This window comes from Pinus tabuliformis, chromosome J (genome assembly GCF_031772625.1).
Source record: "Pinus tabuliformis cultivar Carrire ecotype Pingquan chromosome J, CPIR1, whole genome shotgun sequence".
Classification (NCBI taxonomy): domain Eukaryota; kingdom Viridiplantae; phylum Streptophyta; class Pinopsida; order Pinales; family Pinaceae; genus Pinus; species Pinus tabuliformis.
In genome coordinates, this window is record NC_142295.1 from 584,508,978 (window position 1) to 584,581,066 (window position 72,089).

Genomic DNA, 72,089 nt, shown 5'->3' on the forward strand with positions numbered 1-72,089 from the left:
CCAGCATGCTTTCATGCATATGTTGTTATTGTAGTTGGACTATTATGGTTACTTTAGCAATGTATGTTGTTTAACTTATACATTTTCTTATAAACTAATTTTTTTGCAATTGTATGAATCTTGTTGAATGCATGTTGTTGGATTAACGCGTCACTTTAATTTGTGGACTATTTCACATTTTAGCTTGTGATGTCATTATTCTCGTGTGTTCCTTTCAAGCTATGTACTATTACGAGATTTTAAGGGGCACACTTCCTTTTTCCCTCCATGTGTCAAAAACATTCCTTTCAAGCTGTGTACTATTATGGGATTTTAAGGGGCACACTTCCTTTTTCCCTCCATGTGTCAAAAACTTCATGCAGCGCACTTGACTCTCTGCAGGGTCACACACTTTCTCTCACCCAAAGTTATCTTACTTACCTCTGCGTGCTACCATGGTCATGGCATTACACTACCACCCATTACTGGGACTCCTACTCCAAACGGTTTGAGGTCTAGTTGGGACTTCTTATCGGGGAGATCCCTTGAACGTTAGCGGTTCCAGCACCATCAACATTTATGGCGCTAGAAGGAGGGCCAAATGACAATATGAGCCCTCGAAGTTTGTTTTGAATTTCTGAACATATTTCATGACTTCTGTTGAAATCATAACCCCAACGTGTTTCTCTCACATTGTTGATTTTGAAGCGCTGGTGAGCATTATAGATTACTTGTCCAAACATAATTTCAATGGTGATAACGGAACACCCATGTTTAGGCACACAGTTTCCTTTGTTGGCTTCTGTGACAGGCATGATGTTCCCTCGGATGACATTTCCTATAGGTTGATTGCATTCACGTTCAAAGGGCATGCAAAGCAATGGTGTCACACATTGCCCGCAGCCTCTATACACTCTTTCAATCACATGTTTAGAGAATTATGTCATGCTTTCGTCCTTTATGACCATAAAGCACTCAATCAAAAAAATTTAAAATTGCAAAAATCACTAGACAAATATCTTGAGCATTTTCACGATCATTTTCTTCATTACTGTTATGAATTTCCTAAAGATGAAGTTGATTGGAAATTTTTGGAGGAAATATTTTAGTATCTTGTTCGCATTTCTAAGAATCTGCTCGAGTTAGACTCTTTCAAGCCTCTCCCAACATACCTTAGTGGTAGAGCTTCTAAATCTAAGAGGGCAAGGTTGTTGTCCCAAGTGACCCTCCGTCCCCATATCATCAAGCAGCTCTAGCTTCATAGGTCGAGGTGGGAGAAGTTGTGAATCCACCTATAAATCTGTCACCATCTCCTCCTACCCCACCTACTCAGGATTACTTAGCAGATTTGGACTGCAAACCCAATGGTTGTCATGAGGTCTCATCTTCTCAGTCTCCATGCATTGGTTACTTTGATCTTCTGGATTTTGGTGTGTTATTATCATCCATTTTGGATTCCACATGTGGTGTTCATAAGGATCAAGTACTCAACAAAGTTGGTGTTGAACAGCCAACCTGCGTTATAATTTTTTATGAGTATGTGTAGGAGTTTGAACAAGAACCTATAATAAAGGATGACATCCTTCTATCTGCACCTCATCCGCTTTATCCTGACATCTTCCACGATTCTATTATTATTGTTCCATCTTGTGAAAAATCATTTCCAATTTTTTCTATTTTCGATCATTAGCAGAACACATGGGATGTCAGTTCTTCATTCGATTGCAGACAGGAAAAATCTCATTTCCCAGATCCTCCCAATCTCTCATCTTACATTACTGGAAACACGTAGGGTGAAACTTATCATTTTTCATCATACCCTCTTTATGATTTTTCATATCATGAGGATGACGTTGTCCATCATCTTGATTTATTTTTTATCGTGGATGTCGTGATCTCCTCATTCATCCATTTGATCACGAATCTTATTTGTCTATTGTTGATATTTATAAGCCACTGGTCTTTGATGATCCATCTTCTGATGAAGTGGAAACTCCTCAAGTTGTCGAGGCACTTCAGCTCGAGCTTATGGTTATGTCAAGTTCTCGTAGCCTTTAGGTTAGTTCCACTTCTGACCAAAAATCTATTGAATCTCACCGGGCTCCTCATCACTCTATTATTTACACTAAAAATCAGTTGATTTCACAGTTTTCGCATCCTCCATCAGAGTCACATGATCCTATTTCTCACGCATTGGGGGATTCATACGTAGCAAGAACTGTTACAAAAAGGAAGTTTTTTTCTTTCCTTATGTTTGCTCATTTTTCAAGTTCGAAGATGTGTACATGCTTGTCTTTCACGTGCAATGTGCCAGGACACCATGATACATCCACAAAATGGCTTGCATGTGCTTTCAGTTTTTTCTTTTCTATGGATTCATTGAAGCTTCAAACATATTGGTTTACATTGGCTTATCTTTCTTGTCTATTGGTTTTCCTGTATATCTTTCTTGTCAATCATATTGTTGCCTACATGGGCCAACCAATGCGATGATGGTTGCATTGGAAGTATCACTTCATGTGGCTTGGCCTATGCTCTACTTAGCTTAGGAGTAAGAGTAGTGATTTATTTCTTGTTTGTTTCTTGATTTTCTTACTTTGTTTTTCTTTCTCTTTCCTTTGTCGTTTTCTTTTGCACCCATAGGTTAGTTTTCCGCATGAAACCATGTTTGGTTTCTTGAGACAAGCAAAGTGAAATCTAAGAGGAACTTGTACAGCTATAAACACTTGGTTATCTGTTTATTCCCTCCCTTTATGTGAATCTTTCATTTCCTCTAGTAGATGATACCCTGATGGAAGATATGTTCCTTTTAGAGAGATTCATGGTGAAATCATGATGTTTCACTTTTAACTAGTACAGCCTAATCTAATCGATTTTCTATATTTGATTAAACCTTGTCAACTCAGTCAAGTAAACTAAGGAGAGGGGGGAACCTTAACAAGTATGTCAGAGGTATACACAAATATCTTTCTCTGAAGGGACAACCTCTTCTACTCTTAATAAGTTGAGATCCTTCTTTCGCCTCATGAAATAAATAAGTGCATGTGAACATCTCTTTGAAAAATGAAATAAATGGTGAAAGAAGAGAAAGGCTTCCTATGTAGAGAGGTGAAGCAAGTAACTTCGTCGGGGTATTGTCCAGGCTCTCTGGCAGTGGAGCAATGCTTGTGTTCCTGAAGTGACTCTGCCAGGGTACTATCAAGGTCTGGTGGCAATGGAGCAACACCAGAGATGAAACTAAAACTCTGGCAATATATATTGCTTGTGCATCTATATACCCCTCATCCCCAATTGAAGAAAAAAAAATTGACTTGGCTTGGTATGTGTGTTGTCGATAAAGATAATGGTAGGGACTACATCTTTAACTCAAGATAGTGAATAAGTTATGTCAATTGAGGAACTGAACAATACTTCCAGAAGAGTTAGACTCACTGTGCATGAGACAAGGTCCATACAGAGAGCTGGAGTTCTACCAGTGTGCTACCAATGTTGTAGTGACTACAACCAACCTCCAAAATTTTTCCTATGCTTCATTTTGGAGCCTCCCTTCTAAACCATAGCAGCTCATCTTGCACTGATCCAGGTACTTGTGCTTTGATTGAGCCTCATCCTTTTCATCTTGGCTTGTGTTTGCTTACGTGGTTTACTATTTAACCCATAAGCTGATCTCTTGACTTGGTTTTCATCCATTTCTGGGCTTGCCTTAGAGAATTGTGCAATCCTTGAGGGAAACTGGCCTTGCTCTCTGGAATTGTGTATTCTTGAATGCTAGTGAGCCTTGAGCTCAGGAATTGCGCAGCACTGGATGGCAGCGAGCCTTGACCTCAGGAATTGCGCAGCACTGGATGGCAGCGAGCCTTGATCTGGGAAATTACCCAGACATGAGAGATAGCCCAGAGCCACTCAACCCAGAAATTGCGCAGAACCCATTGTGCTCAAAAACTGCGTAGTGCATGAGCCAGAGAGTTGCCCAGTCCTTCCCATAACTGTGCAATCTTTCCAGGCAATGCATGGAAGGTTTCCCCATAAAATAAATAAAACTAAAGGGCAAGAAGCATCCCTAGGAAGTAGGGATCTATTATTAGTTTCCTGAAGGTGGCACATTGTTATCCTTAGAAGTTTTCACCAAGTGTCGTTTTTGTCCTTGATCTTAGGCATGTGTGTCATAAATTCCAATTTTCTCAATTACATGTAATGAATTCCTCTAGAGTTAATTTGTACATTCAATCATCAAGCTCTAGCATTCCCAAGGAGATAAAGGAGCCTTCGGAGCATTGTCGTCGCTTTTTTGGGTGAGTTTTGCTTTTATCGTCTCTTGTTGCTTTCGCTGCCACTTTTTGTTGTTTAGCTTGTGTGAGTGTTGTTTCATTTTTTACTTTGCACAAATGATGGTGTTTTAACTTGTTTTAGCTTGTAGAAGTGTTGTTTCAAGTTATAGATTGACTTTCCCAAGTGTCGCATGAGCTTTCCCATTTTTTTACCAACGATCGTCGTTGTGGCGACTCTCTTCACATGCTTCGTTTTCCTTCAATTTAATTAATTGTTGCACTTGTTTCACATGCATGCATCTACACTTAGTCATATCTACACTCAAACTCACATCATCCTTCATATATTCTTATTGTTCACACTCCCCGTGGGCAAATCTCGGTCCCCTTGCCTGGATCTCATGCTTCACTGCGTGCACTGCACAATTTGGGAGCTCAAGGCCTCTGCCTTGGCTTCTGGAATTATGTAGAACCTGTCTTGGGTTAGCTCCAACTACGCACTACACAGTCTCCCATCTTGGCCACTGAGACTACAAAATGCACAGTCTCTCCCAGACCTTGGCCCAGACTGAACTATGCATTGCGTAGTTCTAGTCATCAATCTTCCACACTGACTGTTGGGACTGCGCAGTGCACAGTTCCCACAGTCAGTCAGACACCCATGTTAGTCAAAATTATGCAATCCCTCTCATAAGATGCCCTGATTGATGCTTGATCATGTTATGAAGTTATATTTGTAAGATCTAATGTTTGCTTGCCATGAGTTTCCTTTATGTCCCATAGGTATCACACTCGTGAAGCAATTTTCTCCGGCATGCATTCTACCATGGCACCAAAGAGAGATGCTTCAAGGGAGACCACTGAAAGAAGTATTGGGGAAGCAGTTGAGCAAGCGTCAGTCAACTTGCCAATATATGTGAACACTCAATTGTTCATAGAAAAGGAGTCAACACTAACATGGAAAAAAGTCCAGCAGCAATAGCAGAAGGCAACAATCCAGCACAAGATGAGGGAAAGACGAAGTTGCTGACATAATAGAGGGAGAACAAAGCTACAGAGTGAAAGCAGATTCAATATTTAAGCAAGAAGATTTGGTAGCATAAGCAAAGGGAAGTAGAGGACACAGATAGTAGTGTGGAGGAAGAGAGAAAAGTAGAGCTTGTAGGTGGCAGAACTGAGATCGCAGAAAGAAGAACAAGAACTGAAGGAAGAATGGGAGCGGAGGAAGAAAAAATAGGAAGAGAAGCAGAAACAGGAAGAAGAACAAAGGTAAGGCACAATGATGGAGGAAACAGTGCTCATATAGGTCGAAGAGTTGGAGTAGCCAGAAGTAGAGGAGGAAATTCATCAAGGAAAGGGTGATAGTGTAGAACACTAGGAAACATACAACTATTGTTGCCAAATCAAGTTTGGCCTATTGCAGGAGCAACAAGCTCAAATGTTCAGCACCTGACGACCAAGAATGAACAACTGGAAAAAAACCTGCAGGCTTCGAGGAAAGAGGTAGAACAACTTCGAGCATCAGAGCAAGATGTAGTTTCCACATTGGGAGAGATGATGACAGCGATACTTGTTGAAGTATCAATACTTGGTGATACCGTACGGAAGCTCTATGATGGATTTGTCACCGTGCATAAAGCAGTTGTTCGTGTGCATGGCCTACAAAAATGGAGCAAAGAGTTTGTTCAAACTCTCAAGAACATACATGCTGCAATTTCCCATGTACAAGAGTAGACAATGCGGTACAAAAGGGCGTCACTTGACTTAGCAAAGAAGATGAAGCTACAAGTAGAGATGGAGAAAGCGAAGGTCTAAATATTGATCCAAAAATATGAGTAGCTCACCCCATTCATCAGCAACATACAGGCCTCATATGTGTGCTTGTGCAATAATTTGGATGTCACGGTGAGAAAGCACAGAATCCCATTAATCAGTTCCCCTACTGAGGCTACACCCAGGAACCAAGTTTGGCTTGAGATTGATGAGTACATGAAGCAGGTAATAGAAGAGGTCACTAGGGAATACTTGGAGTTGAGCGCATATAACATGCAGAAGTACATTTGTGGTCCCGTCATGGTCAACGAAATATTACACATGCTTCAGAAAGAGTTGAAGATAGGTTCCAAGACAATATACCTGGATGCTATGGAGGGAAGAGTTTTCTATCAGAAAGACACCATCAAGAAGTTTGGGTACATCATCATGCAGTACCAAGCTTGGCATCAATATGTGATCAAGAAGCACCAAGTGGAGGTTGTCGAGTTGGTATTTCCCCAACTTCGGAGTCATAGTGTTTTGTCTCGTTAGGTTGTCTCTAGCCTATTTTGTCTCACATGGGTACAGGTGGAAAATGTAATATTATTTGTAAATATGTTGTAAGTGAAATTCCAAGTGTCATTAATGGAATTTGAAAGGTCATCATGTTATGTAATGAGTTATTTGTAAAGAAATTGAAGAGTCGTGAGGAAAGTCAAAGAGTCACAAAGGAGAAATGGCAAGGGTCACCCCACCCTTTTGGGAGCCAAGCTTTTGGCTAGGCTTAGGCTTAGGAAAGGATTGGGAGTATTGTGACGAGCCTTGGCATCTCCATAGTGTAGAGCAAGTATACTTCTTTGGAGAAGATGGTGTTTTTGACTGTAATGTTCCACTATTGAGGCTAGTGGTTGTCAATGGTTTATGTATGGATGGAACTTTCACTTATAATAATAATATTAGAGCCAACACGCTTTCATGCATATGTTGTTATTGTATTTGGACAATTCTAGTTTCTTTAGCAATGTATGTTGTTTAACTTACGCATTTTCTTATGAACTACTTTATATGCAATTGTATGAATCTTGTTGAATGCGTGTTGTTGTATTAACCCGTCAGTTTAATTTGTGGACTATTCTTTATTTTAGCTTGTGATATAATTCTACTCGTGTGTTCCTTTCAAGTTTCGTACTATTACAAGCTTCTAAGGTGCACAATTCCTTTTTCCCTCCTTGTGTCAGAACCTTCATGCATCGAACTTGACTCTCCGCAGGTTCACACACTTGCTCTCACCCAAATTTATCTTACTTACCTCTGCGCGCTACCACGGTCAAGGCATTACACTACCACCCACTGTTGGGACTCCTACTCCAAACGGTTTGAGGTCTAGTTTGGACTTCTTATCAAGGAGATCCACTGAATGTTGGCGAGTCTAGCACAATCAACACAACCTTGTTTTCCTCTCATTGTACAACACTTTCACCATCTCAGACATGTCATAGAAATCCTTTATAAAATCTCTTTCATCCTTAGACGTCAGCTCGTGTCATTCTTCATGTGCCATGATCAGTGGAGTTTGTGGATTTTGTGACCTCCCTGAACCAATTTGAGGGTTTAGTTCTTCAAACACTCCTTCTCCTCTTCTCAGTTTATACCTTGTAATCATTCAAGAAAACACCTGCAAAAACTTTCAAACCTTCAAAACAACCATGCTTTAATACCAAACTAATCTAAAATTAAAATTGAAGGTTTCTTAAAAAAAATTGCAAGCTAGTTTATTTCTTACGGGAAATGGATCAAAAATGAAAAATCACATAAAATTAGTAAACTTAATTAAGTTTTTCATATTTTAACAATGAAAAATAGACAACATGCAGCATCACAAAACAACAATTTGATGACAGAGTTCACCCCTCCTAGGTTACATCTCTGGGTCTAGTTTCCAATGTTGGCCCTTTATATTATATGCTCAAATTTGAAATTACATCAACATACAATACTCAAATTGCAAAAATAACACTGCCATTGTGTCCAGAACACCCAAAAACCCTGTTTAGGCTCTTATTGGGCTCAAAAAGGCTGAAAATGGCCAATTTATGCCTCCTTCTTCATTTCCCTGCTAATTGTTCTACAAAATTGACCCTCTGTCAAAATTGGCAATGAATTTTGTCTTTCGTGGCCTTGCACAGCGATGAATTCGCATGGGTTAGGTGGCAAATCCACCGAAAATGCTGTAAATTTTTTAACCTTTAGTTTGACATTGTGCCCCTTAATCTCCACCTCTAGGTCAATCATGTGGCATATAATATGACCAGGGTGCAGGCTAGAGGCCACGCACCCACTGGCCCTTCGCTCCTAGTCGTGTAAGGTTGCATATGGTCACGGGAAGGGTGCTACGTGCCTGCCCCTCCCGTTGGTTCCACAGAAATTTTCGTTATATTTAATGGAACCGGGGCTAAGGGCCAACTCCCGCCCCTTCCGCCTCTGCCCACGGTCAATTGATATACCATAAGACTCGAGGTTGGGCTGGTTGGGCGAGCCCTCTGGTTCGCCCCCCCACCAAAACCTGGAAACCATTAAACTTTAAATAGAATTCTCCCATTATATATAACAAGGAACAATGTGTGGTGTAGTGGTAAGGCAGACAGTTAGTTTGGCAGAGGTCACAGGGTTGAACCCCGCTGAGGTCAGTTAGTCCATAGCAAAAATATTATATGAACTTTGAGGGCCACGTGGCACTTTTCGATTGGCTCCACACCAAACTTGTCAACCAATAAAAACACGCTAATTTCCCCTATATGTTCATGCCATGTGTTGCATCCTAATTGGCATGTATGAAAATTGTATTTCACAGTCACGCGCTGATGTCAGTGCCACGTCATCGTACGGTATGCCCAGTCAACCCTACAAGTTGACTTTTTAGTTGTTTGGAAAAAACTTCAGAATGCGATAACTTCCTCATATAATGTCGGATTGAGGTGATTCAAGCATCATTGGAATCAAAATGATGAGATCTACGATTTGGAACCAATTTCGGGAGAATTTGAGCACTTTGATTTTTGAACATATTTTTTATCACCTGGATCAATGTCATTTGCTATTAGAAATATATTCACACCCTATGAGAATTGCCTTGTAAATGATATAGGAGACATGTCAAATGAGGCGTTGGTCAAGTACAGATTATGTTTTGTAGGAAAGGATACCAAAGAAGCCAAAGTTGAATATTTGAGAGGGTTTCTAGCAAAACTTTAGTATCTTCTACATAATTGGATAAAAGAGTGTATTTTCAAATGGTGAACAATAAAACAATTAGTTGAAAGCCACAAACTAGATAAAGATCAGTGAGTTTGTTAGGTTGAAGTTTCTTCATCTTCCTCAAAATGGTCAAGGCCCTTATTCCAAAGATTGAACCTATAGCATTCATATTAGGGAAAGGTATGAACCCTAAAGAGTGCAGAGCCTACAATTTGAGGAGAATTCAAGTGTACATGAAACTGAACTGGATCTTGTTTGAGATCGGCTAGTAACTATTGAAATCAATCGAGTAAATCAACACTATCAATATTCCTCTATCAACATACGTATAACTCATCTTTGGCATGACATGTCAGTGCACTATTAAATTGAATTCTTGACCACGTAGATTACTTCACTATCCAATGAAGCCATGTTTTTTTGTTTCATGGATTGAAAACTTGGCATGCTCATTTGAAGGTATGATAGCATCCCATGGTGACACCTGATTCAATACAATCTTGTTGTCCTGTATTCTGCTACTACAAAGATAAAAACCCATATTCTAAAAATGAAGCTTTGAAATCTGCAAATTACCTGCACATAAGGATTAACCAACCCTTTGACCGATGATTCATGCTTCTTCATAGCAACCTGGGCATGAATGGAGAAAAAAACAACCATCTCAAGCCTTCGATCCTTAAAACCCATTTTCTCAATCTATGCCAAAACACTTGGTAGTATGATAATCTTGAGCCACCCAATCCAGAACTGAACTCAAGTAGCATGAAATAAACCATGTGAGCAGGAAACCCTGAACTTACACATGATCACTACTCTCCTTGAATAGGCAATGGATAATGACCCTCGTGAGGAGACTAATCTACTGTAGATACCTTTAACATCAATGCCAACTCTTCCAACACACTACCTTCACCATCATAAAGTAAGATCCAATGAACCACCCCCGCTCACCAAAAGAAGCAACAAACCCAAAGAGCAAGGGCTCATTGAACCTAGCATGCAAGGATATCGAAAATTGTGACACTAGGGGCTGCATAAAGGTTAAGGAAATCTCTAACATCTTGATAACAACTAAGAGAACAAGAACTAAAGCAAAGATTATCCTTTAGAATGACCTAGACATTACTCAATTCACTAGTGCAACCAAAAAAGTTTGGCCATAAACCAACACACAAATGAACCTCAGCATAAATATCAACACCCATAACTTAAGACAACATGTAATGGAAATAGTTAAGATGCCATAAGAACAAGATGACAGCCGCCCAAAGAAATTGAGCATGCAAGAAATTATGCATATATAAACTAAATTATCGTGTCCCTTCAACACAAACAATACAATATTGAACTTCATTGAGGAATGAAAATAAAACAACCCAACCTTAAACCAAAAATCATGGAAGATCCAAACCTTGGGGAGGCCTAAATTTGACCAGGGCTCGCTTCTCATGAACACACAACCTAGGCTTATACATTTGCAACATAAACACCTAGACTCGGACTATAAACCCGCATCCAAAAGCAAATTTACCTTGGTTCCAAGACGATTGTTATTCATTTATCATTAGACAAGCGCACTAAACCTCCAATCCCCCATCTGCCTTGTTTAAATAAGAATGCAAAGCTACCCAAAGGGCACAGAAACTGAGAGTGCAAGCCTAATAAATATCATGTCGAGGACCATCTCCATGTTGAAGCATATACATCCATAATTTCACTCCCCTTCGGAAACGTACAAAACATAATTCCCTTGTGGATTCGTCATTTCATTGCAACTACATTAAAACCATCATCCCACCACCAACAAACTCAAAGTGACGTGCGCATATCCTAAAGAAAGGCATTGGATTATCAAGACATAATTCTCCATAAATTGCCATCATATCTAGCCTATCTTGCCCAACAAAAACTTGGTGAAATTTCATGCCTTTCTCTGAACTACTCATGATCGAAGGCATCTGAAATAAATGCATAATACACCTAGATACACATGTGTATGTTATTTCCACATGCAATGATCTAAAATGGAGTAGATTGGTAATGTTGTGTTAATTCCCCATTCAGAATAAAACCCAAGATGCTTATCATTTGCTTATCAAGTGCTTAAGGATTCAATATTTTTGCTTAATTAATTGATTCCCATGAGAGTTTCTCATGTAAATGTTAGAAACAATTTAACATACAACATATGTTGAACAGTAGCAAAATAAAAGCAAAGAACATCAAAATACAACACACAGCAAGCACATGATAAAGGAGTTCACCACTCTTGGGCTACATCTCCTTGGTCCAGCGTCCAATGGCTTGCGCCTCTTTATTATTCTCAAATTACAACAAAAGTGTGTTTACAATGCTCAGATGTCTCTGAAACCTGTCTCAATGAGTTAAAAATCCTCAAAAATGGCTATCTAGCCTATTTTTGCATCCAATTTGGATAAGAACTGAAGAAGTTATGACTTCTCCCAGTTCTCCCACTATTTGTTCCACAAATTGCTCCAAAACTTACCAAAAATCCCATTTCCGCTCCAAATCCTACTAACGGAGTGAGAAATTTGCTGCACGGAGGGCTATATCTTGTCAACCATATTTCAAATCGCAGTCGGCAAGTGTTGCGAGCTCTTATGGAATGGCAAAACATTGTGATTGCGGACCCATCGGGGATAATTGACTGCAACATATAAAATCCCACATCCAGAACCCGTCACTCATAGCAATTGGCAAAGTTTAGTGACCAAAGGTTTTGTTAACACAGGAACATTGCGATTGTGGTATTGTGGACCCCTCAGGGTATTAAATTGTGTCATATAAAATTCCCGCATTCGGGGTCTTATCGTAATCGACAATCGATTGCGTGATCTTAACACAGAAAATGTTTCGATGTGATATCATGGACCTACCAAGACATTAAACTATAACACAATAAAGTGTCACATTCGGGCAGTCATTGCAATTGGAATTTTATCAATGATAACAAATAACAATGGTGTTTTGGGTGCGATATGAGATTATTGCAAATCAGAACCCAACTTGTCAAGGGCTGATTTTGTCCTGCATCCTTTATTTTTCCCCAATATGTGATATGTGAGACCCAGTGGCAACCTACCACTTGGTGCTTCCCCTTTCACTGGGACCCTTGCCATGTCATCCAATCCTACCACATAGACAAGTCAAACTTGAACTTTGACTTGCTCTAACTTCTGCATACGAACTCGGATTTGAGTGTCATTCACACCATTGGATTGAGAATGGCGAGCACTTCAATATGAAGATGAGTTTGAAAAGATTTTGAAAATTTTATTTTTGAGCACCTGATCATGCAAGAAGTGTTTGCCTAAAGAAGGGCCTAGATAGTACTTGCAGCTTTTCCCAGGCCCATGATGGGAAAGCCACCAATCTAATGTTGATTGGGTCATATATGGAAAGCTCAGGGAAGTGGGCATATCCCCTTTCCCCTCTCCAAACTAAATCCCCTTTGTTCATCTTCACACCAATGTTTTCCATATGATCAAATGTCAAATTATTCATTCTTAGGACATGAAAACATTGTTTCATAGGCATTTTACTTTAAAGGCCTTGAATTATATAAAAGGTGTTCCTCAGTCTTGAATATGGGGGGAGAGACCCTGAATAATGACGAAATATTAAATAATTAGAGTCCCTTAATATGGTCACTTCTTGGACTTTCAGATTTACCAGTTGAAAGGGGTGGCGAGAGTGGGAGGGATTATCCATAACCTCGAAGGAAACAAAGAAATAGATTATTCTTGGGGCTTTGACCAATTAGAAAATAACCTTGTTGAATTTTGTGGGTTGCTACAAGGTCCAATGTCGATGAGAGTAACAAAGATTGAAAACTTGGTGGTAATGGGTGATTCCATGATAGTTATCTAGCACTTGGTGCATGGAAAATTGTTGAAAGACTAAAGAAACCAAATTTACTCAATTCCTTAAAGTGCCAAACTTATGAAAGAAGCAGCCTCTCACCTCTATTGTAGAGCAAGCATGAAATAGTTGGAGACTTGAAGGCAATGTACTCAAGAGAAGGTTTTGTTTCAAGGACCAGAACAGATGGCAGAAGTTTCATCAGTTTTGAGAAAGAATCAAAAGGATTGAAGTTGATTATGTCAGAGAAATCTAGAAGAAAGGATTGAATGTCATCTCAGCCTGTTGCAAGATTCAGTCATTGCAAAAGGTTGAATATGACCAAGATAGTTGGGGATTGAAGACAAGCAAAGCCAAGAAGATAAGATCTGAAGAACCTTGTTTAAGTATGAGGCATATCTATACAAAGATCAGCAAAGCTGGACGTCTGTGGATCAAGAGGTATGTATTAATTATTGATGATCTTGAATCAAAACTTTAATGAAAGGTTGAAAGACTCTTCAATGTTATATCAATGAAAAAGAGTCCTGGAGGAAACCATTAAAGGATAGGTACAGTGTTGCAGGAAACGTAGATTTTAGTGGTGTACCAGTACCTAGGTTGCAACTACAATATTTCATTGATGGAGTCAGTTGTAATGGTGAAAAGGATTTGCTGGTTGGGGGACATTACAGTTCTGAGATTAGGGTTATAATTGGCATGGCACTGGTGAACAATGTCTAGGAAAATGTGCACAGAAGGGAATTGGTACTTTGGGAGATTTGATTCGCACAGACCAATATTGTCAACATTATTGAGGTAAAGGTCCCAGTATTTACAATGTAGTCTCAAGGGGGAGTCATCAAATGTGAGGTTTTTGATTTGGAAATCTTTATCTGCTAAGGGAAGATAATCCAAATCTCTATGAGGAGTAGTGATAGGAGGTACATTGGCGGCTACGCGGGCTTCCATTTTTTGTTCTTGTGGATTCAAAGATGGAAATGGGGTTTTTTGAGTGGGATAAGTGAAACAAGGGTCCTGGGTTTCTTTACTGTAAGTTTCGCAAAAGAATTACATTGGAATTTTGGGGTTTCAACATAATTATAGAGGAAATTTAGAATGTAACAGGGTTTCTGGAATAAAACTGGTAAATACCTGTCATGGAGCGACTGGTAATGGTGTATTGGTTGATTGGAGGCACACCGTGGGCTAGAGTGGCGTCGGCCAGTAGCTTTGAGGGTGGCTGATGGTTTGGGTACAAGTTGATAAATTTCCACGTACTAACTGCATGCATGGGTTGCTCAGGATAAAAGGGATAAAATGGATTACAATTTGTTTTTATGCGAAAATCAATTTTTTTGCGGGTTTGTGACACGAACAGGTTGCGTCAGTGGGGGTGATTCGACGTTTTTTCCGTTTGTTGGAAAGCGGTAAGCGGGTTTCATCGCACCGCTTATGGGAGGTAAGTGGTATTAAGGGGGGGCCACGCGATTCCACACATCTCTTGACACATAGCATGGGCACTATTTGGGAAACCGCTCACATTACATGCTAAAGGTCGACCAAAAAGGGTGTGTGATATGATCGATATCCGTCAAATCTCTCAAACCATCATTTTTCAAGCTCAACTTTCATGATGTCCTAATATCGCATAATGTTAAAGCATATTATATTTCTAATGAAGGTAAAATATGAAGAAGGGGTCCTTTATCACAATGACCACTCCTCAATTTCCTCCACCCCTTAACAATTGAATTTCTTGAATTAAAAAATGAAATTTGCAGGAGGGAGAGGGAAACAAAATCAACGTGGTTCCCCCTCCCAAAGTGCATCATGTGAAACACAATATTAATGTTAAATTAATTGATCTTGAATACACAAGCATGGATGAAGGTTGGAGGAATCCTATCGTTAGTTTGTTGTTTCCATTCTATCCCTTATTCACGTGTTCTTGATCCATCGACAATAGAGTGATAAGACATATTTTAGCATGTGAAGAAAGGATTAATCCCTCTATGTAGTCCTTTTCATTCATGGAAAAAATGGTAGAAATCAACAATGCTTATGGTGGAATTTCTCAATGCAGTCTTGAGGAGGCAGAGAAGGTGCGGTTGCTCTGGGGAATCTGGAGCAAAGATTGGGACAAGAGCCTTTGTACACTTTTTCTTCTTGATTCCTCAACCATTGCATATTCAGGAGGCCCATAATTTGGCCACCAACTTTCAAGAATCGATGGTATCTTGTGGTAGTGGTCTCAAAGCCATCAAGGATCTCTCGACACCCATCTAGGCATTGGTTGTCATGTTGTTAAGAAGGTAATTCGAAAACTTTCCATGTCAATCATAATTTCTTCATTGTTCAAGTAGTAGAGGCAAGGCTTATCAAGCATGTCTTGTTGGCACTGAGTTGGTGTAGATTTTTAATTTGGCAAGTGATAACATGAAAAATTATAAGGACAATTACTCCTCGGTGTCAACCTTTTAAAACACCCTTGATGATACAACTTTGTTCTTGTCTTAATGATCTGATTTCTTCTGTGGGGAAAGGCACGGGGGCTTAGTAACCCTTAATTTTTACTGGACCCCTAAAAACTGGACACTCATTCATGAATTTACAGTGGGGAGAACCTGGGATACAAGATTTTTTTGTGAAGTTATTTGAATGGAATCATTAGAGCAGTGAATGGATAGGTTAGAGGCAAAGAAATAACTTTTGTGTACCGTGTCTTTGTTGTTGTCTTGACAATACTGGAATTACTAATGGAAGACAAAGAAATAGAGACGATTATAGGATGAGACAAATGGTCTTCGCCAACCACTGGAGGATCTGCGAGTAACAATTAAATCCTTATCTCTTCAAATCTCCTCCAATCTAGATGAGGAAAGTGCGGAAAACATAATAACATTAGATTTGAATGTACCTCTTGTAGCAGAGGATAACTCCATAAATTAGTCAATGGAACTTGCATCAATTTTTCTATGCATTGTAATTTTTGTATGATCTTGGTGGTCTTTTGGAGAGTGTATACCTCCAAAGACCCAACATCTATTAGGAAAGTTAACAGTCAAGTATATATGGTAGATGATAGTCTTGATGAGGTTATAATTATTTTTCACTTCAAATAGAATTTTAATGTAATCACCTTATGTATAGAATGAAATTCATGCGCAAAAGTTTACTTAATATTGAATTCTCAGTATGGCTTAAAAAAAATATTTACCAATTGAAACAATCCTTGGTATAGAGTGTATGCTTATGAAACGTTATTTAAGGCAATGCCTAATCCCTAATAAAATCTATATTCCCTAATGTTCTTAGGGTGATAAATCACTCCTCACTCCTACCACCCTGAACCCATTTCTTATTGTTTTTTTTAGTGAAATAAAAGTTTGTATTGCTTTCTGAACAATGGATTGCATAAAAACTAAAGGGTCTAGGTTAGTCAGTCACTAGGAATGCTCAAACAAAGCCAAAAATAAAGTTGTTTGAGAAAAGAAAGAGATAAATCTCTAACCAGAGATGCACGATATGAGATACATAAACTAATAATCAAGCAAGTAAGGCCATGAGAAAAAGTGAAAGAAACAAAACACTGAGAAACGATAGACATAATAAGTATGAGCACACTAGGAAGATGGGTCTAAATTAGTAGCATCAACCTAGATCAACTCCTTATTGTTTCCAGGTGAACAACTAGAAGTAGGAGGGATGTTAGAAACCGTGACAACGCTGAGAGGGGGGGTGCTGAATCAATATTATGCAAATTTTAAAACTATATTTCACTAGTAAAGAATATTATGACTCCAATAAACACTTCAGCAACATATCATATGAACATCACAAGAATCAACTCAAGAAGTATAAGTAGCACATATAGATTCTTCAAAATTTTCTTCAATTATTTTCACAAAGGCAAGCTTTAACTTTTTGCTATAAAAAATTTTGGTTGCGACCAGAAGGAAGCTACTACTCCCTAATTTATCAGCTACTAATGAAAGAAGCAACTACCCCTAGTTTATCAGCTACCACTAAAAGAAGATATAACCCTTGATTTATCAGTTACTACTAAAAGGAGCTCCAACCCCTAATTCTTTACCAACCACTATTGGAAGGAGCTACAACCCATGATCTGCAATTTTCCACTTGCTTGACCTCCTTGACTCATCTTTCATACAATTTTCAAACTCAAATCATGAAGGCCTCTTCCATTCATAAAACAAATAAATTCCTCACCTTAATCACTCACCCCAAACACCATAAAATCACCTTCATCAATATTTGATCACTCACCAATCCACCATAACATTAAGCTTTGAACCCATCTTTACTCATACCTTCTTGTAAAATCGATTCTACTTATATAGAAATTGAGTTGATATTTTTAGTTTTTGAACCATTAGTTAAGTTCATCTATTTTTCATTTATAAACTCATATTTTTACTCATTAACACTTATGTTAATTCCTCTGAATGTGGTCTTAATGTATTCAAACTCTACTCTCTTGTCTCTGTAAAAAAATATAAGTTAAACTGTCCAAATTTGAAATTCTAGAATTTTATAGGTTTTAGTAGAGCTTTTATCTGCTTCCAAATTTAGTGAACTGTTAGATTTGGAAAAATTGACAAATAAGCCTTTAACTTTGTCCATGTTGTTATCTGAACTGCTAAAATATTGGTCAATTGTTGGTGTTCTCCGTCAACTATTGGAGGGCCTACCTGTTAGCGCCTTCAGCCATACGACTCAAATTTGTGACAAAGCCCCAATGAGGTCGAGGGCTAAACGAGGTGGAGGCTTTACCAAGTTTTGTTCTCCATCGACTGCATTGAGACATGACTAACTATAAATTCCCTGGTGTGACTTTCAATGTTGGTCGGGAGGTCAGAGGTCTTCCCACTTTCGATGTGTGCCAGCGTTTTCCTCTAACTAGCCCGCAGTCCCAACCTAGGCCCAATTTCTTTTGATTTTCACCGAAAAACAAATACACAATAAAACTTCACCTAACATGACCCCTATTCTGAATTTTGAGGTTCTGCCATGTCAGCGTGTTGACGTCATTCGTGCCATGTGGTGGCTCTTAAGTGATGCCACATGTCACCCAAATTTGGACCACTTGGACACCCAAAAAGTCCAAATCAAGATGTCACATGTCACACCTTCATAGGTGTCATGTCATGCTGACATCATCATGCCACTGTGTCTCCACCTATGAATCCACGTCACCTTTGTGAACCAATCAAAATGCACCATGTGCCATCCTCTAGTCGGTCCATGTTGTCAACTTGTACAACGGAAGAGGGGTCCTGGACCTTGGTTTTTCATTTAATTTATTTATAAAATTAAAAGGATCAGAATAGGTTGGGGGTTAGAGAATTTCCTTTGTTGTGCACCTACACTTGCTCCTGAGCTCCAACCAAGCTAAAGGCCCGGCCTTCAACTAGGTTGAAGGCTTGACTTAGGTCCCACATGGTTGAGGGTCGGAGCTCATTTCCTTTGTGCACCAGCCTGACTCCTGACTAGGCCAAATATGCCTAAGCCTCGAGCTCCGCCAAGGTAGGGCCAAAATGCCAAATTTTAGCTTTATAAACTTGACCATTTAACTTATGATCTTTGACTTGCAATAACATTTGATCCAGAGGGCCATTTGGTAACTTCCATATACTGTTGGAAAGCTCTTTCAGAGCTCTATCCATTTGAGCAGTTTCTAAGTGCACCTAAGATGATCTGCGATACTAAAAATGGCTCCAAAGTATTTGTTCCTTTATCAATTGGCTTGCGACCATCTTTTCCTTTGTTATCAATTTTCCAACAATGAAAACTTATTTCTAACATGGGATATTGCTTTTCGACTCACTCCAGTTGATGTTCCAAGTCTTGTAGGTATCGGTGCTAGTGTTCGATGGAGAGGAGCATGTATTCTCTATGTACATGTCAATCTAACAATACTTTTCCTAATAAAAAATCCATGTGCTAGTACAGGTCCACCGTGTGCATATATTGATTGAAATGTCCATGTGTGTGCCATGTATCGAGCACCCAATTTTTTAAATCAACCAATACTTCCGAGTCTTAGAGGGGTTGTCGTTGATTGGTTGCTTCCCTCTCGACACGAGTGAGTTCTTGTAGAGTGAGATCCCGAAAATGTGTCATTGAATCTTCAACACGAAGTCGTGTTCATGTACTACCTTGATTAGCTCATTCCTGGTAGTATGCAACATCTCTATAAACACGAGCCCTTTGACATTGCATGGTAGTTTCACAAGGGTTGGAAAAGGCCAAGAATTTGGGGGGTTATCAGAAATAGGATGAGGGTGGACCAAAGAGGGGGCGTTATCTCAACAAAGAAACCTGGACAATGACCTCAACAAAAGGAGCCAGAAGAAACAAAACCTGACAATCTAGAGGTGAGATGGTAAAAAAAATCCCAAATAAATAAATGCCACGATAAAACCCCTTTCTTATTATTAAATAAACACAATACAATTATTCTTTCATTTCCCCACTGATACTTCTATAAAAAATGATAACGTTGTTAATAAACACATTCCTTCTCAACCAAAACTAATCAATAAAGACGAAACACAAGAGGAAAAGCTAATGCTCCAAAGCCATTTAAAAACAAGTCAGTAAAGACATGCTAGAAAAAAATTTAATGGTCCAAAGGCATTTAAATGGAATACGAAGCCAACGTTGGGTAAAAAGACATAATGTTCGTAAGTATTTTGAAAATATAAAAGTAACTAGCATTTGCACCAAATGTTGCAAAGGAAACGTCGTAAGGCAATAGATAACATATAACACTATATAAGGCAATAAATAGCATATAATACTAATTAGCTAAGTAAGGCAATAGATAGCATATACCACTAATTAAAAATTCTTTGACAATTGTTGAAAGACAATAGATAACATATAACACTATGTAAGGCAATAGATAGCATATAATACTAATTAGCTAAGGCAATAGATAGAATATAACACTAATTAACACTTCTTTGACAATTGTTGAAAGACAAAAAAAAGATCAACAAAAAGCAAGGACCATGCTATATGCAATACATGCTTCTTAGGCTTACAAATCATGAGTCATATGTCATATAACACTAATTAATGCTTCTAGTGTATCGCGCTAATTAATGCTTCTTTGACAACTGTTGAAAGACAAAAGAAGAGATCAAGAAAAGGAAAAGACCATGCTATAATGAAAACAAATTAATGCTTCTTTGACAAGTGTTGAAAGAGAAAAAAAAAAGATCAAGAAAAGGCAAAGGACCATGCTATAATGAAAACAAATTAATGCTTCTTTGGCAAGTGTTGAAAGAGAAAAAAATATCAAGAAAAGGCAAAGGACCATGCTATAATGAAAACAAATTAATGCTTCTTTGAAAAGTGTTGAAAGAGAAAAAAAAAAGATCAAGAAAAGGCAAAGACCATGCTATAATGAAATATTACTGCAATACATGCTTGCTTAGCCTTACAAATCATGAGTCCTATGTCATATAACACTAATTTAATGCTTCTTTGTCACATGTTGAAAGACAAAAAACAAAGATCAAGAAAAGGCAAGGACCATGCCATAATGAAAACAAAATAATGGTTCTTTGACAAGTGTTGAAAGAGAAAAAAAAGATCAAGAAAAGGCAAAGACCATGCTATAATGAAATCTTACTGCAATACATGCTTCCTTAGCCTTAGAAATCCTTAAGAAGGAAAAAATAATAATCAAAATTCTTTAACATATTATTTCTATTTTTGAAAATTGGTTAGAGAAGCATTTCGAGATCACCATAGTTTTTCTAGCTTAATGGGTCAAGAAGGTTGGTAGCTTGACATCTATTTTGACAAACTGAATCTTCCCATGTTGTTTTGGGAATAAGCTAATGCCTAGTTTCATTATGAAGCTCAAGAGAATTATTTCTTATCTTAGAAATGTTCATTTTCTTCTTAACACTAGTAAAGATAGATAAATAATTATAGTTTTCAAGATTATAGTTGATCAACTCCATATAATATCTTAGTTTCCCTTTTCCCCTTATCTCTTTATAGCTCCATAAATCCTAAATTCGGGAATCCAAGTCCCATTTGTAAGTTGAAATTGACTTTCTATAAGTCCAACTATGAAACTTATATAATGCTCCTACATCATTATTTTATGTTTATAAATATTTTGATTTTTAATTGTATATTTATTAATTAAATTAATTAAATTTTTAATATTTATTAATTATACCTTTTATATAAATATATGGTTACCAATATGAATTTTTATTTTTTTGTTTCTTTTAATGAGATATGTTTGTAATTTTATTAATAAAAATGAGATTATAATATAACAATATGAATTGAATCCATATATTATTTATTATTAATATATTTTAATTCAATGAATATTATGTTTTATGATTATTTTTATTATTATTTCACTTAATACTTTATTTTATGGAGGGAAAAATGAAACTAAGTTATTATAAGGAGCTCATAAGTTAAATATTGAAAACAATAAAAAAATTATGTGCCTTGGCTTATGTTAGGAAGAAAACAAACATTTCTAATATAAAAGTTAATTCTAATGAGCTTTGTAGTGAAACCATTTGTTTCCCAACTGACAAAACACCATGGGAAGAAAGAGTGTCACTTTTGTCATATAAAGAGGGTTGAAGATGAAAATCACTTTCTCAAAACAACATGGGAAGAAAGAGTCTATGCTTGTGCCATACTAAGACGGGCGAAGATGAAAAGAATTTTTTCTTAGACTTATAAACTTACATATCCATTCTAATTTTCAAAATATTTATCATATTACCAACATTCTTGACTTATTAATAAGTCTCGCTGAAAAAAAGTGAATACAATTCTTGGCCCTAATGTAAATACAATACTATCAAACTCCATTAACGTCTATTAGCAACTCTTCTTTTTTATAGATTGATTAATAAATGCTACACTAAAAATAATATAATACATGTACTTATGAGCTTCATAAATACACTAATCTACCAATCAGTACATTTTTTCCATTTTTATAACATTTTATCTATTTACCAATAAAATGATCAATTGGCATTTCTTACATTTCTACTTATACATTTCATGTATTAATAGATTTTATTTTTGTTAAAGTTTGAGACATATCAAGTACATTAGATACATGGTTAACATGGTCAATTTAGGACAAAATCAACTCTATTCACCTTTATTGGATATGCCAAAGTGCCTACTTTGTCATAATAATTAGTCATGGCTTATTGACCATACGTCCAATCTTCTATTGAGATCAAATTATGACCAAAACATGATTCATAGTATTTTAACAATTTTAACAAATGATTTAAAGATTTCCTAATTTCTTGCTCTTTGTATAAAATTATAGCATTTTAATGTAATTGATTATTCTTATGAGTTATTGGATAAGAAAATTGAGTAGTTAGAGAAAATTGAGAATTAATTTCTCAACGAGTGTCTCAATAATATTTGCAAGACTCCTAGCTCATATTTAGTGAACCACAAAGGACATATATTAGTGCCGTATCAACAAAGTAATAAATGAATCTGAAAACTCCACATATCATAATAAATTGAGAATAGTTTCCAGTCTTGGTCATCTAAATATATGAATTAAATAGAAATCGAGAATAATCGGTTATCTAATTTCCTTTCAAAGAAAGAAAGAGAAGAAAGGCCTCAATTACATATATAGTAATACTTAAATAACATTCATTCCTTAGATGTAGGCAATTTTTCCAAAATTTATGGATTTCTCTCATGTCATTTCTAATTTTAACTAATTTTTTCACTAGGAATTAGAGGGAAAACTAATAAATGTATTATGTGCACATTCTCATCTAATTTAATTTACACAATTTTTAAGTTTTTTTTTTTTTAATTTATTACTTTACTCCCTCATGTACTAGGAGAGCGGACAATGATTTTAGACTTATAAACTTACATATCCATTCTAATTTTCAAAATATTTATCATATTACCAGCATTCTTGACTTATTAATAAGTCTCGCTGAAAAAAAAGTGAATACAATTCTTGGCCCTAATGTAAATACAACACTATCAAACTCCATTAACCTCTATTAGCAACTCTTCTTTTTTATAGATTGATTAATAAATGCTACACTAAAAATAATATAATACATGTACTTATGAGCTTCATAAATACACTAATCTACCATTTTTTCCATTTTTATAACATTTTATCTATTTACCAATAGAATGATCAATTGGCATTTCTTACATTTGTACTTATACATTTCATGTATTAATAGATTTTATTTTTTGTTAAAGTTTGAGACATATCAAGTACATTAGATACATGGTTAACATGGTCAATTTAGGACAAAATCAACTCTATTCACCTTTATTGGATATGCCAAAGTGCCTACTTTGTCATAATAATTAGTCATGGCTTATTGACCATACGTCCAATCTTCTATTGAGATCAAATTATGACCAAAACATGATTCATAGTATTTTAACAATTTTAACAAATGATTGCCATCGCCCAAAAAGGGAACTAACCCATCTGCGAAAGGAAAAGAGCCTATGGTAGCAACCACCCCCCTAAACTCCCCCGTCTCATCTCCAACAAATTTGCTTGACAGTGACTTAGACTATCTTCTAAGCAAGAAATCACTCGAGCTGGAACCCTTAACCATTCATAAACCAAGGAAACCATCGCCCCCTCTTATAAGCCCAGACTCTGCAAGAAATATAACAGTGAGAAGAAAAAACAACAGAGGCAGTAGACATTTTAGGGGGAGGGCTGATGGCGCAGACAGAGGAGTAAGAAATCTTTCCCTTGTTGATGTACCCATCTTTGATATGTCAGAGAATCGGCCTCTTAGAGCAAGCGTGGCTGAAGAAACCCCTCAATGACTTTCATCATATCTATGAACATAAGAGGTCTAGGAGCAGACCAAAAAATTTTGGCGCTAAAGAATCTGTTCTACTCAGCTCAGCCAAAAATCATCTTAATTCAAGAAACCATGCATAGCAATCAGGTATCCATCTCCTATTTTAGGAAAATGTTTCCCACCTGGCACCTGGTTGCTTCAGAAGCCAAAGGTCTTTCGGGGGGGCTGGCGGTTTTATTTGACCCTGTCTGGATTAGAGAAAAAGCTTATAAATTTTTTTCGAGCATTCTCATCTTGGCCTCTATCAGAGGAAAATACTATCCCATTAATATCTTGAATATCTACGCCCCTTATAAGAACAGGATCCCGTTCTGGGAAAAATTATTTGCATTAGAAATTTTTGATATTGAATCATTGATGATTGCAGGCGATCTAAATGTAACTCTAAATTTGGAGGAACGATGGGGGAAAAGCAGGAAAAGAGACTCGCTGGCAGACCGTATCAGATATGAACTTTTGCACAGGAATCTTGTAGACATAAATCCTTCCAAAATGATGCCAACATGGGACAATGGAAGGATAGAAGAGGCATATATTGCAAAAAGAATTGATCGATTCATTGTACATGTCAGCATTATTGATAGAATGGGCATGCCTTACTCATCAATTGGAAATGTATTCATATCTGACCATAGGCCGATATATCTCAGCTGGAGGGAAAAGGGTTTTAGGAAAGGGTACCCTTTCAAATTTAACAGATCATGGTTAGAAGATTCAGATTTTAATGAAATCATAACAAGAACCTGGAAGGATTTATCAGAAAAAGATAAGATCTCCCCTTTTTTGACCTTTAGAGACAAACTGTCCTCTATGATAAAGGTTGTTAAAGAATGGCAGTTTAAGAAAAGACAACTGGACAAATTGGCCCTTCGGGAAATACAGATGGAATTGGATAGTATCTCAGGAGTTTTGGCTACTAATACAATACCATTTAATGTGAGATGTCGCATAAAAGAGCTTGAAAGGAAAAAACAAAAAATACTGAAGCAGGAAGAAGCTTCATGGAGACTTAAGAGCAGGGTGATTTGGCTCAAGGAAGGTGACAAGAACACAAAATTTTTCCATAGGTATGCAAATTCTAGGCGTGAGAGAAATTCCATATGGAAAATAAGTGATGGTCATGGGGGCTTCCTATTCTCTCAACAAGACATCTCAAAGGAAGTTGTGAGATACTTTGAAAACCAATATGTTATAGAAATTTTTGGGCCCTACAACCCCAAGCATGAAATGTCCATAACTCAAGGGCTCCTAAGTCCCTAAAAGTGTTGTTCTAACCCCTAAAGGAACAAGGTCAACAGATTACAGCTTCTCCCAGAAGTTCTCCATGAGAAACTACTCAGAATTGGTCAAAACAGGATCATTGCAGCTGCTCCACTGGCTAAGTGTGATGCATTGCACCTTGTACACACAGGAAGTGTGTTGCATTTCAAAAAGTGCTTCTATGGGGTGCGATGGACGAGAAAAGACAAGTGGCGGAGACAGTTTGCGAGGTGGATGATCATGGAATCTTCCAGAAACTTCTCCTGGGACACTTGCCTCTCAGAATCGCCCAAGGATGAGTAAGAGATCAATGAGATCTCCAAGTGGCATCAAGAACTATCAGAGAGAAGACACTAATCAAAAACCCAGAGCTGACTCACACCTCTACAAATATCTATATATAGATCTCTCATCCCAGGGATCCAGAGGTTAGAGGCTGGAATTTTGCATATTGTAAGGAATTGTTGTTGGTTTATGGAGACAAACATCAGATTGTTGGGTGATTTAAGCTTTGTTTGAGGTGAAGAGGGGATTCTTTGCTGGGAGGTTGATGCTGGGTCGGAACAACTGGTTGTAACTCCTCCTGGATCTTTTCTTGTTTATCAATAAAAACTATTTGAGTTTTCCTCTATGCTTTTGTATCATTGATGCTTGTTACATTTGTATGGTCAATTTACATCTGATCCTAGATTGTTTATGAATATAGATCCATGTCTTTGTGTAGTGCTATGCTTCTGTGATCTTACAGGTACCTTGTGATGCTGGGCGTGCAAGGGAGCAGGTAGCTGAGGACTATCAAAGAAGAGAGGGATCGAATCGAAGGATTAGCGCAAGACAGAGGTTGGTCTTTCTGTTCCTCTCTATCTATAATTCATAAAGGAAAAACAAAATTAGTTTTTCTCTGTTTGTTTCTAAGGCAACTGTCATACCTTAGTGGGATAGAGCAGTTCTATATAGACACTTTTCCCTGTAACAAAATGGCGACTCCACTGGGGAGCTAATTAGTTTGTTTGTTTATCATTCTTTGTTGTTTGTTTCATAGACTTACAAGTAGCATTCGAACTGCATTTGCCATAACAAATGCAAAGTAGATAACTGTTGCTTCAATCCATCTACTAGATCTGTTTATGATTTAAACAACTGATTCACAAACTATCTGATTGCCCTTGTGATAGCTCTTAGATCCTCCTTAGATCTACCCCTGATTGTTGCATTATTGATTGCTTTTTACTCGGCCAAAAACCAAGAACTGAACTGCAAACTGTAACCCGGAACCCGAACAGAGTCTCGTTTCTGGCCCAGCGCAGGTACTGTTCAGAGATTCTGAATTTCAGCACACTTCCCGAGTGGACAACCTGCGCTACATTTCAGATTCTCTGTGTTACAGGTGCGCTGATCATACTAGCTCTGTGCAGCTGTGGCTTCTGTGCTTCATTCCTTCCAGTTCTATTCCTGAATTTTGCTGCCTGTGATCAGTGTATGTCTGTTTGAAACTCCTTTTCCTTACTGTTATTCCACCTCCTTTGTACAAAAGAATTGTAGATGTTTTTGTGTGTTTGTTGAGTCATTTACAGTTTTCCTTTACAAAAGTAGCATAGTCGTATTGTCGTCCTTTGATTTGAATCTGTCGATTTCGGTCGTAGGAGAAAGTTTGATTGCTGTTGATGGTCGATTATCCTGTTACTATTGCCTTTGGTCTAAATTTGTAATTTTCTAGTGTCAAAAACAAGTATTCATTTCAAAATCGTAAGGTGTCATAATCATCTCTATTTTTTATTTCGAAAAGAAGCTTGTTTATATTTGTCGCTTAAAAAAAACAAATCAGATTTGTACATCAACTTTCTTTTTAGCATCCATATACTAAGAAAGTCGAAAACAAATACATGCATGTGCATTTGCATATAGGCAGTCTGTTTGGCTTGATTTAGGAAAGTGCATTTACAGTGTGCTCTTTGCTCTTTGTGAAAAGATTCTGTCTTTCTTTTCCCTAGTAGCTAGGATTTTCATTGCATAAAAGAGATAAAAAGCTTGTTTATCATCTTAGATTGCATTTTAGGAATTACATCTACATCTCGTGGTGAACCGGAAAGGCAAACTTCATAAGAAAGATCAACTTAAAATAAATTCAATGAATCTAACAACGCTTTGGAACTTAACGCACAACATTTAGAGGTCTAGGCTAGAGACGTATTCCGGCGTCGTAAAGCCTGGTAACTGTTGTTCTCACTGATGGATGGGTGATTCCTCCACTTTGAGACGATAAGTGCCAGTACGGACTTGTGCTCCCACGTACCGTCGAGTATATTTTGGGAGACCCCTATAGGCTTAAATCCTTTATCCATAGGAAGTCGTGTCTGCCGCCCTATCGATCGCAATGCACTAAACACAGCATTTGGGAAGATTGACTGCCGTACCGTAAAAAGTATTCTGCAGTTTTGTGATTGGTTTGGTACTCCCTCTACCTACACTTCTAGAGTAGTCCCTTTCGTTCCTTTTCAGACTCCTTAACGGAAAAGGTCCATCTGAGCACTTGTCACTTCAGGCTCATTAAAAATCGAAGGAGACTAGAGTCATCTTTTGTTTTTTCTCGACTCTTAAAAACTGAAAAAACAAGTTGTGTCAAAGCGTCTAAAATTCATTTAATTCGGAAACATACTTCCCCTTTATTTTAGTTGATCGAGTAATCCGCAATCATGGAAGAAAGTCAATTGAAACCCCGTCATTCGCGGAGGCTTACGAGTCAACCGTCTTTGTCTCCGGAATCGAAGCCAGTACGGACAAAGCGAACTCGTTTAACCGGTTCCAAATCTCCTATTAAAGTTAGAACAAGTGTTCCAACGACATCAGAGACTCTGGTTACTCCAAACATTTCTGGAATCCCTGCCTCTACAGAAGAAGTTCAGCAGCCACAGAAGGATAGTGATACTGATCCTAGTCTGAGAGTAAACACTTGTGTTACCGAACCAGTTCCATCTACAACCGGTTCGGAGAGTCTTGCTCTTCAAACATCTGTCGTTGCCGATTTCACACCTTCTTCGGCACCAGAAAGATTTTACGGACCTGACGGTCTTCCCCTTCCACCTGGTCTGATTGCCATAGAAGAAATTGTAGAAGATCCTCAAACAAGTACTCCAACACAATTTGGAGTCGGGATCACTCTATATCCTTCTTCGTCAGAAGTTAGTCTACCACAAGTGGAAGCTCCTATAGAATCGCTAGGTAATATTTTGGATAGACTACAAATGTCTGAACAACCGTCAACATCTAGGACTGTGTCGTCTGACACAGCGACGGCAGAACTCCCTGCTATCACTCGGACAATGTTCGTCGGTATACCATCTGTCCCGACTAGCTCTCAGCCACTGGAAGGAGCCCACTCAGGGGCTATTTTGACAGTATGGTCCGTTCCTGTTTGTTCATCCGAAATAATATCCAGAAACTCTTATGTTGAGTCTCAACAAATTGATCCATTTGGAGGTCAACTTGGGTAGTCTGGCCCCCAAGGGCAAACAATACCCTTGAGTTCTGGATTACCACCATATGGGGGGCAGTATACCCTTTCATTATCACCTCCGGGAGGATATCCATACGGGAGTTCACAACAACATTCAGGTTATACTGGAATTACCTCAAGCGGTTGGGTACCTATACTACCTCAACAACCAAGAGTTGTATACTCGATGCAACAATGCTTACCTACGTCGAATATTCCAACTACGCCAGCTATTGTGACGGTGTCGCAAGTTCAAGTGATGCCTGTTGTATGCCAACCTCAGGTTTCTCAGGTTGTAATGCAACAGCCCCTTGACCCTGCGACTCAACCACAATCGCCGACCGGTGGGATGACACAGGTTCAAACGAGTACAATTACCCCTCATCTTGGTCAAACTGTTAGTATCGGGCAACAGCACATGGCTTCGCAACCATGGCTGGTGCAATACCAACAACCGCAATTCCAACAAGTATACTAAGGTTTTGAGCAACAAATCTTTGCTAACAGTGGACAACCGTACATTCAAAACAGTCAAAATCAACCATTTTACAATGGTCATGTCCACCAACCTTACCAAACATACCAGCATCAAATGCATTATGCCGGTATGCAAAGACCAACTGCTCAGGCAATCCCATCTTATCCTGGGTATGCTTCGCCTAACCTGAATCAGCAATTACCCTTTATGGCAACTTTAGAGTTACCTGATTTAAATCGGTTAACAAACGATCCAATCACTTACGCCCCTTGGTGGCCAGCGATTCCGCATAAACTTCCATCAGATATTCCTAAATTTAATGGAAATCCGGGTGAAGATCCATCGAATCACGTGATGACATTTCATTTGTGGTGTTCATCAAACACCCTAAAAGATGATTTGATTAGGCTTCGCCTTTTCCAGAGGATGTTAACTGGTCCGGCAGCAAAATGGTATATCGAGTTACCCAGAGCTTCGTTTGACAACTTCAGTACCCTAGCCACAACCTTTTTAACCCGTTTTCAGTTACCGATAAGGTACGAAACGGGAACAGAACTTCTTACTAATTTCAAACAAACAACGGCCACTCACATATCTGATCATATACATGAGTGGCGACGTCGTCGTAGAATGGTAAAAACGTATGTTCCTGATCAGCTTTTAGCTGAATGGTTTAGTAAGTCTTTGTTACCTTCCATTACAGAAGATGTGGCAAAAGGGGGAGTCGTCACCGAAGAGCAAGTTATTGCTCGTGTGCAATATTTGGACTTGATTTACACTCAGTCCAGCATGCTCTACGATAAAATACCTGACGCCCCTAGACCGGAATTCTCAGTTCCTCCTCCTCCTAAATCAAACAATGACTCTCATGTCGGCGATGGCGTGATTGGCGCAACAGGCACGAAATCAACAAAGGCTACATCCAAAAAGGCCCGTAAGATTTCAGGTCAAAATGCAAAAGATGAACTTCTTGCCTCAGAAGTAAATTCCATGTCGACCGACAAGGGAAAACAACTGAAGCAACCAGGGGGCAAGAAGAAAAAGAAAGGGAGAAAAAAGACGCAGGATGACTCATCTCCTAAAAAACCTTCTGCAAACCCTTCTGGGCAAAGGAAACCCCCTGCGGGGTGTCATATATGCGATGAGGATCATCGGACGAGAGATTGTCCACATAAAGCTGAAGTTAAGAAACTCTTTAAGAATTCAAAAACCTCAGCAGTATTGACTGATCCGTTTCCAAACCCGGGCACCAAACTGGTTGATAATCAAAATGCTTCCCGATCCCAAGTGCTTATGTTGTCTATCTCAAAGCAGCAAAATGATGCTTTGACAAGGAATAAAGATTACGAGAAACCATAGCTGTCGAACAACAAGGATAAAGATCAACCTAGTAGTTCGACAACAACTTCGACCGAAGTTGTGCCACCCATCATTCCTGAACCAATGATAAAGTCACCAAAGGGAGTAGTACACAAATCGACATTTAATCCTTGTGTAAAAGTAGCACAGAATTATAATATAATAGAGGACCTGGCCCAATCACCGTCCGCTATGTCGACACTTGAGGTACTGGAAAATTGCCCCTCCCAAAAGCAAGCTTTATTATCAGCAATAGGTGGGATTGGCCCAATGGATTCCAATCTTGTGGCCTTTGATCATAAAGGATATGACCCTCATTTACCAGCTCAACTAGCTTTCCTTATTCAAGTGAAAGCCCTCAACAAAACTGTTCATCGAACAATTATTGATGAGGGGGCATCTACATGTATTATGTCGATGAGTTGTTGGAAAAATTTAGGCTCACCACCCTTGTCGAGATCGTCAACGACGTTAAAAGCATTTGATGGACGATCATACACTCCATACGGGATTTTAAGTAACTTGCAAGTTGAACTGGGGGGAAAAACAGTAGAAATTGATGTTGAAGTAATCAATGGAAACCTCGATTACAACATCCTACTGGGAAGGCCCTGGATATATGCCATGGCCGCAGTTGTGTCGACCTACTTCAGAAAGATTGCATTTCCCTTTCAAGGAGGAATTACAATCGTCGACCAACAAACATTTCTCCCCAACAGTTCACAAGTTACGGGAAGCATTCCAATGATCCATGGAAGCAATCATGCACTTCAAAATATCGGAGTAGGTCTCCTAAAATACCATGCCTTAATGGGTACTTTTGCCCTACCGCCTCCGAGTAATTTGGCGGAAGTGGCCACAGTGAAAACCTGCAATATGAAATCTTCTATATCTAATGGATTCGGAAGATTCCTAAACATTTTGTCAGCATGGATCATCGCCATTTTAGAAATATTGTAGCAATCAATTTTCTTGGCTTGGGGGGCAAACCCAAATCAGCGCTCATCCAGTGTTTGGATAGATAGGTCTAAGGAATATGGCACCTCTTCAGATCCTTGGTCGCATGTACATTCTACAGACGAAGGAATCAGTCAATCAATGATGATAGGAGAGGCACCATGGGAAGATTACCACCATCGCTCCCATCTTCCGGATTACCACGAAGATTATTCCAACAACCTTAATCATCCATCAGTTTTTGATTTTCTATCAAATACTGTAAATACGGTGGATTTCGAGGATCATTCTTATCTCGTGTCAACCTCGTTAAAAAATGAAACAAGGAGTCATGAGGATAGTTCTTTTACGGTGTCAACCTCATTAAAAAATGAAACAAATCCCCTTTCCAAATCTCAAAGATAAACCTTCATTCCAACCACCGAGTTGAATGCAATGAAGCTTGGGGGCATGCACCTCGATTTGCGTTATTATGCTGGGGGCATGCAAACTTATCACGAGCAGTGTTACAGCAGAGTTCAAGCTCATTAAAAAATAAACCCGCATTGAGCAGTTTTAGCACATAGTTCAAGCTCGTTAAAAAATAAACATAAGACATGAGCAAATGTTTCCCCCCGCGTTTAAGCTCGTTAAAAAATGAACTATTCCCTGGTAAACAACCATCGTGAATGTAGTACTTCAACCGTTAAAGCCTTGGTTGTGTTTGCACCGTCACCTCCACTTTTTCATTGGCTGATCATTCACCTCCATTTGATTGTTTACCCATTTTGAGGAACAGCTGCGAAGAGTGATTTCACTAGCCATCCTTGTGACACTGCCGTGATTGGAAAATTCCAAACCTTACCTGGAATCAGCTGCTACCCGTTTTATCACTCGTTCCTCAAAAGACGAGTCTCCTTTAAGCTCTTTTCAACTGACTCGTAAAATATGAAAAGATTGTCGATCCATTGGCCTTTCCAGCTCGTTAAAGGGACAGGAAGTGCTATCCCTCCTCTAGATTTTAATCTTTTTGGACCTGAGGGATTATTACACAAAAATATCGAGCGCTTGTTTTGTTCGGCTCGTTAAAATTATCGAAAATTCATCCCTTCTGTATTGTTTTATACTTTTTCGGACTTAAGGGATTAGATGACGAAAAAGGAATTTTGGAGTTACCTTTACGTTCCTTTTCAGACTCTCTAAAATTGAAAAGGACCGAGTTATCTTTGTCGTTAAACTCGTTAAAAAGATTAATAGCGACAAACTTGTCTATAGACGAGAACGAGTTTCACTATCGCTAGGCTCGTTAAAACATAGCGATGGGTTTTCCCGAAGGGCAAATTATAGAACAAGAATATGTTATCCTCCTCAAGCTTGACAAAAATAAAGAGGTACTGGTCAGCAATGACTGGGGAAAATTGGGAAGAAAACTCAAAGAAACTTTGTTGGTAGCAAGTCGCTCTTGAACATGACACTTCCACTCCGTGTCCGAGTCGAGTTGGCTTGTTTCATTCATCGGTCACATCACCATGGTCATGCCATACCATCCACATTTGGGGTTAATGCTACCGATCCATCACATCAGTGTCGCCAATATGTTCAAGAGAAGTCATTCAGAGAATTCACCTGTGTCTCACCCGCTACCATACATTATACTCCATTCTTTCATGACCGCCACCCTGAACCTTATATCACCAGATTGTTTTCACCTCCATTAAAATCATTTTCTCCATTCCGTGTCATTGATGTGGGATTCATTAAGGCCCTCCAGTGACGGATCACTTCTTGTCGACATCATCTCATTATCCAAGAAGTTGATCTAGGAACACCCCATTCAGTACTTTGAAGCTTGCATGCCTCAATGGCAAGTTTCTCACTTCCGGCGACAGGTTTACATCAATGGCCTTCGACCGAAAGATTTTGTGTGGTGTTCGACGCCAAGTCCTTTATTCACACCACGTGAATTGTAGTGCAGTACCTTGAGGGTCATTATCATTATCGGTGATTCCTCTCGCGCTTGTTAACAGTTTACATCATTGACTGGTAATCAAGCGATGTCTTTCCATGTTCGACTTCAGAACATTTCTCACATGGATCGACTTGTACTTCGAGTGAAGATCGGACGAGATTGAAGACCCCGGATCTAGTTTCATCCATCCGGGCTGCGATATATATTCAGGGAAATAAAGACACTAAATGTACATCATTGCTGCACAGATAATCATCCACTCAAAAGGATGATGGCTCTATCAGAATCATCAGTCTCCACTCAGACGATTGTTTGTCCTATGTACATGAAAATGAATTTATAAAGCTGAGCATGGGAATGCTCGCCTCAGCTAGATCATGAAAATAGTATGAAGATAATGTATTGTATTGTATCTTATTACAGGTCTCCTCCCAGCATTGAAAGAACTTTGGATCCTCATAATAAAGCATTTCACCCGACACCAAAAGGTTAACGGCCTCATACTTTAGGGGGCAACTGTTATAGACATTTTTGGGCCCTACAACCCAAAGCATGAAATGTCCATAAACCAAGGGCTCCTAAGTCCATAAAAGTGTTGTTCTAACCCCTAAAGGAACAAGGTCAACAGATTACAGCTTCTCCCAGAAGTTCTCCATGAGAAACTACTCAGAATTGGTCAAAACAGGATCATTGCAGCTGCTCCACTGGCTAAGTGCGATGCATTGCACCTTGTACACACGGGAAGTGTGTTGCATTTCAAAAATCCCTTCTATGGGTTAGGATGGACGAGAAAAGACAAGTGGCGGAGACAGTTTGCGAGGTGGATGATCATGGAATCTTCCAGAAACTTCTCCTGGGACACTTGCCTCTCAGAATCGCCCAAGGATGAGTAAGAGATCAATGAGATCTCCAAGTGGCATCAAGAACTATCAGAGAGAAGACACTAATCAAAAACCCAGAGCTAACACACACCTCTACAAATATCTATATATAGATCTCTCATCCCAGGGATCCAGAGGTTAAAGGCTGGAATTTTGCATATTGTAAGGAATTGTTGTTGGTTTCTGGAGACAAACATCAGATTGTTGGGTGATCTAAGCTTTGTTTGAGGTGAAGAGGGGCTTCTTTGCTGGGAGGTTGATGCTGGGTCGGAACAACTGGTTGTAACTCCTCCTGGATCTTTTCTTGTTTATCAATAAAAACTATTTGAGTTTTCCTCCATGCTTTTGTATCATTGATGCTTGTTACATTTGTATGGTCAATTTACATCTGATCCTAGATTGTTTATGAATATAGATCCATGTCTTTGTATAGTGCTATGCTTCTGTGATCTTACAGGTACTTTGTGAAGCTGGGCGTGCAAGGGAGCAGGTAGCTGAGGACTATCAAAGAAGAGAGGGATCGAATCGAAGGATTAGCGCAAGGCAGAGGTTGGTCTTTCTGTTCCTCTCTATCTATAATTCATAAAGGAAAAACAAAAGTAGTTTTTATCTGTTTGTTTCTAAGGCAGTTGTCACACCTTAGTGGGATAGAGCAGTTCTATATAGACACTTTTCCCTGTAACACAATATAAAAGAATGGATGTTTGCAGGTTTCAGGATATTCTATGGGGCATTGATCTGTGCCCACAAATGTTTGATGATGAAAAAAATGAATGTCTGTTCCAGCCCATAACAGAGGAAGAACTTCTAGGAGTTATGAAGTCTTTCAAGAAGGATAAATGCCCCGGCCCGGATGGCTGGACAATAGAATTCTTTATCCACTTCTTTGATATTATCAAACAAGATATGCTGAGGATGGTCGAAGCAGCGAGAATCTCAGGCAGCATACATCAGGTAACGTCCTCCACTCAAATAGCACTTATCCCAAAAAAATGGAGGCTAAATCCTTTCAAGATTTTAAGCCGATATCCCTCTGCAATATAACTTTCAAAATCATTACAAAAATTATTGCTGAAAGGATCAAAGCTACCTTAGCTAGTTTTTTAACAAAGGATCAGCATGCATTTTTAAAGGGAAGGAATATATTGGATGTTGTCGCCAATACACAAGAAAGCCTGTTCACTATGCTCTCAAAAAAATCTGAAGCTGCCATATTGAAGATTGATCTACAAAAAGCATATGATTGCTTAGATTGGGGGTTCATTAGATGCTTATTAGCTAAGATCGGCCTGAAATCTAATATAATAAATTGGATCATGGCATGTGTGGAGAAAGTAAACTATGTTGTCATCATAAATGGGATTCCTTCTCCTTTTTTTCTAGCAGAAAGAGGGTTGCGTCAAGGTTGTCCCCTTTCTCCTCTTTTGTTTATCCTGGCAATGAATTCATTAAGCCTTCATATTAACAGAGCAATCAGTGAAAACAGTTGCCGGCCCATGAAGATTTGCAGAAACAACTACATCTCGCATAACTTATTTGTAGATGATGTGCTCATATTTGCAATGCTATGCAGAGTCACTTGGATACGTCTTCATGACATTCTAAAAAGATTCCAAAATGCTACTGGTCTTCAAATAAACAAATCAAAATCCATCCTCTTCCATAATGATGTCAACATGGAAACAGTAGAATGGATTTCTGTGCTGTTTGGGATAGAGATGCGGTCCATCAAGGATGGATTAAAATATCTGGGATTTCAGCTAAAAGCAAAGGGTTACTCTAAAGTGGATTGGCAATGGATAATAGACAGGTACTACAAAAAGATATCTGCTTGGGAATATAAGAGCCTATCATTGGCAAGAAGAATTGTTCTAACACAAGCAGTATTAACGCAACTTGCTGTATTTTGGGCACACTTATTCTTTCTCCCTGCAAGTATCATCTAGAAAATGAACAAGATAACTGCAAACTTTATATGGGGCGGCAAATCAGAACAGAGAAAATATCATCTTACTAGAATGGAAAAGATCTCTATGCCGAAGAATTCTGGTGGATGGGGACTATTGGACTTGAGGACTTTTGGGAAGGCACTATTGTGCAAATCACTGTGGAGAGGGATATATGGAGAAGGCCCCTAGAGCATCACAATAAAGAAGAAATATATGGGCGGCAAAGATATGGCACACTGGTACAGATTAGGGAGGATCGGAGCCACGTATGGGCCAGCTATATGGCTAAGCTTTCGCAAGATTGAGCAATATTTTCTAAAGAATTTGATATGGAGCTTACAATCCGGCAGCAGGATTCTCATTGGAATAGACCCTTTCATGTGCGGTCGAGAGAAGATAACCATTCCTGAAAGACTCCTAAATTTCTTCCATAGGAAAGGCTTTTTCACTTGGGATAAACTCATAGCAGTATGGCAGGGCCCTATCCCTCTTTGGAAAGAGGCTGACAGTCTAGGGATGTCAGAGTCTTTGGCAAGGCAATGGAACATTATCAGGGATGGCTTGAGATGTTGTGGATTACATCATTCTTTGCTAGAAGATGTTCTTATTTGGAAAGTGCCAAAAGCAAGTGCTCAGGTTTGCGTAAAAGACATTTACACAAATTTGATAGGATTAAAGACTGCGCATTCTAGCCCAATTTTTCCATCAATTTTTTGGAAAACAGGATGCCCTCCCAAATTAACATATTTCTCATGGTTGGTCTTCCATAATAAAAACCTGTCTTGGGAAAATCTGAAAAAAAAAAAAAAAAAAATAAAATATATATATATAGATATATATATATGTGTGTGTGTGTGTGTGTGTGTGTGTGTGTGTGTGTGTGTGTGTGTGTGTGTGTGTGTGTGTGTGTGTGTGTGTGTGTGTGTGTGTGTTGGCATGGGCCGGGTTTGTGCTTAATGTGTGAATCAGCCGAGGAAACCAACTATCACATGTTCTTCCAATGCCAAACAACTCTGCAATTATGGCGGGACCTGGCAGTTTTATTCGGTTTCCCTCTTGTGACTCATGCTTCCATGCATGAAGCTTTCGAATGGTGGAGTGGGCAGAAAGATACATGGAGACCAATAATTATCATAGTCCTCTGGTGTGCATGGAAGTGGAGAAACAACATAATTTTCAAAGCAAGGAAAGAGCCTTTTAAGGCAATTCTACAAAATATTGTATCCATCTATGATTCCTTGCCGACAAAGGAACACAAACGGAAAAATGCCAACAGAAATGAGCAAGAAGATAATCACTCAAGGGTCCCAAGAGCGTATTTTGATGGTGCTGCTTAGCAAAACTCTTGTGGCTGCGGGGTACATATCATAATGGATGAGAGCCTTCAATATCTCATTTCATGGAATGGGGGAAAGGGCTCAAACTGCATGGCTGAGGCGATGGCTCTAGCGGGTCTTCTTGCTTTCTGCATCTTTTTTGATATTCAGTTGGTTACAATCTTTGGGGACTCCAAAATCATGGTTGATCATGTTAAGGGAAAATGCCACATCAGAAACCCACACCTTGCAGGTTGGATGGACAGAATCATGTATTTTTGGGGAATTGTGAAAGGATGCTCCATTCAACACATTTATAGATCTCAGAACCAGCAAGCAGATATTTTGTCAAAGGAAGGTCTTCTATCAGAAACAGGTACCTGGAACATGAAGGTAATATCTGACGAGAAATCCTTCTTCATCCAGGATTTCTCCATCCCTGGTTCTTAACTCACTTTTTGATACTTTCCAGGTATGCTCTATTATTTTGTCCTTTTGTTTTATCTCCTCGAATATGTATGGTATATAAACAAGTTTATAAGTCAAAAAATCTCATGTGTTGTGTAAAAGTCTTGTATATGTTAGCTGTGTGTCAGCTCAAATCGCTTCCTTTATGGATGGACACCTCATCTAGTTTTGATTCTTACGTTTCAGAGTACTCTAGCTTTTAAAAGCTTTATGATGTACTGTCTGTTATCTTTATATTGTCTCAATATAATACAATCATGCTTTTTCGTTCTAAAAAAAAAAATACAATTTTAACAAATGATTTAAAGATTTCCTAATTTCTTGCTCTTTGTATAAAATTATAGCATTTTAATGTAATTGATTATTCTTATGAGTTACTAGATAACAAAATTGAATAGTTAGAGAAAATTGAGAATTAATTAATTGAATTATTGACTACATTCGATATTTGCAAGACTCCTAGCTGATATTTAGTGAACCACAAAGGACATATATACTCCTAGCTCATATTTAGTGAACCACAAAGGACATATATTAGGGCCGTATCAACAAAGTAATAAATGAATCTGTAATAAAGGAATTAGAGGGAAAACTAATAAATGTATTATGTGCACATTCTCATCTAATTTAATTTACACTATTTTTAAGTATTTTTTTTTTAATTTATTACTTTACTCCGAGCGGCCCAATGATTTTTAAAATGTTTTATTTAAACCATATATTTTTAAAGAAACAGCTAAGAAATAAATGGTCGGAAAAAGTATACAATTTCTCGCAAATTGATTTAATTTAGATGTTAAGTTTAAAAAACACATATATAAATAAAATTATATTTCAAATTTTTTTTAATTAATTAAGAAACATATATAAATAAAATTATATTTCAATTTTTTTTAATTAATTAAGAAACGTTCAAAATAGGGAATAAAATAAAACTTACGCTTCTTTAATATCCAAACTTTAGCTTTTGAACACTATTTTATCAATAAACCGTTTTATTCAAAGTCGGTATGTGGTCTTGTTCAAAGGCTATAGTTCTGTGTATTTCCGTAAAAGGCCTGTGACCTGTTGTATTGCCAAAGTAAGTTAGGGGACAGGTGGGAAGCCAATCCCACGTGTTATTAATTAAATTGTATGCGACAATCTTTACATCTTCTGATGATATGATCCTCTTGGGTACAAAACACAAGTGATCTCCCACTCCTACCCAGCATTCCCGTAGAAAATCCAATTCAAAAGGAACTCGAAAACCCTTTTCATAAAGCCAATCCAAATGAATTCTCATCAGATGTTGTTTCATCCATTCCTTGCACAACAAAGAAGATATTCGTGCAATCTCCACCCATTCGAACGACTCTTGCTTCAGCTGCCACACAATAATCGACACATCCATCCCATCTCCTTGTTCAAAATCGGCAGGCATCGTTCTGGGTATGCTACAAAATGCACAGGAATGGGGTTGCCGGAGGCTACAGCTGAATCGTTTACCTCTAAAACACGCAAGGCCGTGCGTATCATCCTCGTGTTTATAGCAGTAAGTGTAAAAGCATCCATTGTAAAAAACAAGCTCAGAAGCTGGGCCTACCACTAAATTCTGCGTAAAGTATCCAACCATGTTCCTTCTCTTTTGGGAAGCTTCGTAAATTTCCAAGAACTTTCTATCATCCACATCATTTCCTCCAAACGGCGATAAGTTTGTAAATTTCCAAGAACTTTCTATCATCCACGTAGGTGATGGTTATTTTTATCCACAATGAGGCAAACAACGTAGCGGCTTCATTGTGGGGCTAGAATGTCGATGAACGTTCGTGTATAAGGGTTGCACAGCTTCCCACAGCTTTTGTAGTCTCTGTTGCAGTGGGATACGCTGAACAACATGAGTCCTCCCACAGACTGTGACCGAAACCGCCAAAACAAGAAGAAAGATATCCCACCTTAACAAACGCGCAGTTCAGCGGAAAAGATATCCCACCTTAACAAACGCGCAGTTCAGCGGAAATATCATAAATACAGTTTCAAATCCGGTAATTAAAAAAAAAACACAGGGGGAAACGAATACGCCATTACAGAGAAAACAGAAAACACTATATGCACTGCCAAAATAAAACTCTTATGACTCAATTTGCCCTGCCTACAATCGATTTTAAGAATTCGTGGCATATCAATAAAATAGCATACTATATGAACCCGGAACATGTGAAATAGGAGATTAATAAATTGGCATCAACACGGTACCTTTCGGCGCTTCCTCCAATTTTAGTTGCACACGAACAGAGGACGATGATAGGCCATGGCAGCCACGAGTATCTAGATAACTTTCAGTCACGCAAGGAGGGTGTGGGTAGCTGGTTTCCACCGTTTGCAGAGGTTACAAAGGAAGAAGGGTATATGCAGCGTTGCCGTTAACTGTGAATGCAACCATGGGTGCTTCAATGTTGGCCTTAACTGTTAGTGCGGTTGTAAACCGTTTTTTCCCTCAAAGAATGGTGGTTTTTCAAAGAATGGTAGTCGCACAGCGTTAGTCGCAAACCATTACACATAATAACCATGTTAGGAAGGAAGAAGGGTATATGCAGCATTGTCGTTAACTGTGAATGCAACCATGGGCGCTTCAATGTTGGCCTTAACTGTTAGTGCGGTTGTAAACTGTTTTTTCCCTCAAAGAATGGTGGTTTTTCAAAGAATGGTAGTCGCACAGCGTTAGTCGCAAACCATTACACGTAATAACCAATAACTAATGCATACTAATTTGTAATTATTTTGATTTAACGCCTGAAATTTGTTCCATCGTCTAACATCTAATCGTATGGTGCACAATATGACAGGTAGGCAAGGAGGGGAGTTGATTTCAGAGGGAAACGCCTTACGGCGTAAATGTTAAATGTTATTTAAATATTTATTATTATATTTATTAGAATTTTGTCTTTTGAATGTATATTAATTTGTTTTTGACTAAAAATTTATGGAGCTTATCCATAATTTAATATTAAGAATTTAATTTTTGTTATTTTTTATTATTATTTAAATTTATTTATTTGTAAGGTGATTAGGTGAGGTTTTATTATAAGTTGTTTAGTAACTTCTATTTTTGTTAGTTACTAATTTTTCATTTTTATTTTATTTCATTTTTATTTAACTTTCTTATTTTTATTATTTGTCTTTTTTTCTATTAATAAGTTTTTTTCCATATTTTCACTTTAAGGTGACTTATTATTATATTAAAAACATATTTTTAGAAATTTAATTATAAAAAAATAATATATATTAATAAAAAATAAAATACACATATGTAATAAACATATATATATTAAAGTGTACATATGTTAATATAAAAGTTAACCATATTTCATAATTTTTAGGGATGATATTTGATAATATAATATTTAATTAGCTGTTTTATTTTATAGTTATTGTTTTTTTAATTTAGTTAAGCTATATTTAAACTAAACAGCATATTAGCTATTATGTAGCTTTTGTTTTTTAAGTATTGAGAAAATTATTATAATTTATTTTAAAATTAATATTAAAGATATTTATTATTGTTTGTTATTTGTGAATATAAATTAATCAGTCATTATTGTTTAAAAAAAATTATTATTTCAAATAATTTTGATGATGAGGTGTAAGAATATAAACTTTTGTTTGGGGGGGGCAAATACTTAACATATTTAAGAAAATGTTAAAAAGTAATTAAAAAAAAAAAACTAAATACAATGTTATAAAAATATATAAACTTTTGTTTTTTTTGGGTGGGGGGCAAATACTTAACATATTTAAGAAAATGTTAAAAAGTAATTTAAAAAAAAAACACTAAAATACTTAGAATGTTATAAAAATATATAAATTTAAATATGTCGTTTAGATTTAAATTTAAAATTAAAATCATATCAATTTAGTGGAATAAGTGAAGTGGAATAAGTGAATTCAATGTGATAGGTAACCAAGAAAAAGTTGCGGATCGCTTTGGATGGATTATCGAACAAAAATATACAAACTTTGGTTTAAATATTTTACAATATCTCAATACTCGTATCACAAAGCTACGTGTAGAGAAGATATAAGTGTCCGCGGTTTTTTTTATTTATTTTCTTTAGCCTCCTTAGAGAGAACTTGGCGCAATTTAGGATATATATGTATATGATTTTTTATTTGTTATTATTTTTTAGTAAATTAAATTTATGAATGTTTATGGGGTGTACAGTTGTTGGTTTATATGGGTTTGATCCAGGTTTGGAAGAATTATTTAGCCAAGCAAATCTCGCAGCTACCGGCCCTTTCGGCAAGAGCCCGCGAAGTGCGGACTGAGGTCTCACCTGAGGTAGCAAGGGAGGGTGCTGGAACCAGGTTTCTGCACCCTTGGGATGTCTAGATGTGGACTGGGGGTTTCGCGCCCCGTTCTGCAGCTTCCCGCTGCGCTGTATTCGTGCAGATCTCGAATACCTCTACTGTCTATTAACGCGCAGTCTACAGAAGTATTGCAAATAGAGTCCACTTTAGAATGGTCTTTAAGCAAACATTTATCAAATTTATTCAGTTCACGTATTAAGATTAAACCCAGATTCACCAGTATTCAATAAGCAATCATATGCGCATAGATCAAAACAATCTTATTAATCATACAAAATGCCAGATTCACAATTATTCAGATTTGACACAAAATTCTCAGAAGGAACTTATCTTTATTTCCACTTGTCACCAGTACATCCAAATCTGCCCTGCGCACTCAGCTGCAAGGGTTCGCGCACACAGTTGCGGACTCTTCCAGGCCTCTACGCACATAGCTGCAGAGCCTCTATCCACTACCTAAACCCTTGACTCGGACTTACAAACGCTTTCAGAATGCTTTTCTCAAAAACCCATTACATGACAGATCCAAAACCATACAACAAAACTTAGCTACTCTACCCATAGAGCCTCGCTCTATTTATACCTTCCCATGGACCGCGATCCACAGGCAAGCCGACTCAATTTACATTTCATTACATTATTTCCGAGCAGACTACCCTTTGACTTCAACTTATTACAAATCGCCTGCCATGCATCCCGTGGAGTCTTTACCCTGTTTTTACCCAAAATTGCAGGCTTCATGCCCCATGACCGTTGTGCGGGGCTTCCGCTACCCAACAGTCCCCCAACACAATCATTCCCGAGTCACTCGGCTGGTGAGGGAATCTTTGCACAGAGATCAGTTAGCAACTTTTGCATCTTGCATGTCCCTTCAACAAATTCGGCTGCGAGCCTTTGTACCATTTCCAAGTGAGCCGCTGAAGTATCTGTATCACTTGCAGCTGCTTGCTTCGTCGCACATACTGCCTGCATCTGCATGACCTTGCCTTCAATGGTTGTAGATACGCTAAACACTTCATCGAGCCAGGGCTGAATACGGTCTTTAGGGACTGCCTCATGTTGTCACAGTGCGTCAACTTGGGCTTTGAGTGCCTGGGCCTCCTTCATTTTGGCCAACCGCTGTGTGATAGCGACCGTCTATGCAGTGCCCCGGGCGGTGTCATAGACCTGCTGCAACTCCCGCGCCTCGATTTCTACTTGTTGTATGGTTGGGTTCTCCTGGAGGGAAGTGAGTATCCCGAGCGACTGACCGAGTAGTCCCGAGCATTCGCGAACAGTGCTATTCATTGTTTCTAGTCCAGCTACAACTTCGTCGCGGCGGCGTTCCCGTTCAACTGGAGGTGTGGGCGGCTGGGCCTTGAGATGGAGCTCTACAACCTATAACATTAGTTCCTCCTGGTTTCTTGCGGCCTCTGCTTGGGCCGTGCGAAAGCCAACTGCCATGTGTTGAATCTTGGTAGCTGGTGGGAGGTCCCTGGGGATGGCTAGCTCAAGGACCGTACCACACGCCTCTGTCACAGCTTGTTCGACCTCCCGGTATTGTGTAGCCAGCTCATCATTCCGGAGAGTGATTTGTTCTATCTTTGCCTTCTGTTCTGTCAAGATGTGGAACGCGCGGCCTTCCCTGGCTCGAAATTCCTGAGTTACTCCCTCTTGTAGTAGGTACAGTACATCTCTAGACAGGGCGGCTAGATTTAATTCCCAACTACCTTCGTCATCAGTGGCTGCGGCTTGGACAGCACCTGCTAGCAATGAGAGGATGTGTGGCATGGGCGTACTGACCATCTGCTTAGCGGCGACTATGTCTTCTATGTGCTCGCGAGTGACCCAGCCCGGGGGTTGCTCTTGTAAGGCCTGTAACTGCGCTCTGATCTCCCCCAACACAATTGTTTGTGCAGTGATCAGTGCGGGCAACGCACTAGTGGTAACATTGCTTGCAGGTTGGCTACTGTCGAGGAATTCTTGTTCCAGAGCTTTCATTGTTTTGGACTTTTTCTGGGCGGTTAATGATTCCTTGGCGCGCGACCACTTGAGGTGGTCCTGCATCTCTGTTTCTTGTTGGGGGTCCTGTTCCAAATTCATTCCCTGATCTGCCTAGTTCCCCGTTGTTATCGGGCTCGTGGTAGCCCCCTGCTGCAAAGCAGCTTGTTGTTCCTGACGTGTTTTTTCTGCCAGTTGAGTGAGCCACTGCTGGCGTTCCTTCTTCTGCTGTTGTGCGGCCAATTGGTCGAGAACGGTCTTGTCTAGAGCACGCCATTCCAAAGGCCATGTTGCTAATACTATGTAAATGGCATCATTTGTTGCAAGGAACGGGAGTGTGACCCAAGATCACTTTGGATCCTTTCGCGCGTGGATATATACGTGATGCATGTCTGCTTTGAACTCGGTCGTGCTTTGAAAAGTATTGTAAATTGTGGGGGACATGCGCGGTCTTCGAGCAATCCGCGTCCGTATCTTTCCTTCCATAGAAGCCCAAAATGCCCGGATCGCGGAAACCCTTGTTGGATCCTTTGTAGCCCAGAGCGAAATATACCGTACTACTTTGGGTAGACTATCCTCAATGCTGGGAAACTGGCTCTCCTGCGGCAAGTCACCTGTAACCAGAAGGATTGATAAGAGCAACCATGCATAATGAAAGGTCTTACCTTTGTCCTGTGCTTCTTGACAATTGGTCAGAAATTCATCACATAAAAATTGTGCCCAATTGAACTGAACCCCCTCGGCACACTGCCCTGCCAATGCGATGACAGGGGCGGGCACCTCATCTGCGCGACACTTTCTCATAAGTTTACCGGCTAGGAGCTAAGTGGCGACTTGTACTGCACAGTCGTTGATGCTTGCTATGACATACCCCCACTTTCCTTTATCCAGATGGTACTTTGCCTTCACTATTTCGGCGAGGCCTCCCTCGCTACTAGTTTCGGCTATGTCTGCGGGGTTATTCCCTTTATACGACAAGTGCGTAATTCGGTGGATTAGGTCGGCTGTGATCGAGATCGGTTCTTCCAACCAGAGATATCCATCATGGATGAGACCTAGTAGCTATCGGATCACAAATATGGTGATGGTCGTGCGGTGATAGTGAGGTATCCACCTGAGATTCAGTAGTCCAGCCCTCTCCACGCCTAGTAACCACTTCTGCGGCAATAACGTGTCTTCAGCTAGTTCGGGGAACTTGTCGCTGTCTGCAAGGTCCCAATCTTCGAATTTGGTGCTTGGAACGTGCCCCATTGGCAACCCTTCGAACCTTATGTCGTCCGGAAGAAGCGGGCTCTAGAGCGTAGTTTTTGCAGCGTCTACGTCTTTCACTATCTTGGTCATCCCGGTCCATGGAGAAAGATACGGGGGTAACGACGGAAACTGGAACGTAGTTTCTTCTTCCTCCGCCTGTGCATCAATTTGATCGATCAGGTCTTGCAGGTCATCATCCTCCTTAGCGGGTTCGGTGGTCACTGCCTTACCTTTGTCAACTGTCGAGCGTTTGTTGAATCTTGGGGAGGCCCGGACTGGACCCATCTTCTGCTTGTTCTTCCTGGGTCATGGGGTGCATGGGGACTTAGGAACTTCGGGAACTTGAGTCATATCTTCAGGCCCTTCTTGATTCAGCTGCATTTCTTTGGCGACCCATGCTCGATTTCTTGCCATAGTACTCATGGAGTGCCTAGTGGCCGCGTACTTGTTGTTTTTTGCTAGTTCACAGCGGCAAAAATCCAGTACCGACCACACACTATGAGATTTGAAAAAATCTCTTCCCCCCGTTTTCAATTCATTAGTGGTGCCGAGTTGGAAAATCTTTGCGTATCTCGTCCGGAACTTTTGCCTTAATGTCCCACCGCCACTCCTTTCTAACGTGATCTGACCTTCCTGTTAGGGCCCATGTGGCTAACGGTTATCTTTTGACTTTTCCCCACGGTAGCGTTATCCTTGAGGCGCAGCTGCAAACTTGGGAACTGCCTAGCTTGGTGAAGACTCCTTTTTCCGCGCCGTTTTTCACAGACTGGTTTATAGTCCCACGCCTTCTTTCAACTGCCTGAGGCACTGAGACTGTAGTTTCTACTGCTAGTCAGGTGGTCACACCTTTGGTGCGAGTTTGGCTCGTCCCTGCTAGCCCAGGCTGCGAGCACCTCTGAAGCATCTGGGTAATCGGTTTGGGGTTTATATTCTTCTGTGAGTACGGACGCAGCCACGATAGCAGGGTCATAGCACGTTCCGGGGCCCCTCTACTTCGCAGTGCACTTTGCGTATGTGGTCGTAACCCCCATTTATCGGTGTTGGAAGGCTCACGGCCACTCTGTCTTTTCTAAGCTTCCTTTTGTCGTCTATTACAGGCCTAGTGAACCCGTGGTACCCGCAACTTCCCTGAGACCTTGCTAACCTTGGCATTGGTTTGTTGAAGTAACTTCGGGCTACTACTTCTAAGTTGGGTGGATGTCCGCACCTCAAACACTGGTAGCCTCAGCTGGCGAGGAATGCCTACTTTGTTTCATACTTCTGACCGTGCGCACGCCTTCCTTCGACATCTGCGCCCTGTCATTCGCATCTTCGGAGTGACACCTTGTCCGGAAGCAGCAGTTGCGCGGAATGTTTTTGCGGATATCTTCAGTTGTTCCTTTACTCCCACTGTCACCAACAATGTAAACTTTGAAACGAGAACTGATACTATTACTCGTTTCGTAGAGATAGCGAAAAAGTGACCCGATTTTGAAAAGGGGCGATGCAGAACACACATATTTTTTTAAAGCATAGTTTTTGGTTGTTTCTCCTTATCTTCTCCAGTGGTCGATGCATCTGTCTCTGGCTATTTCCCCTTATCTTCTACGGTGGTTGCGCCACTCCGGAGCATCATATTTACATTCGACTCCTTCGCATGGGGTTCAACCTTCATCATCTGGACGTTCTGAGTGGGGTGGTCGGAAGCACCCCCTTTTCCCACATGTAAGCGATCAGCATGGGGCAATCGACTACTTCGTGGTCAAATTGGTAGCAGTAAGGACAATAGGCTTTGGCCGGGTTCGTGCAATCCCGCACGTAATGCCCCGGCCCTCCGCAATTGTCGCAAATTAATTGTCCTCATCCCCGTCCGGGTCCCATGCCTCCACGATCCCATCCACGCCCCTGGTACCCTCCCCGCATGAATGGTGCGGTGGGATCCTGCTCGCGCGCCTCCGTTTGCATCCTATAAGCAGGTGTTTGATCCATCAACATTTGGTAACTGCGGCAATTTCTTTCCTCGTGGCCTACCGTTCTACAGAAGTTACAAAATAAATGTTGAGGAGGGGGTTGTCGTAAGCTTGGCAAGAGGTGACAATTGTCCGTGGCATGCTTTCCTCCCACTTCACAGATTGTGCACCAGAGTGTGGGCACCATGCTTGGTCCAACCTGTACCTCTGGTCGCAACGTTATTTGTCCCCCTCCTATCACATGGTTCGCAAAGATTGGACAGTGGTCTTTGTCGTGGCCTGGTCCCTTGCATTTGATACACCATACTTCTTCCCGTACCTTGGTCCTAGGCGCCTGTCCGTGTTTCAAGCTTCACATCTCTAGGCATAAGTTTTGTATTTGCACTTGGATTTACTGTACTCCCAACCCTGGGTCCTGTATTGGGGTTTCGTGCAGCCGCATTGCTGCCTCCAGTGCTTCAGCTTGGGTTGAGATCTTTTGTTGCGACAAAGCTAATCTCAGATATGGCGTTAATGATGCGATAAACCAAGCGTGGTGCTGCTCATCTGTCAGCGTCATGTTGGCCTCGCGGATGGAACTTTTCAACCTCTAATCTAAATCCCATGGGGTTTCACCAGGCATCATTACAATTTCCTTGAACCCAATAACTGACTGTGCTTCCGACTTGGGTCACCCAAATTCCTTATTTAGTGCCTCCTGGATTGCTACCAATCCTTCATTTGGATGGTCACTTGAATATTTCATGTACCAAGTCAATGCACAGTCCTGCAGCACGCTAACTAGGGTAGCCTTCTTGATGTTATCATCTGTGATGCCCTGAGTGTCCCATACAGATTTTATCACAAACCAGAACCAGCTTGGTTCCTCATTTCCTATCCCCTTAAACGTTGGTAGCTGGACTGCGCTCGCCATCCCGACTTTTGGTGGTGGCGGGGTTGGAGGTGGGGTCGGTGTTGGTGTGGACGGATTTGATGTAGGTGAAGCAGGTGGTGGTGTGGACGGAGGTGGTATTAGTGGGAAGCGCTCCCTGATCAACCGGACCACACTTCCTAGTGAGAACCTCGTGAGCTCCTCCTTGCTTTCCCAGGAAATGGAAGCTAAAGGACTGTTCTCTACTCCTCTCGTTCCGTGGTAACCTCTTCCGCTCCGCGTTACTCTAGACATCAATAAATGCGCATAATCTATTTTTCACACAACAACATCTTAATCCAAGTATTCAATGATTTGATATACCTACCCCGAGGTCCTTGAAGAAACCACCTTTCCGCTTCGCTATAGCTCACATTTGTATCTATCGCGAACTCAGTGATAAATCCTCCTATTACCCGATCCAGCCAATGATCTACTGCATGTGCAATTTTATCCTCGGTGGCTTCTAGCCTGCGCACCAGTTCCGAGGTCCACACGATAGGCTGGTCCAATCTGCACCTTCCCACACTGTCAGCTAGCCTTGCAATCCACTCGTATAGCTCTACCGGAAATGACGTAAAGAAGATTTCGTGAATGTCTGTGAATATATATCGGTCTAGCCAATCTTCTTCTGATACTCGCAGGTTCCTACTTTCCTGAACTGCGAACTCGTGGAGTTTCATATCCCACCACTCTTAAATCTCTTTCTTTGTAGGGTTCCAGTGTTCCCACATCAGACACCTCTTAGGAAGATCTCGGTCCCAGCAATGGAACCATTTGATGGCTTATATGGGCCTAACCCAGGTTCAGAAGAATTATTTAGCCAAGCAAATCCCGTAGCTACCGGCCCTTTCGGCAACAGCTCGCGAAGCACAGACTGAGGTCTCACCTGAGGTAGTAGGGGAGGGTGATGGAACTAGCTTTCCACACCCTTGGAATGTCTAGATGTGGACTGGGGGTTTCGCGCCCCGTTATGCAGCTTCGCGCTGCGTTGTATTCGCGCAGATCTCGAATACCTCTACTATCTATTAGCGCGCAGTCTACAGAAGTATTGCAAATCGAGTCTACTTTAGAATGGTCTTTAAGCAAACATTTATCAGATTTATTCAATTCGCGTATTAAGATTAAACCCAGATTCACTAGTATTCAGTAAGCAATCATATGCGCATAGATCAAAACAATCTTATTAATCATACAAAATGTCAGATTCGTGATAATTTAGATTTGACATAGAATTCTTAGAAGGAACTTATCTTTATTTCCACTTATCACCAGTACATCCAGATCCGCCCTGCGCACTCAGTTGCAGGGGTCAATGCACACAGCTATGGACTCTTCCAGGCCTCTGCGCACACAGTTGCAGAGCCTCTATCCACTACCCAAACCCTTGACTCGGACTTACAGACGCTTTCAAAATGTTTTTTCTCAAAAACCCATTACATGACAGATCCAAAACCATACAACAAAACTTAGCTACTCTACCCATAGAGCCTCGCTCTATTTATACCTTCCCATGGACCACGATCCACGGGCGAGCCAACTCAAGTTACATTTCATTACATTATTTCCGGACAGACTACCCTTTGACTTCAACTTATTACAAATCACACTTCGCGCATCCGCAGAGTCTTTACCCTGTTACCCAAAATTGTGGGCTGCGTTCCCCCATGACCGTTGCGCGGGGCTTCTGCTACCCAACAAGAGTAGAGGGTGACAGGGTATTTTGTGGTGTAAAAGTATCGGTTTGAAATGTCATGGACAAAAATCTAGTCATGTTAATAGTTGGTGTGGCCTAGGTTGGGTGTGATCCCTGGGTGATTTTGACGGCTTAGATGCTCGTGGTTCACGACTACTCAAGCCGCAGGTTAGTCATGTAGTCATATTAGGACTCATATAAACAAGCAAACAAAAAAATTAAATTTATGAAGATTTTTTGATAAAAAAAAAGGTTAAAATGTTAATCGAGGAGAGGGAACAAACATAAAGCCTCTCACGATGGCTATGGTTTTGCCCCAATCGATTGCCCATTATTTTGGTGTGATCTTTCTCGCATATCCCTACTATGTGAATTATGAAACTCACTAACCAATGATGAACTCTCATGATTCAGCAAGGAAATCAATCTCTCTTGAAGGAATGTCAGTTGGTTTTGCAATTTCGCCTCTAAGATAGTTCAAACCATGGTTTCATACAATGCCATGCTGAAATCTGGACCAGTCCTTTCGATAGTTCAAGAAGCTCCTCCCTTTAATGTTCCTTTGGAGGAGGAAGCTTTTAATTATGATTTACTTATTTATTTATTCAGATCAAGGTTTGGTCTACATATTTAATGGGTTTTGGCCACAATTAATTGATCTTCATAAGTGGATTTACGATTCATCGAAACCTCTCTTGACTGATGGACTGAATATTTACCCTCTAGATTAGGATTTTTTATTATTATCATTGATAATATTGAGGATAAGAAGATCATTTGTGAATTTGGGCCCTGGTTTTGGGGTAGTGTTGGTCTCTTCATGCAGCCCTGGTCTCCTACCTTTGATCCAATTATGGCATCAATCTCCACAACTCCAGTTTGGGTAAGGCTCCTGAACCTTCCCCTGCATCTTTGGAATCTCCCATCATTAACTTTTATTGGAAATGTAATTGGGAAGTTTTATTGTCGCAACTCATAAACTGAAATTTTTTATAAGACCACTTATGCTCGAATATGCGTGGAGATGGATTTTAATAAGGGTTTTCTTGCCAAGATAAATCTGACAACTCTAGACTATGTATGGGTTTAGAAGCTTGATTATGAAAATGTTTCATTTCGATAGTGAGCGTGTTATGAAATAGGGCATGTAATAAAAAATTAACCCAAGCGTTTGCAAAAGAATAGAGCCCAGAAAAATAATTGAAGGCCCAAATGGTGGTGGGAAGGAACTCAGAGCGAACATTATACAACATACAAAAAAGAAGAGACTTGACGTAAGAAAGAAGTAAAAGATAACTTGGAAGAAGTTCTTGTCAAAGAATATTCACCGAAGAAGACAAAATTAGTTAGGAAGAAGTGCATGTAAATGAAGACCCTCTAGATCTAGCTACAGTGGAATCCCATAGGTAGCAAACCCCTGTGAAAGTTGCATCCCCTTATGAATCCTCAAGGAATAAAGTTGGAAAAACAATTTCTTGGGCAGATCAGGCAAATGAGGGAGAAACAAAAGACAACAATGCTCACTTATCGAAGGGTGACCCATCATATTTAAAAGAAAATACGAGTTGGACCCAATTTGGTAAGAAGGGAAAAAATATTTCACCAAGGAAAACAAGTAACCAAAATCAAATCAAAAAGTAGTGAAAAATGGAATGTAAGTGCATTTGGATCTTGGGAGTATTCTGGAAAAAATTTAGTTGGAAAGTGAATAAAAATTTTGTTTCATGGGATACTCACTTGAGAGTTTAGATTAAGCCTCCATGCTCAATCTCATATCCATATATATGTGTGTGTGTGTGTGTGTGATATTAAAAAATGTAATATTTAATTTACTTTAATTTTTTAATTAAAACGATTCATCATTGATCAACAACTCAACAACTATTTTATAAAAATATGTTAAACATTTTTTGAAAGCTACTTTCACACGTATATATGTTATTAAATCCTTATTCGAGAGTGCTTTTCACACTTGCAATATGTCGTTATTTCCACCTCTGCACAATTAAAATGAAACAATTTATTGCTAAAAGATAACAGTGTATAGTATCTACACTTGTCTGCACAATGAGCCATCAATTGTATTTACCTTACAAAACAAGTTCATCAGCTAGGAAACTGGCAAATGTGAACCGAAAATCGACAAAGGTGAATCATTCGTGTGAGATTCTCATTTCATTTTTATTTTTCTACATTTGCTATATGTCGTTATTACCATCTTCGTAGAAACACAACCATCTTTGCACAACTTCATTCCCACAACTACTCCCACACTCAATAACGACCTTTGATCAGTGATTGATATTCAAAATTTCGCACACAATAGCCCCAAGAAGCTATCTTCGTACAACCACCTCTTTCAAACGTCTATACGTTATTAAATCCTTATACGAAAGTGTTTTTTGCACTTGCAATATGTCATTATTGTTGCCTCTACATAGCTTCTTCCTCACAATTAAAATGAAATTATTTATTACTAAAAGACAACAGTGTGGAGCATAGCCATCATTTGTATTTACCTTACAAAATAAGTTCATGAGCTAAGAAACTCGCAAATGTGAACCGAAAATCGGCAAAGATGAATCGTTCATGTGAGATTCACATTTCATTTTTTATTTTCCCGCATTTGTTATATGTCCTTATTATCATCTCCATAAACGCACAACCATCTGCGCATAACTTCATTCACACAACTACTCCCACACTCAATAATGCCCTTTGATCATTCATTGACATTTGAAACTCTACATACGATACCTCCGAGCAGCTACATTTGCACAACCACCTTCGTACAACTACTTCTGTACTTCTGAAACACATTCGGAAATAATAATTAACAAAGGAAAATCCTTTTAGCATTGAACACTTTTTCTTCACAAGGGTTGAAAACATAGTTTTTTAGCACCCCTGTTTATGCAAAAGACCTCATTTCTCCTACAAATACTCCATCCTTCGCACATTTACTCGATTTTCTATATGTCGTTATTACCATCTCCGCAGACACACAACCATCTCTGTACAACTACTCCCGCACTCAATAACACCCTTTGATCAGTAATTGACATTTGAAACTTTGCACATGATACCTCCGAGCAGAGTTACCTTCACACAACCAACTTCATACAACTACTTTTGTATTTCTAAAAAGTAATCCTAAATAATATTTAAAAAAGACAAAGCCTTTTACCGCACAACACTTTTCTTCACAACGATTGAAAAAATAGATTTTTATCACCTCTGTTTATGAAAAAGATCTTGCTTCTCCTGCACATACTCCGTCCTCCACACGTTTACTCGTCTGCACAGCAAATTGTTTTGTTGTTTAAGTTCTCAAGCTTTCATTGTATGCACTTCCGCATTTAACCACCTGAATTAAAACCAATATCAAAACACATTACAATTAAAAGACTCTTTTACACTTCTCTCATTCCACATAAATTCCGCACATGCATTTTCCGCACATGAATAACCATCTTCGCATAGCTACTTTCATGGTCGTAGAAAACATTCCTAGATAATAATTAAAAAGTCCATTGTGCAGAAGAAGCTTTCCAACTTTCAATGTGTGGTTATCCCTGTCTATACCGCTATTTAATTGATTCTCTTTATATAAATGTTTTTTTCAGAGTGGAAGTTATTCCGCACAATGAGCCATCGTATGTATTTACATTAAAAAACAAGTTCATCAACTAAGAAACTAGCAAATGCAAACATAAAATCGACAAAGGTGAATCGTTCATGTGAGATTCACATTTCATTTTTATTTTTCTGCATTTGCTATATGTCGTTATTACCATCTTCGGAGACGCACAACCATCTTCGCACAACTACTCCCACACTTAATAATGTCTTTTGATCAGTCATTGACATTCAAAACTCCACATACAATACCTCTGAGTAGCTGCCTTCGCACAAACACCTTCATATAACTACTTTGATATTTCTAAAAAATATTCCTAGATAATAATTAAAAAAGACAAAACCTCTTACAACAGAACACTTATTATTCACAGGGATTGAAAACAGTATTTTTTAGCACCCCCATTTATGTAAAAGACTTTGATTCTATTACACATACTCTGTCCTCCACATGTTTACTCATCCACGCAACTAGTCATTTTGTCGTTTTAGCTTTGAAGTTGTCATTGTATGCACTTTCACATTTAACCACCTAAATTAAAGCCAATATTAGACGTGTTACAATTAAAGACTCCTCTAAACTTCCCTGATTATGCACATGCATTTCCTGCACACGAACAACCATCTCCGCACAACTCCTTTCGTAAGCTACTTCTGTAGTCGCAGAAAATTTTCCTAGATAATAATTAAAAAATCCATTGTGTCGAAGAAGCTTTCTAACTTTCATTGTGTAGCTGTCCCTGTTTGAACCGCTATTTAATTAGTTATCTTTGAATAAAACTTTTCGCAGAGTGGAAGCCATTTTCAAACTCAATAACACCTATCGGTTAGCCTATGTTCACATTAAAGGCTTTTAACATAGTTATCGATCAAACAGGAACTTCACCAATTACCCATTTTTTTGAGGTAGCAAAAAAATCATCCGATTTTAAAAAGTGTTGATTCATAATACACCCTTCTCTTTTTTTGAGCATATTTTTTACACTTTAAATTTTCTTATGTATCAAGTATGAACATATTTTTCTAAATGTTAGTGATTTTCATGTTGATTTTTAAAAAGTGTTGATGCAACATCAACCCCTTTTTTTAGAGGAGTTATTTTTTACACTTTAAATTTTCTGATGTCGTGTGTATACACAATTTTTTTAAATGTTGATTATTTAACCAGTTTTCAAGTTGCCTTATGCCTCTTCTTGTTTTTCATCCTAAAATGTTTGTTTTTTAAGGGTTTTCCAAACGTGTTTTTTATTTTTCTTTGCAATGTTTTTTTATAATGAAATTTTTAATTTGTTTTACAAAGTTTTAAAAAATATATATATTAACATTTAAATTTTGAGGTTATGTATCTTTAATTAATACTTAAATACACATAAACTAATTTTCACTAAAAAAAATAGTCCGTGTGGTTTTGGATAGACGGTGATTGGGTGCTCTGTTAAGGTACTCCTTGATGTGAAGTCACGGGTTCAATTCCCCACCCCAATCGGAGTGATATATTGGACATGATGAAGATGTAGTCCAACCAAACTTACAAAAAAAAAGATGTCTCTAAAAAATAATACTTTTTAAAGAGTAAACAAAAAAACACATTTTGCATATAGATAAAATTAAAAAAATACAATTTTCAAAAGCTTTTCACTAAAAATAACATGTTAAATAAAATATTTTTATGAAAAAATTGAATTAAAAAAATTCTAAAAATAACAAATTTTATGAATTTTATATCCAAGTATGATAACATTTGAAAAAAATTTCCAAAAAAATAATTCAGATAAAATTTTTAGTAAATATAACCAAAAAAATTGTTTAAAAAAAAATAAAACATACAATCTAAAAAAACAATAAAATTAGAAAAAAAATAAAATAAAAAATCCTTAAGAATAAAAATTAAGAACATAGAAAATTTTTAAAAAATAAAAGTACAACTAAATTTTAAATATTAAAAAAAAAAAAAAAAAATAACATTGAAGATAAAAATAAAAAATAACCTAAAAACAAACTTTTAATATATATATATATATATATATATATATATATATATATATATATATATATATATATACAAAAAACTAATAAAAAAATATAAAAAAACACATTAAAAACAATTAAATAAATAACATTAATATATATATATATATATATATATATATATATATATAGATAATAAAAAAAATTGTGGTCCTCAGTCCCCACCTAGTCGAGGGACAATTCCGAGAATCGACCCTTGCCAAGCGGGTTCCTGAGGGTTGTCGCAAGGACAACGGGCGGGCCTGTTAGGGCCCCGCCTGGCGAGGGTCGACTCCTGGAATTGACCTACAAACAGGCAGGTGAAGGGCTGCAAATTATCTTTTAATTTAAATTTTTTTAATTGTTTTTAAATTCTAAATTTTTTATGTTTTTTTAATGTTTTTTTTTAATATATTTTTTAAATGTGTTTTTTTTTCAAATATATTTGTTGGCTTGCAGTGAGCTTAGGTTCATGAATTATTACCTGAACAAAATGCTGAGAAAAGAAAAATATTGCAGAAAACGATATATGAAAAAATTAGCATGTTCTTTGGCTTGTTCTTCCTGCTACAAATGGATAAAGAAAATAACAATTATTTGCATAAAATTTTAGCAGTCTTATTGAATATGCATATTCATTCTCCTAGTATATTTTACACTTACCCCTCCATGATATATGTAAATGGCTCTATTAGTGTGGATTTTGGAAACCATATTTGTCCCCACAAGACCAAATTGAACAGACTCCATCGCCAAATCTTCTTCATTTCTTCTGGCCAGTGGTAACCTGCTTGGATCCATAGTGCATGGCCATGTCCACTAAAGACACGAACATGTCAATAACATCATCGGTCACTCTTCCTACCACTAGGGGATTTGTGGAATGAGCCATTACAGAGATGAATCATTCTTTTTAATATATTGCAAGTAGGTAAGTTTAAGAGCAAGTGTGTTTTCGATAACATGTGAGAAACTAACCTTAAGGAGCTTAGGCGATGGAACTAGGGTTTCAAAACTGTGACAATTGACTGTAGGTAAGTTTAAGAGCAAGTGTGTTTTCGATAACATGTGAGAAACTAACCTTAAGGAGCTTAGGCGATGGAACTAGGGTTTCAAAACTGTGACAATTGACTGTAGGTGGGAGGCCTGCAGGGCCGAGATGTTCACAGGGAGGAGGTACGAGAGACGACCAGGTGGCGTCGATAGGCTCGAGGTTGTCAGGCACTGAAGGATAGAGGAGGACAGGTGGAAGGCGACATGCTTGAACACGTTTCGTTGTAGGAATACCAATAAGCCTATGAACTAATGTAGAGGATGGCAAACGCTGAAACAGAATTTAGGGATAAACTAATCTGCGTTGCCACCTTCTACCCTCAACACACGCCTAAAGTCGGGGCAGAGAGGGTCATTTTCTTTTCTAAGTTGTTAACAGGGAACAGGAGGGTAGAAGATGGTCAAACAGAGTGATGTTGTTGATCTAGACCCCGAACCTGGGGACATACTGTCGGTTTGGGGTCTGGAGGTAACAGACCAAAATATAGAGCGGTATATTCGTCCAGCTGGATGTTCAGGGAGGAAGAAAGGAGGTTCAGAAGCGGGTTGGAAGCAGAGCAAATCCCTAGGACTCCTAGAGGAAATTTTAGGGTTGTCGTGTCTGGAAAGATGGGAAGGGCAGCAGCTGCAAGAGAGGCTGTCCTTTTCTGAGCACGGAGCGGCAAATAGCGAAGGTTTCCAAGTAAGTTATGACCCTCCTCATTCTCTGAATCAATTTTACTCAGGCGGTTTAGAGGATATAGTAATCAGTTGTGGATTTAAAGGCCAAGAAGTTTGGCGCACCTACCTGGCGGAGGAGTTAGGGCAAGGAAAAGACGAGATCGGGTTGAGCCTGAACTATACCCTTGCAGGCAGAAGCCCTCACACAAATGGAAGTAGAAGCGCCCTGCGGCAAAACCCATTTACAGGGGCGAGCATTATTGGCATGCTAGAGATAGCAGAGGACTCGTCAGGTGGCTAGAAGGCGGTTGGAGATAGTTTTAAGGAGGGTGGGAAGAGAGGAGGAGCCAAGCAGACAGAGGCCGGGAAGGAAACTATAAACGAAAGGGAAGGGCAGTCGAGTGACAAGGTATTGACCATAGGGTTTGAAGAGACGAACCAAGAAGGTGAAAGGACCTTCGAAGGGCTCTGAATATTCAGGAAAGAGGGGCATTCAGGAACACTCCCGGCAGCAACAGCCAATGTGGAAGAAAACACACAGAACAGGGAGGAAGGGTTTCGACAGCGGCAAGCAAGGGAGAAGAGGAAAAAGCATAAAATAATCAAGAAAAGTGAGACTGTAGCTAACTTGGTCCTAGGAATGGATGTCCAAATCGACGAGGCCATGGAGGTAGCTGAACCAACCTTGGTAGGAAGGGCAAGAGGAAAGAAATACTCTACCAACTATATTCAAGAATGGACCACAAAAAACTGGCAGGAAGCGCCAGACACAGCTTTTGTGGTCACAACACTAGCGAAAGGTTGGTTCATGGTCAAGTTTGGGAAGAGAGAATCAGTGGAATGGGTCATGGCAAGGAATTGGTGTTTCAAGAGATACCCGATTTTCTTTAAGAAATGGAACCCCATGTTTGATGCACAGAGGGAAAGAGTAGACGAATCACCTGTGTGGGTATGCATGCCGGGACTACCACCGTTTCTCTGGGTCGAATCAGTATTCAAGGCCATTGGCAATCACCTGGGAAAATTCATGGAAGTAGATATGTCATTTCTGCAAACAAGAGATCAAGGGATGGCCCATATATTGGTATGCTTAAACCCTCGTGCAGGTTTGGTAGAGGAAATTAATTTACAATACAAGGACTTCAAGTATACTCAAATTTTAGATTATGAACACCTGCCATTTAGATGTCACAGGTGTCATAAATATGGACACCTGGAAAAAGAATGTCCGATGGGGTTCAGGCGAAGAAGAAAGCAGAGGAAGGAAGAGGGAGGGAAAGCAGCAGAGGAGGAGAACAAGGGGGGAAAGACAAATAAGGGATCAGGGGACGATCAGATGGATATTGATAAGCCTCAGGAGGATACCGTGGAGAATATGGAAGTGCAGGAAGAAGGTCATCCAGCAATTCAGCCAATTCAGCAGCAGAAGGAGACAAGTCTAGAACCAGAACCAACAGCAGTGGAGGCCGGGAGCCATACTCATCCAAAAGAGGGTACGGTTCTAGTTTCTACCCCTACTCATTTTTCTCATGTTCATTCTTTGATTCTTCCTGCATCAGTTCCTGGTCCCTCCAGGCCTCAGAATCTTGTAATTCCCTTTTCAATCATTGCAAATGAACAATTGGATAGTATTATTACATCAATCCTTAATTTAGATATGAACCAAAAGATTGGGAAGGGTGAGGAATTCATGAACCTTGTTGATGCCCATGTTGTTAAACCCTCCTACAATCTCAGACCTCGTGAGAAAAAGCCTCCTCCTTGGGAGGCTGTGGGTGGGCTTGGAATGCAGAATCTCCAAGAAGGGGACCGAAGGCTAGAGGGAGGAAATCAAACTTGTCTAAGGCTCAATTGCGAGCCAAACTAGACATTGTGGATGGGAAGCAAATGTCCATCTCCAGGGTGCTTAGAGTAGTGAAAAACCCCCCAGAGGTAATCCAATGATTATTCTATCCCTGAATTGTAGGGGTTTAGCCAATAGTCCTAAAAAAATGGCTCTAAAGGAGGTGATTCACAATTACAACCCAGACATTCTACTATTACAAGAAACATTGGGTGTTGGATGTGAAGTATCAAAAACTCTGTCTAAACTAATGCCTGGATGGCACATCCAGGCCTTGGATGCTAAAGGCCATTCAGGGGAGCTGGCATTGGGTGTAAAAGAAGGTAAATTAAGAGTTCTGAACACTTGGGGGCTGGACCAGGCAATCAGAATAGAAGTTTACTCCTTAGAGCTCTGCACAAACCTGTTGATTCTCAATATTTATGGGCCATGTCAAGACAGAGTCCACTTTTGGAATAATCTTTGCTCAAAGTCCATTATGGATAACCCGAACCTAGTGATCGGGGGTGACCTAAATTTTTCCCTAGGTATTGCTGAAACTTGGGGCCCCTCTGCATGAGCAGACCCGCTCTCGGCTTTTTTCTCAAAAATCATTAGAAAGAATAAGTTGCTAGATATTAATCTATTGAAACCGAGACCAACTTGGAGGAATAGGAGAACAGGGGAAGATCGAGTGGCCAAAAGACTAGATCGTTTTCTCCTGAGAGAGGAGGTAGTGGAAAAGATCCCTGTGTTCCGTCAGTGGGTAGGGGAGTGTTGTGGCCAGCAACAACCCCCCTTCTTATTTAGTGTTATTACTAATACTAATTAAGTGGGGACCCTTAGTCAAAATGTAAAAAAATCAATTAGTGCTTGTATTTCCTTTTTCAATAAAACTTAACGTCAAAAAACTTAAGAAAATACCCTTGAAAAATATAAAAAGCTTAAGTTTTGTGATAAAGTAGAATTATTCCTTAGGAAATATCGCATCGCAAAAGGATAATAGGGTACCTCCTTGCAAGCCGAATTCTAAAACTGCGAGATCGCGATAAGGGACTACGGACATATATCGCATCACATGCGTCAAACACTGCTCACGTTAAAAAACTTTAAACTTCCAATATGCGACGGTGCATATCACAAATCACAGGAAACAGATTAACGAAAATTGTCATATGCCACGCTCCCGCGATATCGCGATATTGAGATATTGCGATAGAGCAATTATGCGATATTACGATAAAAGCGACAATGCGATAGAACGATTATGTGATAATGCGATATTGTGAGTTTGCATTATAGCAAGCAAGTGATGTTGCGATCTGCGATATTGCAAAGCAAATCGCAAAATCACTTCATCGCAGATCTTGCGGGCTCACGGTTCGAAAAAGTATTTTCCATAAACCAAGACTTGGTTATGCGCTTTAATGCCAATTAATGAGTTAGTTGCCAGTAATTAATGGAATAGGGTTTCGTGCTTATCAAAAAATCATTTCACGTAAGGTGGTGTATTTTATATGTCTTCGGCATTTAAAGCTTTCTGTCACCTTTCCTTATCATTATTCTCACTTCACTTGTAAATTGCAGGAACGAAGAACAGAGAATGATACAAAGCAGTACGTAGGATACTATGGGAAAGAAAGGCAAAGCCCCGAGCTCTGAAGAGAAGGAAATGGCGCCCTTGTATATAGACACCGCCTGCAACCGAGACGCTGGTATTTCTACCTGGGAAGGCATGTACAATCTACTTGAGGAAGAGAATCCTAGAGTAATGGAGGTCGAGGCTACTATAGGCTCACATAGTTCCTCTGAGGCATCCCTTACAGAACTGGCTTGTTCATTCTTACACAGGATAGCGGCGAGATCCAAAATTCTTCCATATACGGACATGGTTAAATGGATACTGGAAAATGTTGATATCAGAAATAGACAGTTTAAGACTAAGGGTTAAGGACTTATTGGCTCATTTGCTTCACAAGATTTGAGGCTCATGTATCATTTACCAGAGCCACAAGCAACTTACAACAAACAGTTCATGGAGAAGTTTGCAAAAGAAAACCAAGACCTGGCAGAATGCACCAAAGACTGGTCAAGAAGGGACGAACCACTAAAAAAGGATAAACATGGTATGTATAGTACTGGTTCTCTCACCTCTTCGTATTTCTTTGTTGCTGCCATGCTTTGTAGACTTTTTGGAATGCCAGACATTAATAAACTTTCATTTGAATGGCTCCCATTACTGGATGCCACCACAAATGCTACTATAGTGAATTGGGCTAAAATATTGTCTGATAATCTAGTCACAGCCATTGTAAATTACCGGTCCAAAAAAACTGTTTCTCAGAGAATTTACCCCCTATCTACTTATCTATGTATGTGATGGATGCGATTTGTTATGTTTCCAAGTTTCCTTTGATGGGTTGGAAATGGACAACTCAAGACCCCTCACCCATTCATATTTATCATAAAGAATTGTGGGATTCTAAGTTCACCCCGTATTTCTACAAGATATGTCATGGAGTCATGCTGCCCCTGTACAAAATATTGTATGATAAAGATCCTCCAATATGTTCTCCTGAAGCAGACGTAGACATACTCCCTGTCGCGAGATGGTTCGGAGAAGAACTGTTTACATATGTCAGAGTATTTGGAAGTGCCGCTTCCCCTCACATCTTACCCTTATATGTCCCTGATAAACTCATGGCACAAGAAATTACTTATCAAACCTGCGGAGAAGTAGGTTTAACTAAAGATTTGAAGGACAAAAAGAAGGCTATCTGGCCATAATTTCCTGTAGCCTGTGGGGCCTTTTCACTATTTGATGTAGGTCATGCATTCACGGAAGTAAACAACATAACGTGTTTACAATTATTCAAGTTTCCAGCAAGACCGTTTGACCCTCATGATATTGCTAAAAATTTCACTATTGCACTCAAAATAAAGGTGTTTTCTGGAAAAGATGATCTTTTTGATGACATATTCCAACAAAAAAACACACTTGAAGAAATTCTGCTTTCGGCCCAAATGCAATTCTCTCCAGCAGAATTTCAAGAGTTCAAGACATACAGGGAAAGAAGATTAGCTAGTATCCCCTTGGAAAAACTACGCTTGAAACCCGAAAGGGAACCAACTTTGAGTATCAGTCTCAGTAGAAGTTCAAGCACAGACAAGTCTAAATCTAAGTCTGGAAAAGAAACATTTGAACATTCCAAGAGATCAGAAAGTGACCATGGTAAAAGCGAGGGGTCAATAAGGGATACTGCCCAATCAAAAGAGCTCCCACAGCAACAGGCTTTTACCTCCCCGCAAACAGATCCTCCCCCTCTCATCGTTTAGCCATCAACAAACAGAACCGAACTAAATAAAGAATGGGATACCTTCAATGAATTGATCAATCTAGAGGGACCAAATATAAAGACACCTGCAAGTGATGTACAGGCAACAGAATATATAATCACAGTAACAATTAGCAATACCCCAGAGATGGAATATATTCCCATCACCACATCCTATGAACTCGTCCTCAAGATAGAAGAAATTCCTCCTCTTGATGTGTTCTATAGTCCGCAACACAAGGCAGTAGTAAGAAGACAAAGGAAGAAAAGGAAATTGGAAAACGTGCTCTCTCATGAGGCGAGAACAATTAGACATCCTATGGCAAGATCCTACTACCGATCCCACTGAGAATCTCACCAAATTATCTCAGATCACAGGAGCATATGCCTCTGCAGCCATTGATAAAGCATCTGAGGTATAGCAACTGCTAGAAGAAAAGGAAGACCAGATACGAGTTTTGCAACAACAGTTGCAACAAACCAATGCCAACAACGAAGCACAGAAACAGCTTGAAAGACTACAGCAGGACTTCCAACGAATGCAGATAAGCTACCAGAATAGTTTGGTTGAGAAAGAAAAATAGTTGCGGGATATATAGGAGATGCACAAGGATGATCCTAAAATTACATAATTCATCATAGAATCCATTTCCTTGAATGATCAACTACTGCAGCAACAGGAAGCATTGTGCCAAAGAATATCGCAGTGGAACTCTTACTCTGAAATAAGCGATAAAATCACTAATCAAGTTGTAGATTTATGAAATGATTATGATTTAATTGATAAACGAGTTACTGAGTATTTGACTTGGCAAGAAAAAGAAGAGGGAAAAAGAGCAGGCACACCAAGGATCAATGGCAATCACAAAGAAAAGCTTTTTAATAAATGGGATGCACAACTCAGGGAAGCAGAACAAGTAGCAAAAGAAGCGGCCACGGCAGCAAACAGCGTTATTGATTGTATAAATGAAAATTTGCATATAGAAAACCTGATCACAGAAACCACTCCAGGGTATCTACCAAAGGCACAGCAATTACAGACAGACTAGAGATAGAAGGCTCAAGAAAAGGCAGAATCAATCCAAAGGTTAACCAAGTTGAATTGGGACTGTTACTGGACGTACTTGGTAAAGCCACACAGCCAGTAGATGAACCTCAAGTGTATCATCAATTCTGCCGAGAAGATGGTGCCAGCTTTCACTGATTCTATTTTCTCAGCACAGCTAAAATCAGAAGTCGGCTAGCCGACTCTTCTCAAACAGATGCTGAACGTGTGCAATTTCAAGGAGCAGATACAGAAGTAGTTAGTAATTTTAATTTTAGATTCAGTTTTAGTTTTAATGTTGTTTTATTTTTGCCCAAAGTAAGGACGGTCATTTAAACCGTACCCTACATTTTTGTAATATTGTCATTTTTATATTTAGTTAAATAGTATTTAAACCCTTCTCATGCATTTAGAGAAGGGTCCTGAAATTTGTCAAAAACTCATCCCCAGAACATGCACTTTTGTACCCTCTGTGGAGGTTTTGATGAATGAATGGAACAAGATTTATCAATATCTGTATTTAATATCTGCTACTGATGTTGCATTTCTGTACTCTTAATGGATGTTGGGTTATGAAGAGATAAATCATTATCGCTTGAAGCTCATGAGTTGGACTAGTTATAAATGGTACTTCTATCTCTTAACTATTTATGCCTTTGTGTTAAAAGTGATATTCAAGTTCAGTTTTTTATATATTAATGTGTGAATGCTTGAGTTATCATTTGGCAATTTTGTACGGTGATAGCTATTTATTTATGCTTAATGTATGAATAGCTTATTATGTGATATGCCTTTCACAAATGTTTCGTCTAACTTTTTATACGAAGTGGTTCATCTTTATTGAATTCTTTTCTCATAGCAGTTGAATGATATTTATTACCAATTGTTATTTGAAATCATTTTAGATCGCATAACAGAAGGATTACACCCCGGGTTAGAGTAGAATTAGATGTTTCTGTTTATTAGAATAAAATTTGCATGTTATTAGATTAGAATTAGAGCATCTCAATTGGGAACTTTTAGAAGGGAAATATCAATTCTTCACACACACACACATAAATTGGGAAACTGGTCCCATATCCCCATTCGGACCCATTATACCAAACGGAAAAGGAGCTACTAACCAAGGTCCAGACCGGGTGGGTATCCCCCTTGTTGTAGACCCGATTTTCGGGGCTTCAACATATTTGGCGCTAGAAGAAGGGCCATGAACTGTGAATGGCAAGTAAATCCAAATCTAAATACCATTCTGAGAGTAAATCGCCCTCACCGTCTCCCCCGACTTCTCCATTGCATTTAGAATCTTTAAATCTAGAGCCAAAAGTCACTGGAGCAACAGTCGCTGCTACAAACCCTGACATTTCAGAAAAATCTACTATCGAACCTCCTGAAGTTGAATCTTTGATTCACAAAATTTAGCGATTTTCTATATCTCCTCAAAAATCTGATAAATCTCAAGGCAGCGTGACTTCGCAATATAACCCTGCTCATCCTCTTACCAGATTAAAGAGTGAAAAGTTTGGTGTTTAGCCAACCAAGTTACCTCTAACTACAAGGAAGAGAGCAAGGAAGTCTCCTAAAGGGTCCGATAGCGAGACTCTTTCATCATCATCATCCATCTCAACCTCTTCACCGCGAAGTCAACCATCCACCCCTCCACTTCAGATCATTGTCCATCAGCCCACTAGCACTACCACATATTCTTCTCAATCATCTAGACTCATAATATCCTCATCTTCTCAACCGCAGGGATCATCTTCTGCACTTTCCTCTGTTAGTAGTTCAGCGATTTCCCAATCTCCATGGAATACCCCAAGGGAAGTCTTAATGCCTGCGCCCTTGATTCAGTTACCAGCCCATCCTGAAAAATGGCTGCCTAAGTTTAATCCTAAGGCAGGCATGCTAGCAGAAGAACATATAAATAACTTTATGTTATCCATAAATCTTAATGGAGTTACCAATGAAGACATTGTTGTTCGACTTTTTCCTTATACTCTGCAAGGAACAGCCGAATCATGGTATTTCTCATTACCGTCTGGATCTATTACTAGTTGGGAGATTTTCCAAGAACAATTCTTGACTAAGTTTGGTGATGATAGGTCTACAGCAACATTGATCAATGACCTGTCTAAGCTTAGGGCCAAGTCAAAAGAACCTATCAAAGATTTCAATTTACGTTTCAATAAAATCTTAAATAAAATTCCTGTTGCTTCCCAGCCTAGCGAAGAGGTGTGAAGTGAATGGTACATTACTGCTTTACCATCAAACATAGCAATCTTTGTTGATAGGGCTAACAAAACAACTTTAGTTGAAAATATGAAAGAAACGATAGCAGTAGAGAAACGTATTATGGCCTTAGAAAATAAAACGCAATAGAAGAACTAAAATCCAAGAAAGTTTCTTTCAAGGAAGATCCCAAGAAAAAACAATCGAAAGATCCATTCGATTTAGAAGGATTGCAAAAAGTTTTGAAGACTATGTCTAACAAGATGGTCGAAATTAAGAAACAAGTGGCAAAAACTTCTTCTAAAAAGCCATACAGACCATTTAAAAGAAACCCTTCGATCGATTCCAAACCCCCTAATGCTATTACAAGTGTTGAATTCGAAGAAGAAGAAGAGGAAATCGCTACTGAAGAACATATCGATGAAGAAGAAGTTGTAGAGTTACAAGGTATGTGGGATTTCATCCTCCCAGATGAAGAGGATCAAGAGGCATCCCCGGTTAGTACTTGCAGCAGAAATCAACTTGATCCTTCTAAACCTACACCTAAGCACAAGAGCGCAAGCTCGATGACTAAGGATAAAGTCGCAGCCAAGAAAACGACACCTAAAGCGACTCAAACTAGCCCAGTCCAAACAAACCCATCAACTCCATCTAAAACGTTGATCATTTCAGATGAAATGGAGTATAATATCATAGAAGACATGAAAAAGACTAGGGCCAACATCAATTTTTACGAATTGAGCAAGTTAAAACACCAGCAAAAGGTAATTTTGAAAGAATTACATGCTGTACCAGTTGCACCTTTGCCCGCCACTGTAATCTCTCAAGCTTCCCATGACATGGGAAGACCTCCAACTAATGCGATGAATAAAGTCGATCCAAACGATATCGCCTTAATTGGAGGAAGATCGAGATCTCATACTCCCTCATTTCTTCTTACTAATGAAATTTTCAATAAAAATTTGCATAATTGCTTAGTGGATTCTGGAGCTTCATCGAATATTTTACCAAAGTCAATATGTGCAAAATTGAATGTTCAACCACAAAAATTAGCTGTACGCATAGTTCAATTAGATCGATCGCAAGTCGAAGTGATTGGCGAATTAAATCAGGTCACCATAAGGTTGTCATCCAACCCAAAGGTGTGTTAAGTTATCGACATTTTAGTTGTTGATATTCCAGAATTTTATGGCTTAATTCTTAGCAGAGATTGGTTAGAAAAACTTCACGGATACTTTGAAACTGACTGGTCGCACATGTGGCTCCCTTACAATGGTAAACCAAATCAAATAAAAGTTGAGCGGGAAAGACATTAGAAATACATAGTAACAGAATTGGAGGGAGAAAATGAACTAGTAGCATATAGTTCTAACATCATTGGCAACTATTCAGTAGATTCTTTCCTAGGAAATTTTAATGCTCATACTTCACCTTACTTAGAACATTCTGTTTTATCTCAAGTAGAAAATTTCTCTCAAATAGATAGTTCTAAATGTATTAAATTTATAGATAGTCCTATAAATAAATCTTTATTTTGGAAATTATTTTTTGATGGTTCTAAGTCTAACAAAGGAGCAGGAGCAGGATGCGTGTTAATAAGTCCAGAGGGAGATAAAACTATGCTAACCTGCAGACTCGAATTTGATTGTACCAACAATACAGCAGAATACGAGGCTTTAGTCCAAGGATTGTACAAAGCAATCGAATTAGATGTCAAATACCTTCAAGTTTTCGAAGATTCTGAAATTGTAATCAGACAGGTACGTAATACTATACATTGTTTATCAAGTCATTTAAAACATTACCAATCTTTAGTTCAAGATCTGACTGAACACTTTATAGCATTTAATATTTCATCGATTCCCAGACTCCAGAATGCTAGCGCAGACCTCTTAGCCAACGTAGCTTCCAAACTTATTCCTTCAGAAGATTTTAGCCCTGATCGATTTTCAATTAAATTAATTTTTAGGCCATCTATTCCTGATAACATTACCAATTGGAGGATTTTCAACGACGATCCTGATATCGTGAGTTTCCTCACATATGAAGGATCCTATACCAACCAAATAATTGACGAAGGCCAACATGACCAACAATTGCAACAGGACAGCACTAACAATGGCATACCTAAGTCAGTAGTCAAGTTATAAGATCTTTATGATTTGAAAGATTGGTTTAAAAGATCTACCAATTCAAAACTCCAAAGTTCAACTTTGAATTACGAATTAGTAAATCTAGAAACTGATACCAAACCAGAGAATATCAACCTAGGCCTTGGTCTAGCTCCTAAAGACAATTAGCGTATATTCATCTCTTGAGACAATACAAAAGTGTCTTTGCTTGGAATTACGATGAACTCAAAACGTACGACACATCCATCATCCAACATACTATTCCAATGATAGACAATGAAAAACCTGTCCAACAAAAATTGAGAAAGATCCATCCCAATCTAGAAAACCAAATCAAATCTGAACTCAATAAGTTACTGAAAGCCAAAATAATTTTTCCCATTAGACATTCCAAATGGGTTTCCAATATGGTCCCTGTTAGAAAGAAAAACGGAGATATTAGAATCTGCATTGACTTTCGAAATCTTAACAAAGCCTGCCAAAAGGACAATTTTCCTTTACCTCCCATGGAACAAATACTGCAGACGGTCGTGAGCTCAGAATTGATGTCCTTCTTGGATGGATTCTCAAGATACAATCAAGTGTTGGTACATCCCGATGGTCAATTAAAAACCACATTTAGAATTAAATGGGGCACATACGCATATCAAAAGATGCCATTTGGTCTGATTAATGCTGGTACCACATTTCATAGAGCCATGGATATCGCATTCAAAGGATTAGTTAATAAATCAGTGGTAATCTATTTGGATGATATAACTGTATATTCCAAGAAACGAAACAATCATCTTAGAGATTTAAAACAAATCTTCCAACGTTGTCAAAGGTATGGAATTTCACTTAACCTGAAAAAATCCTTTTTCGCACTAAGTGAAGGAAAACTTATCAGATTCATAGTGTCAAAATCTGGAATTCACATTGATCCTGACAAAATCAAGGAGATTTCCGCAGTCCCTCTACCTCACAACAAGAAAGCCATGCAATCTTTTCTTGGCCAAATTAACTTTGTAAAGAGATTTGTTCCAGATTTTTCAAGAATTGTGTCTCCTTTACAAGCAATGATTAAAAAGAACTCAAACTTTAAATGGGGCCAAGATGAACATGAGGCATTCAATCTGATCAAACAAGCAATCATTAATGCTCCATATTTAGCAACTCCAAATTTTTCCGATCCTTTTACTTTATATACATTTGTCTCTGATAGGTCATATGCTGCGATACTCACTCAAGTAAATCAAGAAAAGGCAGAAGCCCCAATTGCTTTTTTCAGTTCCAATTTACAAGGGGCTGAGTTGAATTATTCAGATGTGGAGAAACAAGCTTATGTTGTTTTCAAAGCAATTAAATATTTCAGACCTTTTCTACTCAAAACACATACAAAAATCATAGTACCATTTCCAGCAGTAAGAAATCTTCTAATACAGAAGGATGTGGGTGAGAAAAGAGCCAATTGGGTTACTGCCTTACAGGAATATGATGTAGAAATCAAACCAGCAAGTATTGTAAAAGGTCAAGGCTTTTGCAAAATGCTGGCCGGAGCATCGCTGATGTCCGAAATTCCATCTGCAGAGATACAAATGTACGAGGTAAGCCTAAACGATGTTGAGTCATTATACGTTGATATCATTTATTATCTAAAGAATGGATACGCTCCTTCAAACCTCGATCATACCAAGAAAATATCTCTAAGGTTAAAAGCCAAACAATATCATCTCGTGAATGATGTTCTTTTTAGAATAAATTATGATTCTGTTCTCCTTAGATGTCTTGAAAAATCTGAAGCTAAAAAAGTCTTGCAGGAACTCCATGATGGGCCAGCAGGTGGACACTACGCTGGAGACACTACTGCTCATAAAATCTTACACGCAGGCTATTACTGGCCCACATTGTTCAAAGACTCACATAACTACGTGAGGAAATGTCAAGTCTGTCAAACTGCTGCTGGGAGACAAAAGAAACCTTCCTTTCCACTGCAACCAGTTAACATTGAGTAGCCTTTCGATCAGTGGGGATTGCACATAATAGGTGTGATCGTTCCTCACTCTTCTAAACAACATAGATATATCCTTACAGCAATATATTACTTTACTAAATGGGTAGAAGCATTTCCACTCAAGATGGCTAATGATGAAAATATCATCGAGTTCATAGATCAGTTCATTATCACCAGGTTTGGGTTGCCTTTTGCTTTAATGTTTGATAATGCATCATATTTTTCTGGTAATGCAATGACTAAAATTGCACTCAAAATGGGTTTCAAGCTTAAATACTCTGCCAATTATTACCCACAGGGGAACGGATTAGCTGAATCTACAAATAAGAACTTAATCAGGATTACTAAGCGAACCATTGACCATAATCATAAAAATTGGCACAAATCTTTAATATATGCTTTATGGGCAGACCAGATAACTCACAAAGCCTCCATCAGCACTTCTCCCTTCAATTTAGTTTATGGGAAAGAAGTCATTCTTCCGACTCATTTGGCAATTCCCTCTTTGGCCTTGGTTCAATATATTGATGAAGCACCAACTTCTTCCTTACAACTAAGGCAGCTGGAAATAATTAAGTTGAAAGAACAACGAAAACAGGCTAAAATAACTCACACTCATCATCAAGCATTAGTAAAAGCCTCTTTTGATTCTAACATGATATCCAGAAAAGATTTCCAGATGGGAGATCTAGTTTTAAAATGGGACAAGGCCCATGAGGAAAAAGAGAAACATACAAAATTTCAACGAATGTGGCTTGGCCCTTTTCAAATCATAGAATTCATAGCTCTGTCTACATTTATGTTACAGGATTTAACAGGAAAAAGAGATTCTTTACCTGTTAATGGTCAGATTCTCAAAAAATATTTTCCATAGGAGATCATTCTTCTATTTTGTAGAATAGTTGTTTTAGTTTCATAATAAAACCGGTTGTAAATAGTCGCATTTGAGATTCATGAAAAAAACAAATTCTCTTTTAGATTTTGTTTTTTCACTTGTATAAATAGAATTCCTTTTAGAAAATTGATCATTATTATTGAAAGATACAGTCAAAGACTATAGGCCTAGAAATGATACTAGTTTCAACTGTATAAATTTTGATAAAAAATGACTTTTAGTGGGAAATTGTTTTGTGTCAGTCCAATGAAAGGTATCAATAATAAAACAAAGATTCTATGTAGAAAAGCTCTTTCCAAAAACTCTATTATTGTCGTCCAAAGCCATCTTAAGGAAACAATGATTTCCTCCCCACTTAGGAAACTTCAACGTTCAGAGAATGATCCAAAGACACACTTCAACTTAAAGAATAAGAGGTCTCATCACGAGCCGACTTATCATGATCATAGATATTATAGCTTGTTGACTTTGCCAATACTACATACCACAACAGGGCAATGACTCAAGATTGTTGCAATCAAAAGACAAGGGGTCTCATCATGAGTCAAGGACTTATTGGCTCATTTGCTTCACAAGATTTGAGGCTCATGTATCATTTACCAGAGCCACAGGCAACTTACAACAAACTGTTCATGGAGAAGTTTGCAAAAGAAAACCAAGACCTGGCAGAATGCACCAACGATTGGTCAAGAAGGGACAAACCGCTAAAAAAGGATAAACATGGTATGTATAGTACTGGTTCTCTCACCTCTCTATATTGCTTTGCTGCTGCCATGATTTGTAGACTCTTTGGAATGCCAGACATTAATAAATTTTCATCTGAATGGCTACCATTATTTGATGCCGCCATAAATGCTACTATAGTGGATTGGGCTAAAATATTGTCTGATAATTTAGTCACAGACATTGTAAATTACCGGTCCAAAAGAACTGTTTCTCAGAGAATCTACCCCCCTTTCTACTTATCTGCGTATGTGATGGATGTGATTTGTTATGTTTC